Source organism: Tetrao urogallus (genome assembly GCF_951394365.1).
Source record: "Tetrao urogallus genome assembly, chromosome: 6".
NCBI lineage: Eukaryota > Metazoa > Chordata > Aves > Galliformes > Phasianidae > Tetrao > Tetrao urogallus.
Window position 1 is genome coordinate 23,084,918 of NC_136819.1, and position 62,723 is coordinate 23,147,640.

The 62,723-nt window shown below is 38.5% G+C and overlaps 1 protein-coding gene across 4 annotated transcripts; it reads left to right on the top strand.

Annotated features, from left to right (window-relative positions):
- Positions 1–30,602: 30,602 nt before the first annotated feature.
- On the top strand, positions 30,603–50,769 carry SPI1 (Spi-1 proto-oncogene; the record flags this gene model as incomplete). Of its 4 annotated transcripts, XM_079537239.1 has the most annotated exons (6): positions 30,603–30,647; positions 36,789–36,882; positions 43,831–44,018; positions 44,889–45,158; positions 49,678–49,838; positions 50,457–50,769. In XM_079537239.1, 6 exons carry the CDS (start codon positions 30,603–30,605, stop codon positions 50,767–50,769), a joined length of 1,071 nt encoding a protein of 356 aa, XP_079393365.1. The 4 variants fall into 4 exon arrangements, with proteins under 4 accessions (XP_079393365.1, XP_079393366.1, XP_079393367.1 ...); XM_079537240.1 differs by lacking the exon at positions 44,889–45,158; XM_079537241.1 differs by lacking the exon at positions 44,889–45,158 and having other exon boundaries at positions 49,708–49,838.
- Between the last annotated feature and the right edge of the window lie 11,954 nt (positions 50,770–62,723).

Here is a 62,723-nt window from a genome sequence, read left to right on the forward strand (position 1 = left end):
GCTGCCATCCAGCCGCCGCTCGGCGTGGGCCTGCCCCACCCGGCGGCCCCTCGGCCCCGCCTCCCCCGGCCGGCCACGTCGGTCCCGGCCTCCTCGGCACCAGCGCCGCCGCCCCGGCGGGGACACGCCGCGCGCGCTTCCGGCCACCACCGAGGGGGGCGGCGTCGGGAGCGTTTCCTGCCGCCTGCCGCCTGCATGCCGGCACCGGGGCGGCCCGGCGGGGCGGGAGGGGGCTGCGGCTCCCTGCCGGACCCGGTGTAAAGGCCCTGCCGAGGGACCCTCGCAGCACCGTCTCGTGGGGATAGCGGAGCTGCGGAGGTTTTTACTTTTATAGGGGAAAACGCAAGGAAGGAATGGCACCGGCGTGCTGCCAGCTGGTCGGAAAAGAACCGCGTGGCGCGGGAGAGCTGGCGTTTGGGAATGTGCCCATTTGATTTGTTTAAACGGATTATAAATTCTTTGGGCTGCAGATGTTTAACAATGAGCACGGTGGGAACTTGGGTTTGGGCAGAGCTTCTGGATAACACCACAGTGGAGAAAAGTATGGCAGCCCCGCTAGGACTTACTAAAAGCTTCTAACATATACAACATTCCTGACTCTTAGCAGGTTTCTAAGCAGGTGACTGCCTGACAGCCTTTCTGTGGCCCGGTAACACCAGGGCTCTGCAAGCACAGCTGCCTACTATTAATGACAAAGAATATCTGTGTTTATTACACTGACCTGCAGAAGCTGCAAGTGCTCCAGAAACTAGGTCAGCAGAGAACAAAGATTTACTTTTCTACAAGGCTGAGCTAGCTTGGAGCTATGGTTTCCAATACGCTATCCAAAATACACTAACATACCTTTCTGTTCCATCCCTTACCATTTTCCCTGAGATGCTGTATTCTCACTGTATTCCAGAGCAAATCCCATTCCTCACAGAGACACTGTGGATGCTGCTGCTCCAGTCTGCAGTCCCGCCCGAGTCCATTACATCACCCCAATATCATGCTGTAGAACAGCACTTGGGAATGAAGGCAGCCATCAGCAGCCTGTGCCAATTGAGCTGCTCTCTGCAGTCATGCATGGGGAACACAGCTATACACAGATGTGTTGAAAAGGCAGCTTGAGAAGTTTTATCTTTTTCACTTGCAAGCAGAATGTTTATAGTGGGCACTGAACTCTGAAAGCAAATTTTCATTGGAAAAAGAGTTGGCATTTGGTTCTGCAGTTGTGATTCCTGTGTTTCACAGACGCTTCCCATTGCCTCAACAACTGCCTCCCAAAACACAGCTTCCTGTGCTGCTGGATCATATCTGTGATGGTCACCATTGCTTTCCTAGGTGAACTGAGCCACATGGAGAATTTGGGGCTATTGGGATCCGTAGTGAATGCTATTCTGGATTCACTGAAGCAGATGGGTTTGCTTTGACTTCGGGAACGCAGGATTTTAGTTTCAGTTCGTATCCTGCCGTAAGCCAACACGGGGAGCACAGTGGATGAAATGTGCACTCAGTAGCTCATGCCACTAAGCGGCAGCAGCTACCATACTGTGCATCGAATGAAGCTTTTCCACAGCTGGTGGCTGAATTCTCAGCTGCAGTGACGTTTTGGGAGCAGGCAGAGAGCAGTGTGGCTCAGCCAGAGTCCTATGGGCTGGGGCCAAGAGCTGGGATTTTGTTACAACAGCGATGAGGCAGCAGGAGCCAAGCACAGGGACCTCCTCTCACCTTCCCCGTGCCGCAGAACCTCTTCATCCTCCTTTCTCCAAAAGTGACTTTAGGTTTCTGTATTCCTAATTGATCGGTGTTCCCATCTGAGAAGAAAAAAACACAAGTCATTTATAATGGCAGACTACAGAACAAGCCAGCATGCACCCAGTTCTCCTCCTTTCTGACCTGTAACCTGTTCTTGCCTCTCTGACATTTATACCTGGGGGTCCCCAGCACTTACTTGTGCTTAAGTCTATGGCTGCTTGTGGCGTTTTGCAGGAATGGGGCACTGTATTGGTGGAACGAAAACAACTATCCAGAAAAAAAAAGCTGCAGCTCACTGGCATGAAGTGAAGGCAGAGGCACCTCGTGCAGAGTCTCCAAAGGCTAGCATAGTGTGCATCAAAAAAGCCATGAGATGTCAGTAGAGCTAGTCCTGTACACTGGGCAAGTGTATTTTATAATGAAAAATTATTTACTGAAAAATTGCTGCAAACAACGTGATTATCAAAGTCTAATGAAAAACACAACTACTTGATGTCTTATTGCACAATCAAAGCTAAATATTAGAATTAGTAATGCGTGTCAGGTCAATAATGAGTTTAATTCAATCAAATATATATCTAATTAACTGGGTCACTAATCAGAGAGAGAAAAAAAAGTCTGGAGCACTCAGGGTGAAAGACTGATGGAATAAATATGAAAGGAGAAATGCAGAATCGGTTTCTCTAGCACGTCTGCTTGGTTCTTGAGACTTCTGGAGTCTAGCAGCTCGAAATTACTCGGGAGCAGCTTGATACCGTATTGGGGAAAGTGGCGATCTTGTGAAAGCTGTAATTCTGCAGAGACACCGCAGGGAGGTGCCACCCGCCTTCAGAATGAGGCGGCCGGCCCCGCACCAACTCCCCGTTTTACTTGCAGGGTTTGAAACGAAACGCCTTTCAGCGGGGAAATCAGGATTTCACCATCATCGGGGCAGAGGAGATGTACAGCATCTGATCTATTACAGAGATACTGAGCATAAGCAATTACACCCAAGGATAATAACGCACGAGTGGCCTTCATAATATCTCCAAATGCAGCAGGGAGTGACACGGCGTCCCACCGCGATGCCTGGTAACAGCCCGGCGCTGCCATTGCAGTTCACTGCTCAGAGCATGCCGTCGCCAGGGCTTCGTGCACAGCCTGGGCGAGGGAGAGAGGCTGATATGGCTGTACCGTGGTTGCCTCACACGACAGAGAGCAGTTGTGTAAGCCCCATCCTTAAGCAGATCAAGCCCGGGGAAGGTGTCAGCCTCCCCCCTCCCCACCTCCAAAGCTCTGAGGCTGTGGGAGAATGTCAGGAACAGCCTCAGAGGGAACAAGGCCCTGTGTCTCATGAAAACCTTGCAAGCTCTCAGTTAAGGAGAGCTCAAAGGCAGTCTGGCTCCCCAGCCAGCACAGGAGATGGGCTCTCCTTGGAAGACATTTTGCGCAGCTGATTTTTCATCACAGAACTTGCTGACAAAGGGATTGGAATGGCTTACTAAACTCATGGTTCCTTACACCTAAGTGTGCTCTCTACACTCTGTTCCCAGGACATTTTTAAACATTTTTTTTTTCTCATTGTTCTCTTTGAAAAAGGGTGGAACGTGAATGGTGTGTTCTAACTGCAAGGAAGGTACCACAGCCCAGCAAAAGTATGTGGAGAGAGCACATAAAATACCTGATAGGAGCATAAGAGTAGATGCTAAACAGTGACAAATGGGACATGGACAAGCAGAAAAACTTGGAGAGATTATGAACGTGAATAGGGCAGAAAGAATTTTAAAGGTCCTTCCCAGTAGGATGGTCAGGCCCTGGAAGAGATGGTCAGGGTTGCTGTGGTGTCTCCTGGAGATATGACCTTGAGCGACCTGATCTACTTGTGAAGCTCAGATCGGAGCAGGACAATGCACTAAGTGACCTCTGGAGACCCCTTCCAAACTCACATCTTCAACAGTCCCTTGGTTCAGAAAAAAAGAGTATCAGGGAGAAACAGGCAAATCAGGAGATCCCTCCGAATATGTGGAAGGCCCTGGCTGAAGGCATTTTTGATGGGAGCCAAATGCAGTAATGCTACTGCCTGGAAGTCCTGCTCTGACTCATCCCAGGACACATTTCTGCAAGGCACAGCAAAAAGGAGAAGTGACTGCTGATGCCTGAATGGTGGGGGAGGGGAATTGGCCCCATGGAAGCTCAGAACAGGGAATTTTAGTCTTACTCATCATATTATTTTTACATTTGGTTTTTCAGATGTAAACCTCAGTGTTTCTGTCAGCATGTTAACTCTGTGTGCACCACAAATTTGTCTGCTAGCCCCTGTGTCTCCTTTATGCTCATTCCCATGCACAGACACAAAACGTCCAGCTGGGAGTTCACTCTGACTCACTGCAGCTTATTAATGCTTGCAAGAAATAAAGGGAATACCACAGGAGTGCTGGTTAATCTGGGCAGGTTTCAGTGTAGTGCTGGAGAAAGGAGAAAAATGGGCCTGGTCTAGGAAAGACATAGCCAGAGCCTGATTACTTAAATGAAGCAGATAAAAAGAATTTACACAAGTTCATTGACAGTCCTCCTGAAAAGGTGCCCTACGTAGTCTTAACAAACGTAAGCAAGAAAAGGAAGGGAAACTGTGTATATGGCAATGAACAAAGCTCTAGAAGATCTAGCAGAAGGTAGACTTAAGTAGAAGACTGGCATGGGTTTGTTCCTTGCTAAGGCTTCAGACTTAAATAATGAGGCCACAGTCTAGTGTATCAGTATGTGTGTGATACACACTCTTTATGTAATATCTAAAAGTAATTAATGCTGTGTTCTAAAAATGAAGGATATTTTTCTGATGTCCTTCAGTGTTCAGAAATGAAAATCACTGTACCATGATTTTTCAATCTAACACATTCTTCATGTATACAGGATACAGCTCAAGAGACTGTAGCTCAATGTGGATGTTTCAGTATTAGTGTTGCAGACATAAATACCAAGACTCAAGCTTTTTTTCTCCTCATAGTGTGAGGTCTGCATCCTTCCACAGTGAGACTCATATTCTGAATTCTAGTGCCAAGATTCACACTCTCAGCTACTGCAGTAGTGAGACCTGTGCTGTCAGCTCCAAACTACACAGTGGTACATATCCTTTAAGTGGCCCAGCAATCGCTTGTCAGGGCTGTAAGATTTGTGTTTACATTCTAAGATGTGGCATGGAAAAGGTGTTAAATTTCAAGGCCGCATAATGAAAGGGTGCATGGAGTGCAGAGGGATCCCCAAAGCAGTAATGGTGTGATTCTGGACAATACTCGCTACAAAGCCAGAAGAGCTGGAATTAAATTGTCTATCTTGTTAAATACAGGAGGATCCATTATTAACATGCCCCACTCAAATTCTAGATCCAGGCATTCTTTTCCACTCTTTTTATAAGGACTACAACTGTGTAGTTTTGAAGTCAGTCTTATCCCAGACTCTTGGTGAAGTCATGCAATCTCCCTTTGGATAGAATACAAAACTTCACAGTAGGCAGGTACAAACAATTCTCTAAGAAGACCAAGGAGAACATCTCCTGCTGTGTTTGAATTTGACATGCTGCATTACAGATTCTCTAAGGTGAAAGAATACTTTAAGATGAGGGTTTTTCCATTTTTGTTTGTCTACAGTGACAGAGGCTGTATGAAGCTGGCATTAAAGCAGGTGCCACTGATATCAAAGGTCATCTGAGGTACTTAAAAGTAGGTGGGGGAAGCCCTTTTTTCCCTCCTCTAGCTGGCAAAGAAGCCCAGGACTAGAACAATAGTGGGAGTGCCACTGGCAGACATTATTACGGAGGAGGGAAACATTACACTGAATTACATACACTGACAATTACACTGAAGCTCAGCTGGCATTCACTGTTTCACAGTCATCTGAGAAGCTTAAAGTTTTGATCGAACAGAGCAATTTACATGCAATACTCATTGTATCAGCGATCCAGTGCAGAGAAATGTTTTCCTGTGGCTATGGGTCAGTGATGAGTTGCACACAGAAGTACATTTAGCAGAGACCTCATGAGAAATGATTAGAAGAAAGAACCAAGCAGCATAGGGGCAAGAAAGGCTTTCTAGGGATGGAGTCAAACTAAGTCTGAGGAGGAAACAATAGGGAGTCAGGCATCACATCTCAAAGATAGTAGTAGTTAGTATCAAAGTTAGTAGTAGATAGTATCACAGTGATAGAGAAAATATAGCTGAGAAAAATTGTGAGATACAGTCCTGCTAGACCTTTTTATTTCCTCCAGAACTTCATGCTAAGCACTTCATACTTTATCTTTTGTTCCGTGTTCTGAGAAGCCATACCTTCTGGCATAATGAATTCCTGTGGAATTTCAGTATCTTTTTCCTTCAGAAGCTTTCTGTCATCATGGTAGGGCAGCTTGAAGAATCTGAAAACACGGAAGTGATGTAATTGAAAAGCTGGAATACAAAGCAAGAAACCCAAATTAATATTATAAGGATCTAAAAATGCTTTAATGAACTTTACATTTTTAGTTCTATTTTGTATTTTTAAGCTTAACACATTTTGCACCATCAGAAATGGGGGATGCTCTAAACAGTGCACAGCACAGTTTTTCCAGCCCAGGCTATTACTTAGACTAAGCAAATTAATCTGCTGGCTGGCAGAGCCAGCAGCCCAGCAAGGATCATAGATCTTGAGTTTGAAAGCTTATCAATCAATTTCTTGCCATTGCCACAGGCTGGTTCTCAGCAATCTTGGGCTTTGCTCCCCTAAAGCTGGGCTTGTTCTACACAGCTGCCCACCTCTGATAACACAGCTGAGGAGCCCAGAGGAAGTTGTACAAGATGCTTTTGTCAACACTTCTTCCCACACATAGCATCTCTCATTTCTTTTGTTACTGTAATTTGACATCAGAGCTGCTGAATTGTGGTATGGTAATCACAAAAATGTTATTTATGCTGAAGAAACAAGGCCACTCCCTTTCACTGTTACCTGCTTGGGTCAAAATGAAGTCACTTATTTTTGTCCTAGCTCTTCCTTTAGAGGTGCTTCAGGTGAAGCAGGCTGAGTTCTCCACATTCAGGCTAGGATGAAATACATCAAATGCTGTACATACATCAATACATTTGATTGTATTGTACTCGTCTGCTAAAAGACAGCTGAGCAGATGCTGTCTCGACAGATCACCGTGAAAAGTCACTTAGACACATTACCAGTGTCTAAGACATCTGTCTACAAGGTTAGAGCCCCAAGGGAATTTTAAAATGATACACTGCACATTTAAAAAGTTGGCCTCCCACACAGAGGACTTATTTGCACTGCAAAAAATGTTTTGTTAGGGTGCTTAGTTACAACAGGCTTTATTCCCAAGCCTGTATATGGAGCTGAACTATGCTTTGGCTTTCCAGTGCTGTAACCGGACTCCCCACAAACCAATTTTGAGCGGGTATGTGGAAAAGGAGGCATGGGCTAGGGTTTGGAAAGCATTTGACAACACGGAAAAACAGGAGAACACAGGTGAGAAGAAAAAGAGGCGGGGGGGGGCAAGCTTAGAGGCAGGGAGACACTGATGGCCAGAGACAAGGAACTGCAGAGGAATGAAATATTGTGAATATAGAGGACTCCTGGATTTCAGATGACACAGCGAGGATAAGCTATGTCAGGGAGGAAGTCTGAGAGGCCTGGAAAAACACAAGGAAAGGAAGAGATTAAGCTAGCCAAAAGCTTCAGTATTATCAGCATTTTCTCTGTATCAAGTCATAAACATTTAATGTTTTTATATGGAAATATGTGCTTTATGTACTCCTATTTTCATGGACCACTGAGGTATAACTTCCCTACTGTAAACTAATGCATAGACTCCCTATAGAATTGCTAAATCTGAAATGAAGATTTCCCAATGTTGAGTTTTTAAATGAATTTATCAAGAAAAACACCTATAGATCTTTTACACAAATTCAATTTAAAACTGTGACATCAGTTAGAAAAATCTAGGAAAAATCACAGATGAAAACATCTTTCTTGCAGTGGAATACTGTTCTGCTATTCTCTCCAAATTCTAATTTTACAACTTGCCAACAAAACAGACAAAGCCACAGTCAAAAAGAAAATGTGGAATAGCATAAAGATTTCAGTTCTTCATCAACTGACAGCCTTCCCTATTATGACTCACCCTGGGGTTATCAAAATACATAATAAATTCAACATAACAAACGACTCCAAAATTATGAAATGCTGTTTTTGACACGACATTGAGTTTCAGCACATTACAAAATTGTTACTGTTGCTATTGTTATTTTGGCTGTAGGTGAGCACAACTTTAGGATGAAGTGATGCCTATGCCAGGGGAGATTTTAACCTAACTTGAAATCAAACATGACAGTGGAAGAATAGAAATTATTGAAAAAATTACTGTTGAGAAAAAGAAGATAACTTTTAAAAATACAGCAAGTGACTTCCATTAATCATGTGACTTAGGTAATGTGAAAAATGTATTTTTGAACAACAAATGAAGTCATCTCTCTTGTTCAGTTTGACTGTCATTATTTGGCTCATGGCACACTAAAATACAGCACAAAATTAAAATACTTATTCATCACTACAAGTTTAGTTAAAACCGCACTTTTGAAATCTTTAGCATATGCTTAGTAAAGACAACAGTGGTTTTGCACCATATTTCCATTAAACATTGGGCAGATTCAAGGAGTGGGTGATTCGTGTCCCCTAGCTGATAGACGCTGAGTGACAGAGAGGCAGCTGGAGGAAATCCTTCCCTGCTTATTTTTCCAGACCTGTATGGATTTTAGGCTCTGTAGCACAGTTGTAGCTGACTCTTTGCTTTGTGGCGGTAGCATTTAGTGCTTATATCATATTTTTTATCAACAGATAACATTTTACTCTTTTTTAGCTGCATTATATTATTTCAAACAAGGCACTGAATATGCATTTCCCATCCCTACCCCAGTCTGACAGGGGAAATAAAGGCATAGGGAATGCAAATAATCAGTTAATCAGCTGAGGAATTAGTAAATTAAACCAGTACCCTGGATTACAAAGAAGACCTCAAGCACTGGATCACACTCTCCAAAGCTAGCATTTACAATTACATTCTCTTTTATGAAATCTACATTTCCACAAAGACAATGGACATGTTAATTAATTCAATTAGTATTTGAGGATTGAAAGAGCAAAAAGTAGCATGAGATCTCTAAAGTGAAGAGTGCTACAGTGTGGCTTCAGCACAAACATAGGTAAAGGTAAAGAAAATTTGGGGATTTTAGAGATTGGGGGGTGATATTATTGGAAGCAGCAGATTAGTCACCTTTCATGTTGAGGAGTTATTTATAGCCTCTTGTTTTCCACATGGTTTGCTGTGGGACTCTGACAGAAAACACATGGTTTTCTGCGTTTGGCAAGATGTGGAAGATGACAGACTGTGCTTAAGAGCCAGACAATACTTCAGATCTTTTATTCTGTCCGTGCAAAAAGAGTTTTCCAGCTAATGCTCTTTGAAAAAAAAAAAAAAAAAAAAAGAAGTCCTATAAAAACAAACAACCAAGAAATCCATATTCCATCAAGTATCTTTCATAGTTTGTAATAACATAAATGTTTTTAATTTTGGATGGATTAATTTAATAATTTTGGACATTGCACGGCTATGAGATATACTACACAACTACAACTACAACTACACATGGAACATTTATTTTGGATGTTATCACTGGAAATTATTTGAAATTGGTCAGCTTATCAGTGGGAAATCAGGATGACCACAGTGCAGTTTTGCCACGCAATCTCTAAAATTTGAGCTTGTGTTTATCATCTGTGTAATACTCTCTGTTCCTAAGGAGCTGAAAGGATAAGCATATGGTGTGCAAAATAAATCTATAATATTTGAGGCTTAATGAGAGATGAGTTCTCTGACCAAAAGGCACGTACAGTCTTGCCAGCTATTTATTTTCTCTAACATTTAAGACACATCATTCAACAGATTGGTTGCAAAATAGCTGTCCTCAGTCATCATGTACCTATCCTACTATGGGCTTTGTCGTGCAATTGAATCTGCTGTAGAACAACAAAAGAACATCATTATTTGGATAGTACAGCACAAAATAGTAGTCTGAATAGTTTCTTAAATACAGATAATAGGCCTGTGTCTGTTGCACATGGGACACAAGAAAAGGCGAGGCAGAAACTGATCTCTAAAAAGGCTTTTTCCTTGAGAGTCTACTAAAGAAGCACAAAATCTGAGAGACACTTATATAATATCTGACATGAACTAGCTGCTTTTGCAAAGTCTGCTAGAAGGGGGCTGGCCCTGCTAACAGGAGAGGAGATGGTCTCAATGCACTAATGGTTCTTTCCATCCAAATTTCCTGTGTGTGTCACAGCTGTTGGTCTGTGCAGCTGTCTCAGTATTGCTGGCTTTTTTTTTTGTTTTGTTTTTTTGTTTTTTTGCCTACTGCATATCATGTTTTTAAACAGTTCATCATTTTATGTTGCAGATCAGGGAGATGAAGAGTGAGAAACACTGCTTTGATTTCTGTAGCACACTGAGTGTGAAACACTTGAAAAGTAAGTATCTGCCATGTCTACAAGTAATTCAAAGCAAACACCAATGCATTCTCACTCAGGCAGACGTATGGCCTTGGGCTTTAGGTCTTCCCTTGTTTCCTCTTTATTTTCCAGGCACATCAAGGATCAAGGACTTATCTCCTGCCAAAGGCTTTAGAAGGCCTTACTCTTCATGAACAGCAGTAAGCACCACTCTTCCCCTTATAGAGATGATTTTCAGGAAGTGCGTAAAAGTGTATAATCAGTTTCCCTACATATCTGCAGGGTTAAGCAAATTTCAGATAAGGAGGGGAGTGACCTTTTAGTGAGGGAGCTGCTACCACTCTCCAGGTACTGCAAATATATCCTCCTGGGGCATAGGGTGGCACTGGTTTTAGCCATGAGTACCCTCTGGCAGACTGAACCAGGTGCTAACACCCCCTGATTTCTTCAGCTTTCTCTCATTTCATTCAGTAGTTCTCAGTCGTATTCACTTCTCATTACCTAAATGAGACAAAAAGAGGGGACTGATGAAAAGCCCAAACCCACCATCCCAAAGCTCAGAGAAGGCCCCACGTAGCAGTTAAGTGCTGGTTTGTAGGCACATTGCTCCATAATTGTTAGTCCTCACGTTGCCCACACATCTGGTGTTCCTGTCATCTGACTTTTCCCTTTCCATTCCATGGACAAACAGACCTCAGTTGCTGAATGTTGCCTCGGTGTAAAATAACACGTGGTGCTTGTGGTGTGGGAAGGAAGCTGGCTGTGAGAGATAAAAGTTGAGGTTAAAAGCAGACCTGCTGTTATGCTCCTGGGGTTTTGCTGCTCTTTGTATAACCTTGGTGTGGCTGAGCGATACAGATCAGCACTACCTATTCTGATAAAATCCACCCACCAGAGGCAAGAAGCAGCCCTACCTCCTCTTCTTTTTGGAGTTATTGCTGCCCTGGCATTCCAAAGGATGGCTCAACGGTTAGTTTTCCATTATGTTTCCTAAAGAGAGTGACCAAGTTTGGTTACTCAGGGACTTAGCAAGGAAACTGAAGAAGGAATATATTAGAGGAGCTGTAAGAAAGAAAAGCCTGCTGGGAAATTCCAAGATTGCCACAAAAAAAAAAAAAAAAAAAAAAAAAAGAACAGTCACTGAGAATGTTTGTGCAAAACCACCATCTTCTCCTTCCTTCCCACAAGGACTACTGCAACTCACTTTGAAAGAGAAAGAAAGATTCAGACAGCAGGAAGCAGTTCACCCAGCTGTCCTTCTCTGCACAGCCCCACTGCTTTACTTCACCCAAACCAGTAGGCAGGCAGAAATGCAAAATCATACCACTTGCAACCTACAGAAACAAAGCTCAGTGTTTGCATAGGTGGGGGAGAGACATAGGCAAGCTTGTCACCAATTGAAACAAATGCAGGGTAGAAATGGTCTGATTATTTTATCTTTTTCCTTTCTCTTCCACACAAGCCTTCTATAATTCTAATTGCTTTTCTTTGTAGGAAATGTAAATTATAAATGAAACCCATCTTTATTGTGCATAGTCACAGAGACTGAGACTGATGGTTTTGAAGGCTAGAGGCTGTGACTAATGGCTCTGAAGAATGTTGCACCAAAAATCAAACTCCAGTTCTTCAGCAGACAATAATATTTCAAATACACAGGACAGGAAGCACTGAAAATAAAAAATATTTATATATGTGCTGATCTCCTCAAAGAAGTCCTTAGCTCACCTTTAGGAAGACTGTCTGAAGTTTTACACAATAAGAAAAGCTTTTTTATGCTCCAGAGGCTACAAAAGAATCAAGTGTGGGTTTAACACTCAGGTTTACAGCAGCTGCAGCCTCTCCCTTAGCAACATCCAGAGCAGAACAAACATTGTCCAGTCATTCTGTCATCTGATTCAGACTCAAGCTGTCTCCTCAAAGGCAGAAAGTAGTGTAAACAACTGCACAATTGAAACATGGGAAAAAAAACAATTTTAAAAAAGGCTAAAACTCCTAACAATTTCACAAAGGGAAACAAAAATCTGTTTATTCTCTGAGTGCAGCTCTGTCCATAACTTATGTCCATAAATGTGACATAAGAAAATTAACCCCTCTAAGAAAAATTGAAGGAACCCAAATGGAGTTGGCATGTAGAAACCCTCTGTCATTCAAAAGACACAATTGGCATATTGTAGATACTGGTTTTGTTAAGGCAAAACAAAAGCATTTGCTCTGAGCAATAAATAAAGCAATGTTTGTTTTTTTCTTCTGTGTTCTGATTACATCATGAAAAGCTGGAAGTATTTTTCTGCACTGGTTTAGCTTTGAAAGTACTGATAATCCTATAAAATACTTTATGTATCACATGCAGCTCTGAGGAGGATTAGATTTATTGGTAGAATACTTAGTAGCCTTAATGTCCAACTGATTGCATTTGAAACCAAGAGAGCTCAGGATGTATGAAAATTCAAGGTCTAAGAGGTGTGAACAAATTGCTTTCCCTACACATTGTAAAAGCCATGAAAAAAGGTAATTTAAATTTCCTATCAAGTCCTACTACTGAAGTTATCACAGATATAACCATCCTTGCATATCTCATGGGATTCTTTGTTTCTTTTCTTCTCTCTCTCTCTTTTTTTTTTTTTTAATGAAACAAAATTAAGTTTCAATTAATAATTTGGCCTAAAGTTGAACTGAAAAATTGATAGACTAAAATATGCTAGTATGAAAGTGATTAAACTGTATTTTGAACTTCCAATCCTCATTTCCTTCTTCCCTTTCTCCATTGCTCTAAAAAAAAATAAAATTTGTTTGTTTGTTTTTCTTGGTCCATCAATTAACAGTGCCAGCCAACACAATAAGCAAATAAACCTGAGCCATATTTCACAAAACAAGTTCTGAGTATTTGCAGCCTGGGAAAGTTAGGTTACAAGGTACTAGAAAGAAGTTGTTGACTATTGGAAGCAAAGCATAGATGCAAAACAACCACAGTGATTACCTTGCTACTTAAATTGAGATACAGAAACTGCAGAATAATTTAAAAAACAGATGAAGAAAGAAAAAGGAGGAAAAAAGAGATTAAAGTAAGAAATGTGTGATATAGAATGGCTACTAGAGAAATGATGCTTACTGTTGCTATGCATTTCTGATCCTTAGCTGAGGCCTTTGTAGTCTTAATAGCAAGAGTGTAAAGAAAAGTAGAGGAGCAAGCTCAGCGACTGCACTGGCAGAGTCATGGGCAGGAGAGATTATAGTAGCTTGTCACATTGACAAAATTCACCCTAAGGAAATAGTAAGAAAAAAATTGAATGAAGTGTAATCAAATGTAACTAACTTAGCCTGTTTTAGAGCACATTTGGGTCTTAAAGAATACTGATTATGTTCACATAATAAAGACTGTCTTCCATTTTCAAATTTGCACCCATAGTAACACAACTTATGCCTTCATTCACAGGTGGAAATTTTTCTAGCCTTAAGGGCAATTTTCTAACTACATGAGTTGTAAATTGCTGTATTAAGTAAATGCTTTCTCCAGTGAGAGGCCCCCAAAGGCTTTCTCACTACAGCAGTCTCACAGCTTCCTAAGCACTTAGAAGTCACCAGTCCTGAAAACCTTCTGAGTACATTTGCATAAAATGTACCCTCTCCCTTCTATTTCTTGCCTCACACTTTACATCTTTTTGATATTGCATACCACTAATAAAGTACAATTTTCAGAAAGCATGATCAGATCTAACAAGCACGTGAAACATATGAGGACTTAAATCCATGGTTTCATCTGTTCATCTACACTAGCTTTGAATATTTAAGTAATGTAAATTTGTAATGTAATTTGTGATGTTTTCCTTTCAGAACTTAAGAAGTTCTTAAGAAGTGCCAAAGTTATTAATACTAATGTTGAATAGGCTAAAAGAAGAAAAGCAGTCTCCATAAATGCTAAGTTAGAAAGAGGTGAGGATGAATATCAGACCTCTGGAAAACATCTGGAAGCAGGCTGTGAGTTGTAGTCAAAGCTGAATAAAATAACTGAGAAAAAAGAGGCGGAATGATTTATTTCTGAACCTTTGGTTTCTGGGATGGATTGTCACATGAACAGATATTTTAAGGATCTCCTCTGTGCTCAGGACAGGTTATTTTTCACATTTACATGGGCAATAAGAGTCCCAGAAGGCCAGTTTTAAATATGAGAGCTGCTCTGAAAGTAATGCCTCCTATTTTATTATGTTGGCCCACAACATCTGAGGTGGATGTTGGTGGTATGGCAGTAGAGGTTGAACCTTCCCACCAATACTCCATTACATTTTGTTGCTGTGTGACAATGATAGCAGAGGGATAGCCTGACAAAATGCTGTCTGCCACAGAAGTATGTCTGAAGAAAGGTATGTCACTGAATTTCACCATGCAGAAAAAATTGCACCCACTGACATTCACTGACAGTTGCTGAACATTTATGGGAACCAAACAGTGGATGTTATCCCAGTGAGACCGCTGGTGGTGTGTTTCAGCGGTGGCAACAGCAATGTGAAAGACAAGCCATGTTCCAAATGGCCATGCAGACCTTTACCAGTGCAACATGTAGACTCTTGTTCATTGCTGATAAAAATGCATGACTAACAGCAGTGACCATGTTGAAAAACAATGTTTTGTAGCTGAGAATTTGCTCTACCAAACAGTGTTACTGTACTCTTTGTTGCAGTTTCCATGGACATTACTAGAAGGCATTACTTTTGGAGCAACCTACATATATGCACAACATTCCCACAGGTACACAATTTGATTCAGACTCCAGGTCTTATGAGAGCTAGTTTCTTTTCTGTATAGATGCAGTATAGTCAGACATGTCTTGGAGTTAAAGGATATGGTAATTTGTCCACATAAAAATACTGAATTAAGACCTCCACAGAAAATCTGTAACAAGTGTGTGAACTGGGAAATTATGCTGGAAACAAACAGAAAGCCAGTAATACTAGACAGGAAAAGACACACATTTTGCCTAGTTTGCCACCGAAAGAAAAGAATAACTATATCCTAGTTATGAGGGAAAAAAAAGCAGAGTAGTACTCTGTCCAGTAAACTTAATGATTTTACTAACGTTTTTAGAACTTTCAAAATATCCAGCAGGAAGGGAAAGCTGTCATATCCAAATGAAGAGAAACTGGATGTACTAGTATTGAAACAAGTCATGTTGCATTCCATATGAACACATGGAATGAAAATGTATTTTATTGCAAGAAAAAACACAATATTTTTTTAAAAAGTAATTAAAAGCTTTAGAAAAATTCCAGTGTGCACTGTTAAGAGAGTTAACGTAATGAGGGGAGTTACAGCTGCCTGCTGAATGACTGTGCAAAATGGAAGTGATCTATATATGCTGAGTTACTTCAAAATGAAGTTTTCATCTCAGATTAAGTATTTTCAAAAGTAAGCTGGGTTGAAAGTCATGAATTCCTTACTAAAGCAGTATAGAGAACAGAAACCAGGACTGAAATTCTCCAGAGTAACAGTAGCCAGTAAAATATTCAGTTTATTTTTGGTAGAACTGTATTTCCATTACCATAGAATAAGACCAGTTGAAACAAAGCAGACAATGAAGAAACTTAGGACATTACACTAACAGCCAAAGAGATGTACATAGCATTTATCCATGCTGCCTGTCTTATCTGTTGGCAATTCACATCCAGGCAAGATTGCTTAAAGATACTGCATGTAACTTTGATGCTTGAGTAAATCCTAGCTAACGTCCTACAAATTTTTCTAATGTTCTGATGACACTGTCTTCATCCATTTATTCACTTTCTGTGTAGGACTCTCATCACTCTTGCAATATAGCTATTAATATTCCTTGTTTTCCCATACTTGTGAAGACCAGATTTCAGGAATCTGAACTTTTAATTTCTGTTTGGTTACAGCTGTGGGAATGATTTGACTGTTAATGGCTGATTTTTTAAAAAGAATTTTTAAAACAAACAAAACAAACAAAAACAAACAAACAAAACAAAACAAAAAAAAAAAACAACCAGGAAGGTTAGATAATTCATCTTTACCCTAAATCATTTTCACAATTTTCTTACTAAAGTGGATATCCTCCAAGATGAATTGAATGAAATATTACTTTCAAATAAAAGTTAAAAACTTTCTCTCTTCAAATTTTGATAAATTTTGAAACAAACAAACAAACAAAAAATCCAGCTTTCAACAGCCTCTACTGCTCAACCTAAATAGTTCGGAGAACTTAACAAGAATTTGCAAATGATTTCTTTCCAGGAGCAAATCCCAAACTCCCCATTTATTGGATAAATGAAACATCTAGCAGAAAAACAGTGCCTAGATCTGGTTTAAATAGCAAGCATTACTTTCCATTTCTGATCCTCTCCTTTCACCTATTACTGCACTTATTTCACAGCTTTTTCAATTCACAAATTTATTTAATTTGAAAACTCCTATTAAAATTTGACTTGCCCAGCAACCAGCACTTAATGAGGATTTGCTCCTCTTTGAATTTGGAGAAGAAATTTCTAAGATCATTTGTCATGCCCAAGCACAATAGAAAACCTCAAACTGCAGGTCTTTTTGTGCACTGTACCTCTCATCTCTTCTGCCTCTTGTGTTGAATACCCTGTTCTACTCTTTGTCATGTCCATGTCCCACAGCACCCTCAAGGAGTGATGTTTCCAACTCAGAGCAATTCCTCCTTAACATACATAAGATAATTCTCTGCAATGTTATGGTTCAGTCTTCTCTTTGCAAGCAAGAGAGTGAGAAACAAGTTATCTTACTTAATAAGAAAAACATCCGAATCACAAGGTCTACATCTCCACCCTAAAAACACCAATTTCTGCCATGTTACCAAGGAAATGAGTACACAGTTAATCATGATGAATAAAACATAGTCCTCTCCATCTTTCCTATCTCTATCTTTGTCGTCAGTCCTACAGACAAGAAGCTTCTGACTGCACTTCTGTACAAGTTTTTGGGATGAAACAAAATAATTGAGCAGAAATATTCATTCTGACAACAGTGTCCAACTGAAGGGGATTTAAGTTGCTGTAATTGAAAAGCACAGGACATGTTGTTGACTGAGTTAATCTCTAGGCCTCAGAAACTGAAGATTAGAATTGCAGGCACCCAGAGGTCAGCAGATTTCTCGTGTCTTTCTCTGTGTACCCTACAGTGTTCTGTTAACATTTTGCAATAGGTTCAGCAGCTAAGTTTTCTGGGGTGTGTGTAAGAGCGCACCGCTTCCTGTGGTGACCGTTGTGTTTCCTGTTTTCTCAAGGCTGATGGAGACGAACTGGCGCGGCTGCTGATTTTGAAACAGGGGCAGCTGCATGATAGTCTTGTGAGAGCTCAGAATGAATCACCATCCCATCCTTACAGAAAAATCCCGAATCTTTCCAGAGTTGGAACTCTACCTCTGGTGGTGTTGGGCTACCTACTTATGCGCTGCAAAGAGTCTGGGGAATGTTCAGAACGCCAAATAGTCAGAAGTCAAGAGACAGACCACAGTGGGTCATGAGACCGGTCCAAAAATCATAAAACTTTTGGAAAAGATTTTTTTCTGTTCACTGAAATACAGTCCATTCTCTGCAATAACATTTTTTTTTAATACGAGAATCACGATACATCACAAGACTTTGAAAAACAACCACAAGCCAGTAAAAGTGGATGGACAGGAAGACTGTTACTGAAACAGAGAAATACCTTTACACAGACATTTGGTCAAAAAATATTCAAACCATTGGAGGGTTCAAGGATACACTAAATTCAGTTTGTTGATAGAAGAACCTATTTTGGTAAAAGACAGGAAAGGAATATAAATTGACCAAAAAAAAAAAAATAATCCTCTGATGTAACATAAAGGATGCAGAACAAATCTATCCTGTTACAACTTTCCTCGACTGGTATTATTAAAACTTTCCTATCAATATCAGACATTCTTCATACCTATTTACAATATAAGCAGGATCATTGTGAAGGCTTCCCTGAACAGAACACTCTTAAAACTGAAATGAATAGTTGAAGCACCTGCTTAATAGACACAAACAAAAAACAAAAGAAACAAACAAGCAAAAAACCATTTAAATTCATACTGTACTTTGAGATCCAGACTCACATTGGCCCCTAGATTGTCTGGAAATTTGAGGCTAACACCTGTTCGCTTAACATATGCTTGAGAAATCTTGCAGAGACAAGATGATGTGCATTTTACCATGCACTAAGCTCACTGAATTAAACAGTAGACTTTCCTCTGTGATTTAACTCATCTGTCACAGCATCAGGCTTTTTTGACAAACTAACCTAACTTTTTTTTTAACCTTTTTCAGTTCAGATTCAAGCTTCCCTGCCTGCTCCAGACAGTTTCACAATTACAACCTCAATTCACTGCTGTTGTCTTCACCACCATGCCCCAAAGCAGACCAGGTCTACATTGTGGAAACAATAATTACACCAAATGAAAAGGAGACAGTGAGAAAACGTAAGCCTAGAAAACCTCTCTTAATTCTGAAAAGAGCAACATCAGAAGGCAGGGTTGGTGGGCCCCTTCTGGGGAGCTATGTATGGTCCTGACATTTGGGGCTAGACCAGAGAGGAACAGAGACTTCTTTTCAAACAAATATCTTTGTTACTCCTTGAACTTGCTGTAAATCTCCTGCCTCAAAGTGATCATATGCTTAATTCAACTGATTTCCAAATATTTATATTGCGCTGGGTGCTTTTAATAGACTTAAGAGAGAATGCCTTTTTATATTCCATTACCTATAGGCTAAAACCCTTGCAGTTAATTACGGATCTTCTTTGACCACACACTACACTGTCTAAAACATTCCAAAATACTTTCCACTTCCTGGACCTTTCCCCTTTCCTGCTCTTGCCTGCTCCTCTGTTACCTTTAACTGTGTTTTACACAAATATTTAATGGAGATTAATGTCCTCTTGCTTTATGAACTCTTGCCAGGGGCCTGCCCTGAGTCCTTTCACAGAGAAGTGAATATGAAAGAGCTTGGGTTCCTCTCTCTGCACGGCATTTGTTTCACTTTCACCTGTTTTCACTGACGGGGTTAATCTGAAGCTATTTGAGCTCAAGTATAGTGTTCCTGAGTTCCCAGCTCACACGACAAAAACATTCACTCTGCTGGAGAATGCAAAAAATAAGGACAAACCGCTAGATATCTTCCTGTTGTGGCTCAGTGTCTCTACTCTCATGTGATGGTTTCTCCAACTCCATTCTTTTCTGAAAATCTCACCAAGCTTGTTTAGCAGTATCTATGCAGGGTTTTGTGAAGAAAACGCTAGAATAAGAAATGGCAAATCCTAGTCTTCTCTACCGTACCACTAAGCAAAACTCTTCTGTGAATAATTTTGAATTATTAGGTGACATTTATTTTTTCCTCCCTGACTTAAAATCAGAATTACTACAGTTCTCAATCACATACATCATTAAATGCCTGTCACAATGCTCATTTTTTAGCTACTATTGCTCTCGCAGCGCAATTCCTTTTAACCTCATCTGAGGTAATCACAAACTATGGAAGCAGTATGGAGAGACAGTTCTCAGGGGAGGAAATCCAATGCTAAAAGACATGGAGGGTGGCAAAATAGAACACACACCAGTTTTGGATGACATCATGAATTATGCTAACTTTTGAAAAAAAATATAATAGCATTTTTTGGAACTGAATAGGAGGGATCAAATCACATCATTTTGTAGTTATTCATGTCCAGCACTGGCTCAAAAACTTCTTCATGAGGAAATAGGCCTTCACAGACCTATGTTATAAGCCTGCCCTGTTCTTTAGAACTGCATTCCACGAATGGCAGAGTTCATATTGAGCAGAGAGGCTAGGTTGCTATGTGGAAACTGGCTATCCAAGACTGCTATGAGTCCATGGCTAACCATCAAGTCAACTGTCAGTCTGGTAGGAGGAGTGGGGGAGGAGGGTTGCAGTTCTGTTGTGAAAGTTGTTTATCCACTGATTATCAGCAGGATGAACATACATGAAATAACAGCAGGTTTTTACAGAAGGAGCCTCAAAATTGTATTATAGTTAAAGATGATGTACTGTGTCCACATTTGGAGCTTCAGTAGAGTGAATAAGTTAACTAAAAACAATCCTCCTCTTCTCATCTTCAAGGCTTGATAAATGTAGACTGACGAACACCAGTGTGGACAGTACTAGCAAAGTGTGGGATGTAGGACTTCTAAGGATATCGTGCACTTACACTGTAGGACACCCTGGAAACTCACTGTTTCTCACAGAGATAGGCATCAAAAGAGTCCACTCTGGACACTGTTAGTCTGCAGTCTTGTTCTTTCACATAGTGTTAGAGTTTTTGCTTCAGATGGTCAAGTTGCATGTGCATGAATACAAGTGCAAGTTTGTAGCTATCAGTTAGATATATCTTCAGTCTGTTAAAGAGGAAAAGTTGCGGTGACGGAATTTCCTCGAATTAACAAATTCATATTACTGAACAAAAGGAGTAGCAAAATTCAGCAGTAAAGTGTTGCAAAGGCTATTTCTGATTATTTTATGAATAGTTTTATTTGCAATTGAAGGGAAATTAACAAAGGGAAAAATGACTGAATAAATACTTTCCTGAAATTCCTTTCATTTTCAATCAAGTCCAATGTCAGTGAACTTACTCCCCTGACACATATACACAAAATATAGGGATATGCCTTCTCTGGATTTACCAGAGATTTACCAGCACCCACAGAAAGTGAGGCTCTGCTGTAAGAAAGACAATTCCTCACCTCTGCTATAGATCCTGCCTGTGGTGCATGTGTATGTGTCAGAGGCCTAATGTTTTTTGTTTAGTAGTTGGTGTTGGGCAGAAAGCGTGCCCTTTACCCCTATACAACTGAAAGAAAATTAAAGAAAGGTAGAACTGCATCCTAACAGCCACTTTTTTCCATAAAAAGACCAAAACTTAGTTGTTAAAGAGCATATAGCAGGGAGAAAGTGGCTTGGAGATACTTGCACACAAAGACTGAAGAATCAAAACTGCAGAATTACAGTCGCTTTGAAACCACTTTAGATGTGTTGTTGATATTGATTCTAAGTGGATTCCCAAAGATAAATTAGCAATTCTACAAAAATGACCAATGTAGTCCTCACTACAGATTCTAGAAGATGTTTCCCAAATCTGGCACTCCATCTGTCTGTCAGGTTACAAAGTAAGGTAACGCAAATGCAATAGCCTGAGAAAACATTTTAGCCTCTGTAGAGTGTGCTAAAACAAGAGGATAGCCCTGCTAGCTGACAGGATTTGTCAGAAAACTGTCCTAGGACAATTCTCCAGGGGATGTGTTTCTTTCTATGCTATGAGCTGTCACAAAGCACATCTATCCTGAGTAATGTATCATTGCGCAGAGATCTCTAAGCTGATGCCTGAAGTAGGTATGTGGTAGACAGTGGCATGGCTAGAATCACAGTTGAGCTTAGTTGAGCTAAGTTTTTTCTTAGTTCCTTACTACATGACTACACCAGTTTGTCCAAAGAATTTTGAAGATGCTGCTGTAATCTGGGCCCTGGGTAACTCAACAATGGACCTATAAAGTATTTAGTTTTATTTTGAGGATTGAAGGTCCCCATGATATCTAAGGTGTGCATTCAGAATTGTAACATGTAGAAGTACAGCTCAGGAAAAAGACCCTGAGAAACTACAAATGCATTGGCATTTATATTAGTAGCTATTATAGTTAATCTTGTATGAGGGTTTATTGCTGCAAGATCACACCATAAGGAGAATCTGCTGGAAGAGCTTGCTTTCAAACAAATTTGCTTTTCTGAAATGATAATAACAATACTTTTTGATGAAAAGGTGGTAAACAAAAAGGCTATCATAGATCTGACAAAATTTGACTTATCTTTGACTAATCTTTGGATTTCCAAAATGGAGGTGGATCACTGTAAGAAAATAAACACAAATTAAATTTACGAATACACATATTGTACAGTCACAATGAGGACTACAGGCTAACATATCTAATTTCAAAAGGTAAGTTTTGTCTAAAAAATATAAAGAACACAGATTTCTGAAAATAAATCTGAGATGGGCTAAGACTTTATTTGGAACCTCACACAGAAAATGATTTTCATTTAATTTTGTAGAAACAGAATGATAATGATTACTTGATTTATATTTTATATTCCAGTCAAGCATAAGGGATTTTTCCAGCACTGCTTTGGCATTAAGTGAAAAAATTTTCCTTGTGTCTTTGAAAGCATACCTAGACCATTTCATGGCACCTAACTAAACAATGTAACAAAAAATGCAGCTAATCTGTGGAATCCTAAAGGTCTTCTCCTCTGCAATATTTTCTTTTTCTGACATTCTTCTGACTGGACCTACAAAAAGTTAATCCATCTCAATTAAAATACAAAGAACCAAAGCTGTAACACAACATAAAGGAGTGTATAATCCATCTAATTTTTCTGATCAGCCTCTCCCATTATTTTTCTCTCTGCTTCCTGAGTTTGGCTATCCAGTTGCACTTCTCTTTTGGTGTGGTGTATCTTCTGTCACCTGGCTTAACATTTGTAATAGGGCTCAACATACAACTTAACAGGAGGCTTGTCTTCTGGCCAGAGAGCATTTGGCCAGCTAGACCTCTTTTCCGAAGTGAAAGGAGTCAATCTGTGCCTCTATCCCCAGTTAAACTCTCCAAGAGCACATTTTCATAGTCCTAACGTCCAGTAGAAGATGATTCGGTCAATATTGCCTCAATTTGCTGATACTACCATTTGAAAATGAGAAACAATATTTCACTTTCCAGAGGACAAGAGGAATAAAGTGTGATCCAGAGCACGAAGTAGAAGAGATCACCAGCAAACAAGCTCAGGAAGCTAGCTCATCATACTGTGCAAAGGAGGAGTAAAACAGCAAGAGCTGTTCTAGTAAACTTCTATTTACTGGCATGCTGTTGAGCAATGGGTTTGGCAATATTCAGACACACACAAATTCTCACATGTATGTACAAAAACACAGAGAAGTCCCTTAGAACTGAGAGGCAACTGCAGGTGGTGCTCAGAAAAGGAAAAATATTGTTGGTCTCTCAATTTGTGAGGTTATCGTTGTTCTGCACAGCACCACCAACAGCAACTCAGAGCCAAATCTATTTAAAAACAGTAAAGGCAGAGAAGTGAAGTTGCCTTTGGTTGTGCTTTTTTTCCTCTTTCCCGTTGTAGCTTCCTCTTTCTCTTCACCAGCTCAGCACTGCCGGCAGCTTTTTATAAACCACGATTCCTACTGCTGTCAGCTTGTTTGGAAACTACATGGTGAGCTCAGTCCAGCAGCCACTGCTGTGGGTTTCTGTTTAATTGCAGACCAAATTTGCTTTAAACTCTGTACCCCTCCTCACCATTTTCATTCCAAAACATTCAAAGAGATCTGCATATTCCTAAATACTCATTGCAAAGCAGAATTTTGCAGTAAACATATACAGTTAGCATCGACTAAAAGTGGAAATGCATTCCCATAAACAAGTAGTAAAAAAGTTCTATCCAATGCACATAGGAACAGTGGCCTCTGGAAGGTTAAACAGTGGCAGGGTGATCAGTAACGCAGTTATTCTAGTTGACTATAAACTGCAGTGATCTTACAACGTGATATAATGATGAGAACATACTGCTGTGAAGCAACAAGAAATACTGAGATCCTCATTTGTAAAAGAACCTTCTACAATACCTCAGATATCTTTAAAACTGGAGACAGTGTGGATGGGTCAGTAGAGCACAGTCCAGAAACAGTCTAGAAATATCACAGTTGTACAAAAAAGGAATTAAAAAGCTTTAAGTCATAGGATCAAGGAGAGCCTACTAGCAAAGAAGATAGAAGCAACCACAGTAAACAATAGGAGCAGGGCTGAGGAAACACTACAGGGTTGGGAAAATGAGATACGCAGCACCAGCACTTCTGAGGTCTTCACTTCTGCCTGCTGCAGAATTAAAATAAATAATGACAAAAGTAAATTTTGTCATTGTTCTTGTGGAGAAAAATGTGGGTACTAACTTGGGACAGATGCTTCTTAAGAAAGCAGAAATCCTACACTGAAGGATGATGACAATATCTTGGCTAGTGGAAAATGGTTCTCAAAAGAAAAGCTTTGCAAAGAAAAGAAAGTCAGTAAGTTCCCCCAGGTCAGAAAGTTCAAAAGCTCTTTCACTTGCAGAGCTCGCAAATGTTCCAATGTAGATACAAACATACACAGAACCTGCATTTTAAATTTAAGCTCATTGATCTGTTATAGGCCTCTGCATTTCATGAGCTGAAAAGTCAGTAAATCATGGCTGGAAAGTACAGATCTAAATATAGTACTAGTTAAGCTAAATTTAACATATGTATTAGTGAGTTAAACAAAAACATCAAAATTAGTAATAATATGCTGCAACTATCAACTATGTTAAATTTAAATACACAATCCAGTATTTGAATTAAATTTAAAACAAAAGATTAAAGCTTTATATGTAGGTGAGGTCTGTGACTGAAGAGGCAAAAAACTTGAGTAAACCAAGCGTTATAGCAGTGGGAATAAGGTAACTGCAGAAAAGATGAAACTCCATTAATCAGCAGAATGCTTTTTGTAAGTAATGTAACTTGTATGCGCTCACGCTGTAAATAACCGTGCATAATACTGCAACTGAATTGTAACTATCTCAGTGCATTGTGTTAGCAGTCAGACATTGCTAGCAAGACCTTTCTCAACAGAATAGCACTAGGAAAGTCTGTCCCCTTCTCAGCTGGCAGGAATCCTGCAATCTGGGGACAGTCAGCTGAGTTATAAATACTCAGCTGTGGCTCTGTTTTGGTGTCTACTCCTCTGTCTCCTACCATCTCCTACTCAGAAAAGAACCATTTCCCTTTTCTTAATGACCACTGAAATGATTTAGGGAATTTCCAGCACACCGTGTGCAGATTCTGATTCACTTTAACCCCAGAAAATGTTTAACTCCTTCTGGGAATTATTGTGAATTGATCCAGTTCTACGTGGTGAGATTCCCAAAGTTCCTCTTTCCCTTTTTCCCCTTCAGCCATACACATGCATTTAGCATCCAGATCATCTGCCCCTCTGCACTTCTATAATGCATGTCTTGCTCTGAAATGACATTTTCCTACCTATGCAGCGTTAAACTCTCCACACTGTTAATTTGATGTGATCTATGGAGGTTTCTTCTCCTAAAATGGGAAGACAGGTTAATTTTCTGAAATGTGTCTATACCTGTTGGCATGTACTTCTGTAACATTCCTTAAAATGTTACAATGCTTCCACTAAAACAAAAAGGTCAAAACAAATTCCTCTTTATTTTTGCTTTTCTTTAACCTCCTTTTTCTAGCACAGTTATTCTTACTCTCACTATAATTTGGGTCTTGTCTCTATGTTGTCTATTGTTGACACTATGCCAATATAAACACGCAGGTTCTATCAAGGATGTGCAGCTTCCTCTTGCAGGACACCTGTAAGCTTCTTTACTTTCCTTTCATTACATACACTCTCATCCATCAGTGGTTTGAACTGTGGCAGCCTATTCTCTCTGGGCTTTCTAGCTTCAGATGAATTTTTTCATTTTCCATTTGTTCTTCTTCTTTCAGCAGAAGGGGGAATCAAAATACTGATCAAATGTTTTTGTTTTTTTTTTTTTAATTTCATTTTACACTAAATTTGTCTGAATTACCACATTTAAAAAAAAAAAAAAAAAAAAAGTTTTGAAGTCCTTTTAAGACTCTTCACAAATCTGGACCTCCCTAGTCTTTGTTCAATTCCTATTTTTACATTATACTTCTGGCACAACAAGGAGAAGAGTTAAACACAGTTCAGTACAGTTAAATACTGAACTGGAAGTACAGAAAATCGTTTGCATTAAATTGAAAAAAAAATTCAAGTTAAAAGACCAGTAGTTGAATCAGGGGGAATAAAAGGAGGCAGTTACTACTTCTGTAAGAAAAAAGTCACTGCAGATAATATGCTACAGAGTCTGTTATACACAAATTGTACAGACCTGTCCTAGTCATATACACATAAAGCTGCAGCATGGGGATTGCACATATGCTCCGCCTCCTATAAAGCCAAATGTCTCCTGGGAGGATGTACACGGAGTATTGACTTTACATGCTTCAGTTTTTCTGTTTAAACAAAATTCCAAACACAAAGTCCTTATGAAAGCGGTGGCAGAGAACCCAGAATCTACAAGAATTCTGTAACCCAGAATCTACCTAAAGAGTTGGTTATTTGTGAATAGTGCTTTTCTTTTTTGATTTCTGGGAGATGAATAATTGATACAAACCCAATAAGATGCAAGTGCAAAATCACAAATTCATAGATACAGCTGCACTCACAAAACAGAACCTAAACAATTACCTAAATATCCAAATCAAAGTTTCCAAAGCAAAGATATCTCTGCCACAGCTGAAGAGGGTCCCTATAGACCCAGGGATAGAATACCAGATGGTGGGTCTAGATCAGTGACTTATTATAACTGCAGTTCTAAAACGTGTTTTTTTTTCTGTCTTTACAGGTAAGGCCTGTTGAATCATATTGCAACTCATCTTTATAGTTTAATTTTTACTATTAAAATATCTGATTTGAAAGGAACATCTCAGGGAAACTGACAGATGAACGTACATAGAAATGAGATATTGGGCATTAGTTTCAAGACATAACTCTATGAGGGGATATTAAACATAAGTGCTTGCATCTTACTAATGCAATCTGAATCTGGAACACAGACTTCAAGATTAGATGGCGTTAAAGCACTCTTCCATGTCAATTCCTTGAATTCATACAGAAGTGTCCAGATTATAAATGAGTAGGAATGTGAATTGAAAATCTGCTGCCTGTAAATGAAGAAAACAGTTAAACACTAATATCAAATCTTTAATCTGTTTGAATGCGCCTTAAAGTCAAAACAAAGTCATACACAGTAAGAAATCAAATATAGCTGAGTTGTAAGCAGATCTTGAATTATGAATTGGATATTTTCTACCTTGCTGAATTCTGCTTTATGGACAGTTTAAAAGTTACTAATAATAAGATAAATGAAATGCTTTTCAATATTTCAAATGATTGTGTGCTGTAATATGGTTCCAAGAAAAGTGAATCTTTTGAATTAATACACACCCAAATGATTCCTCTTTCTTTCAAAGAAGATGATTATCTTCATTCTGATTTGGATTTAGTCCATTCTACATGTGAAATTTTTTGCCAATATTGTGAAGTTACTTAAGATTGTGATATTTTCATGACATTTTTATGACATTTCCCACTGGAAAAGTCTTTGTACAGTTATATACAAGCATTCATGAAAGCTGGACTATCAAAAGCACTTTTTTTGGCACTAAAAACTGCATCAGTTCTAGGAGGGGATGCCAATATAGCAAGGAAGAAAAGCTACATCACCTCTAGACACAATGAGTTCAATGGAAAATGCAGCTCTGGGAAGAATATGGATGATAGAAGGGATTTGCTTGTTTAGAGATCTTATCTTACTGTTAGAAGCAAACTCAGCATCAGAATCTATGTAGAGAACTACTTCTATTAAAGGGCTTCAGGATGAGTGATGTATATGGTTTCAGTACGGAGAAAAATTACTTTCTGAGCACCAGGCAAGGTTTGAGGTAAAGGGACCTCTCTGTGATGTGGCTTCAAGATGAAATCCTTTTGCTTTGGTAGACTGTGGTTAGAAAAAGCTTGATGATTAAATCGGTAGCGGTATAGGAGGAACTGCTTCAAAAAGCTGCACAAGGCTGAGGTGGTGCTAGCAGGAAAAATAATTCAACTTGATATGATTATTAAGTGTTTTCAAAAATTTAATCTTCCAGTTAGGCAGGATTTTCTCCAATCCTCCAAATTCCTGTCATAGAGAAATATCTCTACCCTACTACAAAAGCTCTTTTGAAGCAGTTCAAGTCATATGGAAATCTGTTGTTCTGGATGCAAATAATCTAATGAAGAAATGCAAGGATCTAGGTCAAAAGACCTTCCATTAGGAGCAGAAGTATTCTGTGATGACAAATATAGGACAAAATGTCAGTTATATTCAACAGTGAGGAAGTCCATTGTTTATTTTAGTAAGAATGTCACTGGTAATGTTTCCATACAGCTATAAAAGTGTAAACAAGCATTTTCTTTAACTTTTAGCATTTCCATTTATGGAGATTCTCTCCTTCCTAGGAAGTTTATTCAACTTCTGGACTTTCTGCTGCTCCCCAAGCTTTCTGGCCTATTGTTTTGCTCTAATTCATCATACAGATAATCAAGTTGATTATTTATGTAGATAAGCTTAATGTGTTTATGACTGCTCATACATTAAACACAGTTGTTAACGCTGATAATGTTGGTAATCTAGCTTTCCCTAAATGCAGTAAGGCTGCCGCAAACTATGTATCCTTATTAGGTAACTTCCTGTGCTAAGGGGCAGTGCTGAAATATCCTCCAGTGTATTAAATATAGTTACATTCTACCCTAATAGAAAACCCCTTGTGCAAAGCATGACACTTTAAAACCTTCCAGTAGCTGCTTAATGTATCTTTCATCATACTGAGAATCAGATAGCTTATTTCTCTGTTCTAAATAGCCTTTTAAATGCACATACAGTTTCCACAATTCCTTTCATTACTCTATATGCAATGAATATGTATGCTACTGTATACTCCTTTCTTTTCTGTATTCACTAAACTTTATCATTAGGATTGTAATGTTGTCGCCTTCCTGTTTCCCCAGATAGATCTGATCACTTCTAAGCTTTTATCCAAAAGGAGACTTGACAATAATCTCTGAAGCAGAAATTGACCGTTTAGGAACTTGCTTATTTCAAGGTTAATGTCAAGAGTTCATGGTACAAGCAATGTAAGAATGAAATGGCTATGTATCAACTGATACCAGTGAAATTCAGCCTTGGGCATCAAGAGTTAATCTCCTATTGTGTTTTGATCTTATCCCATTGCTAACATGGTTTGCTTATTTGGTTCCTTAGGGTGGGGAATGAGAGGAACTTGTGAGTAGCCTCTGGTTTTACCAATGTATGAGGGAGGAAGTTTGAAGTGGCTAAAACTCCCCCTCATACATACACCCAGGTGAGTGGTGAACAGGCTACTTTCAAAAGCAGAACCTGTGGCACACGGGCATACTCTGAAGGGGAACAACCCAGAGAAAGCAACTTCACTTTTCCAAGATATTAGTAACTAATTGCAAAGCAAGAAGACATTTTGCAGAATGAAAGAGTTCTCCCATTGCAGCAAGGCCCCATCCTTTACACCCTGCACTGTGACCCACTCACCCCTGCCCCTGATTGAACCTTGGTGAGAAGGGCACGTGTTCAGTGTAGACAAAGCAGTACTGACTGAGGTAGAGAAAGGGGAAAGAAATTGTGCATAGAACTTAAGTAAAACTTTTACATGCAATTTCAACATCTGGCTGTTCAGATACCAGTCTATAAACCTTGTTCTCTAGTTCTCACTATCAAAGGCACTCTTCTATGATAAGTAAAGCCATTATGTGAGGCATTTAATGCTTTCTCCTTTCCAACTTATTTTATCCTTGCAGTGCCTAGAAAGAAATCACAAGAAACAAGTAAGTAGATTTAATATTTTTCTCCGTATAATTTTGCTCTGCAGCAAATTTTATGGAGAAAGTCTCAGAGGTTCAGTTTGGTTTTGTAGAAAATGATATTTTAACATTAAAAACTGGTTTTAAAAAAATAAAAAGATATATATTTTTTAAATATTTGAGAATGTGTACTTGAAACTGCATACTTTTTTCTTTCCTTTCTCTTAATTCCAATCAGGGCTATTATTAAATCAAGTCTGTGCCACTGCACTATCTTCACAGAAGTTGTCAGGCTCTGTGATCATTAAACCGGAGAGCAGTACCATCATTTGTTTCCTCCACAGCTGGAAGTACATAAGCTTACCACAGCACACTGTACCCATACACTTGTTTATTGGTAGCAGGCCCAGGCGCTGGGTTGCTGATTATGCAGCAAGCACCTGCCCGTGGCAGAGATCTAGCTTGGGGCAGACTTCCTGTTAGAGCGCCACAGCTCCCTGAAATGAGATTTATGCAAACTGGCTAAGAGCTGTGATGATGTCACAGAACACTGATAGACCCAAGGGCTATTTCCCTTCTACAGACTTGGAAAGAAGTTCACCTCAGAACCTATTAGGGCAAACTATGAAAACTTGTTAGGGTTATTCTCCTATCCTGAGATCCACCACTGCAAAGGGACTTCACGAAGTCCAAGGATCTCACTTTTGTTTTTTTTTTTTTCTTTCTTTTTTCTCTTCATTGTTTTTGTTTGTTTCATGTGATTTTTCAAGTCAGTTATTCTGGATGTTTGAAAATTGAATTAAGAAAAATTCACGCTGAAATTGGCTGAATGTTGCAAGCTTGCAAAATGGAAGGATTTCCCCTCATTCCCCCTGTGAGTATACGGGCTTTATTTCTAATGTGGATCATTGGGTTCAGTAGCAAAAGACAAAGCAAAAAAAACCAGATTTTAATATTTGAGAATGTTCTCTTTTGGCTTACATTTGTAATGCTGAGAAAATGGTTCAGGTCCTGGGTTCAGGTCAATAGATAAAGCTTGGGACAACATTACAATGAATGGGAAATTAACGTTTCCTCCCTACGCTTGTATCGGATCTTGATCTCCATTTGCTTTCATAGATTAAATGCATGCTAGTTCTGTATGATATGCATATGGCAAGTCAGTACAAGTACCAGCTTTGTGATATTAGGCCAACTCTTGCTTTGAGTTGTAATTTTTCATAATCTGGAGACCTATATAATTTGTGTATTTAACTTTATGCCAGTCTTAGAGTTGCTGAATACTGATTCTAACTACTGTAGATTTTTGGACTCTGTGCTCTTTGTAATGATGGCATTTTAGTCTCTACCTTCACCTTCTTCTGAATCTGAATTTTCTTGAATTCACTTGTTGTAAAAAAGTAACTGGTGAATGAGGGAAAAACTTCACTGCTCTTAATTGGGCCTTTCAATATTTTCTGTTAGACACAAATTCTTCTATATGATAACAAGGCTACCTCTGTCTTTTTTTTTAATTTATTTTTTATTTTTTAACTCTGAAGCATTGTTATGCTGCTGTAATATATTCTACCATGAGTTTGAAGATCAGTTTTATGAAAAATGTAATGGCACTAGCCTGTCGTTGAGAAACAAACCTTCATGGGGCATTTTTAAGCAAAATGGGACAGAGGCTCTAACAAGATGTTATGGAGTTTGTGTAACCTAGAGTGATATCAGATAAAGTGTTTTAATTGTTTGTTTTTTTTTAAATGTGGTAGATAACTTACAGTACTTGCTATTTGTGGAAAAAAAGACAATGCCCAGTCAAGAGTCCTTTTAATAAAACACACATCATGTTTGCTTTTCATATTGTCCCACCTAATGAAGGTTAAACCATATTTCCTTATCTTCAGATCTCCAGGAAAAAAAAAAAAATAAAAGGTAATTTGAATTTCTTTTCTGTCTGGAATCTATATTGATTGAAAAAAATACTTGCTTCTTATGTTTGGGAGATTGTTTATTCTAACAGTTAATCAGTGGTGACCTTAAAATTTACTATTTACCCAAAGTGTGAGAAGACTCTAAAAATCTTTTTTAATTTTTGTAAATACGTCAGCATAAATACCCAAAAAGAAATTGAGAGCATGAAAAACAATAATTTATAGATTTTTCAATATGTTACTTGGTGAGCTTACCAAAAATCCCCTTCAAAAGCACCCAAACCTTGTCCTCAATTACCCAGCAAGCAGCATCTCAGTTTTATTATTATTGTTGATTTTCTGTCTACTCAACCACTCAAAGCCAACTTTCCTGTACTCTTTCTTAAAGTACTGAATTCCAGTTCATACACTGAATAATTTGGGGGGTTGGACTCAACAATCTCTCGAGGTCCTTTCCAACTCCTGCAATTCTGTGATTCTGTGAGTAAAAATCTAACATAGTCTCGCTTATATTCTAACTTGTTTTGCAAGTAGTATTCTGGCTGAAGTCAGGTTAATGAAACAACAGGCAGTAAAAATACAGTTACATCTTAAAGGAACACTCGGTAATTTGTTTCTTATTTTTGTGATTAATGCATTCAAAAGTGAGTATTTATGTGTCTTGTACTTTCAGAATTGTTTCAAGTGCACTTTGAGCAGGGTGAATTACAGCCCAAGCATGGCATCACTATAAATGTCTGTGCCTCTTGGGACTTTTTCTGAGAAGAGACATTACCCTGTTTCTGCACAGGGGTTCCTGTGAAGCAACGTTTTCCTCCTCTGTCCCTCCCCTTTCAGTTGAGGGTGGGTCAACAACTGTCTTCTTCTCAACTCTGCTGGGAAACTTGTAACCTTCCTTTGGAAAATGCTACTCCAGAATTTTAGGAGTACACATCTTTCTGCAAAGACTATGAATATTTGTATGGCAGAGTACTGCAAAGTGGACCCAAGCCTTCCAAGTGGGCTCTATTTATATATTTGAGTAGGGCCAAGGTGGTCACTGTAGAAATCACAGCTCTGTATGGAGGTTTGAGAGTGAAAAAAATCTCTCCAAACTTGCTATTCCACAAAACTGCTTCACCCCAGTGGTCTGGTAAGGCTGGCCCAATGATTGATCTTGCTAGCATTTTTACTCATCTTTTCTAAAATAGTTATACTGTGGTTTTTTTTTGTTTCCCCCCCCCCCCAAGAAAATATAGTTAATCTTGGCCTTAAACTTGTCTCAGCAGCACGTTGTTGGAAACCATGTAGAGTATTTCTGTATCACATGCCATTTGAATAGTTATGATGGAACAATAATGAAAGCATGTAGTGAATTTATGATCACCTGAAATCATCTGACCAGGACAATTTTTGGATTGTTATTCAGTTGAGTCTCCTGTATCACACTTAACCAATGCCAACCAAACTTTCTCCAATAAGTTTTATGGCTTTTCCCATGAGTTTCCAGAGCAAAGAAGGAAGATAAAAGCAACTCTCCATTTACCATAGTCTGCGGCAGATAAAATACTGTTTACTGACCTCTTTCTTTAGGTTGGAATATGGTTTTAGATAACATACTGCACTTCAGGGCATGCAGGAAAGGAGATATCAACTTCAGGCCACAGCTATGAGTTGCTAACAAATCATTCAGTCACTGTTTTGCATGAAAACAATTGATAGAACAAATGGCCATTGAAATCAGTTAAAAAGTTAATTCTAAAATAAATAATTCTTTGCTTTTTGTCTGGTGAAACAAAATAGTTCAATGTCATGGAAGTGCTATTAGTAAGAAAGACGGTGGAATATGTATGTGGGTGGGGAGGTTCCAGAGAAGGACAAAGTGGGTAATGATTACTGCAAGAGGCAGCACAGGGTGAAACCCCTTCTTTCCAACTAGAGACAAATAAGCTTTAAATAAAACCTAAAAGAAGAAAACTCAAAGAGAGATTTCAAACAGGTTCTTGGATATATTTTATCTGTTGAATAGAGGAAAATATCCCACGTTTCCATAGGATAAAAATAATCATGGAAAATATGATAGACAAACTTATTTAAGTATTTAATATAAATATTCCCATATTAATTTATGTACTCTTGACGATCAGACACCAAGATGGAAAATGGTGCCATTTCAAATTGTTTGTAGTGATGGATTGGTCCAGGTTGTGTAAATAAATAAGGACAACATATACATATTCTATCCAATGGACTAGTAAGCAGGAAAAAAATCAAGAAAATTCCAACAATTCATACTAAAGAGACTAAGCCCCAGACTTTCAACACAGAGTATGTAAACACAGTGATCAGTGTAAAAGCAGACTGTTTTGAAGATGCTGAGTATCTGCATCTCTGCACTTGATGAGAACTGTAACGATTAGGGAAATGGTTTTTTTTAAGAGTCTATTTAACACACCTTCCTTTAGCTCTGGTCACTGTATACATCTGAACTTGTAAAACAAGCTTTTCATTAGTAGAAGTACTTCATTCTCAGCTTTCAAAAAAAACCATTTCAAAGAAACCATTGGCTGATAAAGTATATATTAGACTGAAATACAAGAGTTTGGAAAATCTTAGGGAAGAAGAGACAGCTAAGGAGGAATGCAACTAGGCAAGTCAATTATTCTTTTCCATGTCTAAAACTTTTGAATTTTTGTCATTTATCTTTTTTGGACTGCTCTTTGGCCTGTAAAAGCATGACTGGTAAAGGTTTTGTTGTAGCAGTAGAAACTTCATACGTAGCAAATAAAGCTTAATTGACTATACACTGATTTCTTTGGAAATTTGTTTACTATTGGAGTTACAACTTTGGATGCATTTATATATGGAAAATATGTATAATTTCAGACAGTTTAGCATATTTGAACTGAAAGGAAACAAGTATATATACTCTTCTATATACTCTTCTGTGATTTTTTTTAACATCCATTTCTTCCAAGGAGAACGATACTCATTTTGCATTTGGATGTTGAAGTCTCTCTGTTTTCCTCTGAATTATGACAAATGATCATTTCTGAGTATGAAGGCTGATATCCCATAAAGGCAGGAATTTCATAGTGACATTCTTCAGGCTACACAGTTTTAACAGAAAGCATATATTTATGAATATGGAGTAGTAGGGTGAATTAATTTACAGAGATAAGGAAGACACTAAATTCCATTCAGAATGTCATCCTCCTGTCTGGTCTGTAAAGAAGGCAAAGCAAAGCCTCATTGCTTTTCCTTTGAAGAGATCAGAAAACACCACAGGTGTAAGAAATCAGGAAGACTGAATGCATATAATCAGTCATGGTTAGAGAGAACACAAAGAAAATGTGTAGAAAGAAAATAGTAGAAACAGAAGCATCAGAGAGGAGTTGTGTGTGCTGCTTGTCTCCTTTTATCACCCCTCTGAAATCCAAAAGTGGGTTACCCTCTTCATTAAATCTCTTCTAGTCAAAGGGAAATTTTGTTGGAATCACATTGATTTGGAAAAGGAAACTGGACCTATCATTTCTAGAGACCAGAAATAAGAGGAGTCTCTTCAGTGGTATCCCTGCTGTGGTACTAGTAAATGATAATTTACTCCCTTTCTTTAGTATTCCCTTACTGTCTATTTCCAATGTATTTTCTTACACTGTCTACTTTAAGTTATAATTTTCTCAAGATTTTCTCAGAACAGCTATTTACCATCATAGGTTATATGGGGAGCTGACAGACAGGCAATGGATTCGCTCCTGAGGCTTTGAGCATTGCATGGGTCTGATGACCAAGCAGTGTGTATATTGTGGAAGTCATGATGTTTTAAGCAATTTTGCTGCCAGATTCTAATACAATAAACTGATAAAACATGCAGCTGCCATTAAGAATATATGGAGGTCCAAAGTACTTTGTAAAATTATTTTCTAACCTTTTGTGTTCTAACATCTTACTCTTCTGGGAATAAGTCCATCTTTTTTTTGATCTGCTTTCTTCAGTGTCACCATATAAATTAAATTCTTAGAAAATGGACAAATTTTTAATACTATATTTCCAACATAATGAACTGACAAATAGAAGAATTAAAGACAAGAATTAATGAGCAATAACAACTCTGATGTAGTTATATCCAGAAATAAATCCCTTTCTTTTGTCAGCTGCTTATCTACCACCTCCATTTGGATCGTAATGGCAACTAATGCCATAGGGTTCTTGTTCATGAGAATCTAAAGGAGTAATAAAAAGAGAAGCCTCACCTGCATTTCTAGCATGCTGTCACCATAGCCTAAGCTTGCAAAAGACTGGTGAATATATGAGCATATAAACATATGCACATTTTTCTATCAGTTATTGTATTATTTTAAATTTGTCCTTTTCTTTAAAGTTTGTTACGCTAAAAGCATTAACAGAAGAAAAATGGTTCTATTAGTACCTCTCAGAAATAATCTCCTTTCAGAGCAAGTTGCAAGAAGGTTTTTCATTTCTACATTGCTGCTGACATCACAGGATTTTTTTCAGATTGGAAGAAATTATTGTCATGAACTTAGCTGGTCACTGCCTTGCTAAAATTTCTTTTCCTGCTCTCCATTGACATCATTACCCCTGCGAATTGTCACAATTTAGTAAGACCTGCTTTAAAAGACCCAGAATAACATGCTCAGGCAAGGCAAATTTCTTCTTTCTCTGTTGTGTATAGGAGGAAGAAGAAAAAGCATCTGTTAGTATGAAGACAATGTTTCTCTGCTGGGCTGGTGTGGTGGTATCTTAGCTTGGGCCTCCTGTCCAAGGTATCTGGATAGAGGTTCAAGGATGGGTTATAAAGAACTTGTGCAATACCACATAACAAGTTATGTTATACAGACAGCAGAAAACTCTCACCACATCTAAGGATACGGATTTCTTTCTTTTTTTTTTCCTTTTTTTTTTTTCTTGCAGAACATTATTTGGTGTCAAGCATTTTACTCCTGCTGCTTTAATAAGAACTTGAAGCCTCCCCCTTCCCTCTCTAGGCAATATAAAATGTGTTGGTATCTTCTCTTCACTAACAGATATGAATAATTTATAATTTTGAAGGAATTTGTATAAGCTTATAGTTCTAAAAATTCCTTTTCGCTTTACAGCCCTCTGAAGATATGGTGTCCTATGAGTCAGACCTCTACCGACAGCCCCATGACTATTACCAATATCTCAACAGCGATGGAGAGAGTCATGGTGGTAAGTTAAAAAATATCTCCTTGGAACATAAGGTCTCATGGTATACCACTGGAAAAAGATTTTAGGACATTCAGGAAAAGAACAAACAAGCTGCTGCAATCTATAACGTTACAGGGAGACAATATCAGCTCAGAAATTAGCAATATGCTGTTCTCCTTAACCTCTTCTGCTTAACAATACTGTTCCAACCCAGCAATCACAACACTGATTTCTCTGAAAGAGAATTTAAAAAGCACTAAATGATGCAAAGTGCTTCCAGGACATTCAGCGTATTGCCAGGAAAGTGGGACCTCTTGATCTCCATTTTCATTATCTTCAGGGCATTTTTAATTTCCTCTGCAAATCAAAACCACTCTGCTTGTTTCGGAAATCAGAGGACATGAATTTGCAATACTATACTACTCTTCTTGTACTCCCATCTCCAATTCCTTTTTGAATTAGGTCTTCAATACTCCGTGCCTTTATTCTAATTCTGTTTCTCCAGCATTTGGCTTTTTCTAGCTCCATATATTTCTCTTTCTTTTGATCTCTTTCGCATGCCGCCACACCTAGCTTCAACTTTCACTCTTCCTCCAGTACAACCAAGTACTTCCTCTCTCTAAATCTATGTAAAACTTCCTTGTTGCTGTTTGCACATAAACCTAGCTAAAAGTGAAATAAATTGTCGTTATTATTACACACAATTTCAGAGCTTTGGTATCTTCCATATTTTCAAATCTTGTGAGGACTGGACTGTAAATCAATGCAGAGGGGAGAGTCCTGCTTTGTGACTTTTGTCTACTGCACAGTACAATGGTCTGACAACACCACCCTGGAAATATCAGGGTCAATATTGACTCAAGAAGGAAAAGCACCGTTTTTCTGTATCACTTGTGGCAGTCCCTTCAGAACCTGGAATTTCCCTAAGAGACTCTTATTGATATAGCAACTACATCCATCACTACATAATTTAAGGCATCTGACAATTTCACAGCATAGCAAGTTACAGAATAGGGCATTAAACTGAAAAAGATTCCTATCTAAATTTGTTCTCTGTATTGTATTCAGGAAAGACAAACAATATTCTTAAGGCCTAGAGACAAAGAATTACTTCATTTTTTTATAAGTTATCTCGTGGCCTCTGTGAAGTAACGTTCATCAAACCTAGGAATTTCCACATGGAAATTCAGGGTTTTTACAGTACAAACCAAGACTATTTACACATCCATAAAATGAGCATAACATTTATTATCTCAAAAGGCAATTGTGATAATTAAACAATAAATATAAAATGTGCTATGTAGGAAAAAGCACTGGGAAAGGACATTTCTCTCATTAAATATAGGTTACATAAAGCAGCAACACCTCTTCATCTTTCATAGTCTTATCATCCCACCTGTTTACTGCCCAATTTTTCTTCTGGAAGGCTGTTCCTAAGCTACACTGTTCAGATCATTAACATGATTTTACTTGTCACAATAAATACTACAAAAACACAATGTCACCTTTGTGGGTTATGGCCCAAGTAGTACCCATACGTTTTGAAAAGACTCCAAAATACCAACACCAAGAGGCAACTTTATCCCAGCCTGAACATTTCATTCCAATTTTTATTTATGACAGGATTTGCAATGTAGTTGGTTATATCCAAATACATGTCAAATGCTCTCCTGAATTAGTCACCATCTAAGAGAGCAATGAACAACAATGCATCCAGAGGGAGTGAAATACGCAAAGTGAAAAGCCAAGTAGTGGATCATGAGAAAAGCTATGTGGAAGTGCAGGGACGTTACCAACTACTAAATGCTCAGAACAATGTGGATAAAAGTGCAATGGCTGACAAATTATGGGGAAAATGAATAAATAAGGTGCTGCAGTGATAATGGTGAAGTAAAAGAAGTGAGAACATGAATAGATTGAAAAAAATAAGAAATAGGACAGAATTGTGGAGGAGGAGTTCAGCTTTGGGTACAGTGAGATCACTGAGAATATATACAATACAGATTGTATAGAATTGTAGAATGGCCTGGGTTGAAAAGGACCTCAAAGATCATCTAGTTTCACTTCCCCTGCCATAGGCAGTCGCCAACCATTAGACCAGGCTGCCCACAGCCACATCCAGCCTGGCCTTGAATGCCTCCAGGTCTAGTGCCAGATACTAATAGATGCTGCAAAACTGAATAATTATCCTGACTGTGCTGATATAGGACTGCTAACAAAATAGAAACTAAATAGAAAGTCTTGCTCAAGCATCAGACTCTCTCTCCCTCTCACTGGTAACAAATTATTTTTGTGAAGGAGATATGGCAATGGGTTATACTGTAAAGCAGTGCTGCATGCATTGCTGACACTTTTCTGAAAGACAATACTAAAGACAAGCCTTACTCTGTGTCTACTTGAGTAGGCAGCATAGTGCACACAGCACAGCAGTGTATGACTAACTTTAATACATAAAGGATCACTGCCATAAGTGAACATTCAATCTAACATCCGAAAACACATCATAGAAAACCCATATGTTGGATCATAACATGCACTGTTTGAATTTATTTTGCATACTATAGTTTAATTACTTTGTAAATACACCTACCTTCACAAAGGACAGAAATTACTTTGAGTGATCATGTATTAGACAATCACTCTGTCCTGAGACTGTACAGTATTAAGTCCGTAAATGTAATATAGCATATTTTGTAACACTAATGCAATCTTAGTGATTGCATTTGTCTCTAATTTATTACTAAACAGCTTTGGTTTGATAAAAATCACCTGTTGTTTGAAGCTGAATGTTGACCATTGCTCATTTTGTTGATAGCGTCAATGAAACTTAACAGTTTTTGTGGGCTGGAATTTTATTTTCTTCCCACCTCCTGGAGTAATGTGATCATATAGGAAACTCTAATTTGATTTTGTTAGGATTTTAGCCAGTGTAGAAGCGGAGGAAAGTCCAAACATGAGCCTTAGCCGTAAATACTATATGGAAAATAGAAAGAACTCCTAACTCCATTTAAAAATCCCCTCACATTTTTAAAGACATTCTCATGACTTCCTGGGTCTGAATTAGGGATTTTCAAACATTTAATATTATAAAAATAATGAAGTTTGTCAGATTTAAAGTGAGAGTTTATATGATCCTGTTATTAGAGATAATACTGCTACACTGTTCAGGAATATGGGATTTCACTCAACGTGGAGCAGTCCTGTAGTGTAGACATTTTGCAGTGTCCTTCAATATTTTTTTCATTTCCTTACGGGTTTTTTTCTGGGTTTGTTTCTTCAGACAAGTGAAACAACATGGGAACATCTAAGCCGTACACTGTGGTAGTGTGTAAGAAATCCTCTGCCACATTTAGTGTCTGTGCAGCACAGGGCAGAACCACTCAGCCACTAGCTCACACTCATAAGCACAGACATGTCAAGAGTCATCATCTTAGATGAGGCAAAGTGCTGTGCTGACAGAGCTGTTGCATTTCCTGTTCAAGAGCTGGCTCAGGAATTTCTTGCACAGTTTTGCACTGCATGATGAAAATGTATCTTGTTATTCTATAAGAAACACTTCTCCTAAGCCTATTTCATATTTTAGCTTCTGGATCTGATGGTATTTGTCTGTTAAAACAGGAGCAAAGCAATCTATGTTGGGCAAAGGATGACCAAGAAACTACAGTTATGTTTCTCATTTTGAGATTAAGAATCTATTTCCATGGCGAATAGTAGCACAATGTTTTTAGGTCTGCTATTGCTTCCCAACAGTCTAACGTCCCTTGTGCCATTAGAGGGAGTTTAGAGCTCATGACTGTCCTTCCTCTAACCTTTCACTACATACAACACCAAAACAAACACCATCTCCATGCCTCTATAAGAGAGAATTTTTTTCACATCCTCTTTCACTTCATAAGAAATTTCTCACAATGACTCCATTGTGTAGCTATTGCTTGGCTTTTAATGACATTTTCCTTGACCAAAATAATAGACACTTTCCATTTCTAGAATCTTTTTCTCCTTTATCTTTTCTTCTCTCCACTTTAAATTTTTTGTTGCTGTTGAAAAGAATTATTATGCATCGTTAAAATAACAGGAACAATAACGTGGAAGGAAACAACTCTTAATACCTGCAGATGAAGATACTTAGATTTTTTTATGTATTAATTTATTTTCTATTTTATTAATGTGCAATAGCTCAGCCAAGAAGGTTAATTGCGGAGGAGTCTGAACACAGAATTTGGAATTTCATTTTCAATGCAATTAAAACAGTATCTTTTTCCTAAGTATCTCTATGAAACTATCAATAACTAAGAAAGATACAAAGATTTTTCTTATGTCACAATTTTCATATGCTGAAGTAATTTCTGGCAGATTTATTTTGTAACATTTTAGTATTATGTGGTCACTGATAACTTCATAATTGTATTTTTTACGACAGCACATAATTCAATATAAAAAAGAATTCAGTAATGAGCAATTAACATGAACATGCATAAATAATGTTCTACTGATATATATATATATATATTTTTTTTTTTTTTAACTACAAAAGAGTATAGAACAATTCTGGAGACAGTAGGAACCTTGTTATAAGCTTATGATAAGCTTCAGCAGATTAAGAAGTACCTGTAAGGACAAAAATGTCATTGCTACTAAAAACATTTAAGAAGAATCAGAGGTAGACTACCTGGAGTATGCACAAGTACTCATGGCAATGCATGTTAGAAATATACTGTCTTGACTGCTTACTACCATAGCTACTACAAGTCAGACAGCTGAAGATGTACTGTTGACGTCCTGATAGAGTTGTGTCTAGGCTTTGTCATCCTTATGATTATTAACTGACCTCTTTTGCTGCAGTAGATACTCAAATTCAAAGGATCTTTGAGAAGATACACTGACAGCTGACAGAGGAGCTTCTGCACAAGGAGCAGAGTGAAATCACTCTAAGAAACACAAACATAGACTAACCATGCAATATATTCACAACAATTCACTACAAGTTATCATATGGGTTGCTAGTGGTAGATCAGTCTCCGTGGTTGACTATAAGTAAAGAACTCTTCAGTAAATTAACCAAGTAAAAGCATGAGTTAGTATGGCTCAGACTTCCAAATAAACAAGTTTCAGATTGGAAGTGTCCGAACCCTCCTGCAAGGACAGATAGATAACCTGTGCAGTCATACTCATGTGCTTTGCTATTTCCTGAATAGATTTGAATGTAACAAGTACCTGGGTATGCTGCATCCATAAAATCCCTTCTACAAGAGAAAATAAATTGGTCTCTAACACTAAGCTAGGAAAAGTTGCTATTTTATAATTATGCATTAAAACTTTGGGCTAGAAAATCATGTTTAGCCCATGGAAAGCACTATACTATACAACAAAACAAAGAAATTACAAAGTAATACAGCAGCTCCCCAAGTACTTTTATGAGCAGATTTCCATCCCTTAAACATGAAGTTTGGTTTGTCCATGGTTCACCCACAATTCAAAAAGCAGGTAGGACAAAGAAAGTAATCACTAGCATAGTGAATGGTCTGCTAGAGCTTCCAAATACAGGCCTGATCCATACAGGCAGCTACAAGCTACAAGTTACCAAGTACAATTATGTTTGTAATAAACATATCACTGGGCTCCCTCTAAAGGAAGCCATGTTCAAAGTCACTATCCCCATTTTCGGATCCCCAGTGAGGCTAGACTTAATTGCTTGAAATGGAAATGGGGAAGGATGAGGAGTTCAAAGCTGAGGAAAAGAACAAAATTGATATTGAGAAAACAATATTCCTAGCACGTTAGATAATGTCATACACAATAACACCATATTGCAGAATGAAGCAATTGCTCTTCTCTTTATCACTTCAGTACAACTACACTTGGAACAACATATTTAATTCTGCTCGTCACATTCAGAACATTGCCAAGAGCTGGGAGAGAATTTAGAGAAATGTACAGGTATAATTAGGGAGCTGAATATACTGATTTTTACTGAAAGACTGAGCACTAAACACATGCAGCTGGGCAAAGTGATTATTAGGAGTAGACTGTAAGAGTACATATTAACGACTTAAAAACGTGTGAAGGGTAGGGAAAAAATTATTTATAATAATACAGAAGAAGAAAACTTGGAACAGTAAGATATAAACTGTAAGAGTTACATGAAATTATGAAGAAATTCTGGTGTTGCATAGAGCAGTGTATGAAAAGTTACAGTCTGGAAGGCTAGATCCAAGCTTAGTGAGAGCAGAGGACATGATGACTTTGATTTTAAACAAGAGTACACATAAATATGTACATAATTATGACTGCAGCTACTGCATGTAGGAGAGAAATATGTCACGGAATGATACAAATTTCCTCTAGCAGTTTTCAATTTGGAGCAGCAAAAAAATTATGAAAATTTTTGAGAGCTTATATTGAACAGTGATCTAAAACTGAGTATTGCATGGAAATTAATTTGATCTCAAAAGTAAATAAATTAAGAAACAGATTACAGAAATGTGTTGCTAAGTCCTGTGCCTTGTGTGTAGCACTCCTGCAATTTTTTGCTGGTTGATGAAAATAAAGAATTTTCATCTGCTTGTTTCCATGACATGAGGAAAATTGTAACTACAATCTGACAATATGTAAATTGGGATATTTTTTGAGAATGAAAGGTAGAATTGTTACAGTCTCTTCCTAAGACAGGTGCCAGCATTAATATCTTTCGCATCTTGTGCTACATTCTCACCAAAATCCATCGCTCTTTCTAAGATTACTTTCCTATATAAAGAGGCATAAGTACTGCTTTCCAGCCATACATGTTCTGGAGATTAGGAAAAGAAACTTTACAGAAATCTATAGAGATTGTCACCAAGGAAAGACAGGTCTACAGGAATGGCATGGAGTAGGCAGAAAGGAGAGTGGCAGAAGTAGAAACCAGTGAAAGGCACATAAATGCCATGTTTCTTACTTTTGTAATGACAGACAAACTGTTATTTTCTTTAGATCATTACTGGGAGTATCATCCACACCACATGCACAGTGAGTTTGAGACCTTTGGAGATAACCACTTTACAGAACTGCAGAGTGTACAGCCTCCCCAGCTGCAGCAGCTCTACAGGCACATGGAGATTGAACAAATGCATGTCCTGGATTCTGCAATCCCAACCACACATATTGGACTCAACCATCAGGTATGGTCACCAACCCTTCTGCAGAATTATGGTGATGATTAAGGACAAGGAACAGATTGCATCAGGGAACGCTTAATTTTATGCCAAAGAGATTGATTATGAATTATATGAATTCTTACTGCACAAGCACTTGATGTAAAACTCTTCATTCTCAGGACAAATGTGGTTTAAACTTTAGATTTATCCGGATGATGAGAAACCACGTTCCTCAAAATGTGCATAAAAAGATCATTGCACTTTGTGGAGGTTTCTGAAATTCAGATTTTTTTAAAATTTGGAATGACAATAAACTCTTCTGAAATCCTACAGAGGAACTGGGCCTGAAAAGCTGTAATAGCAAAATTGTCCTTGACTCCTGGGCAGTATTCTGAACTCCTAAGTGTCAGGAATGTTTTAAAAATTCCAAGTGACCCCTGCAAATTTATATGACCTGCTGCAAGAAATCCAAGTAAAGACAAGTCATTGGTGATTTTATACTGTGGCCAGCTTACTTGTGTTTTCACAGAATCATAGAATCATAAAGAGGCTTGGGTTGGAAGGGACTTCAAGGGTCAAGTTCCAAACCCCCACCACAGGAGGGCCCTAAATCAGATACAAGATCAGATTGCCCGGGGCCCCATCCAACCTGGCCACAAACACCTCCAGGGCTGGGGTATCCATAACCTCCCTGGGCAACCTGTTCCAGCACTTCAATGCTCTCTCAGTTAAAAACTTTCCTATATTTAATCTAAATCTCCCTTTAGTTTAAAACACTTTCCCCTTACCCTATCACTATCTATCCCTGTAAAAAGTTTATTTATCTCATTTATAAATTCCCTTTAAATATTGGAAGGCCGCAATGAGGTCTCCCTGCAGCCTTCTCTTTTCCAGGCTGAACAACCCCAGTTCCTTCAGCCTGTCTTCACAGGAGAGATGCTTCAGCCCATGGATCATCATGGCCCTCCTCTGGACCCTCTCCAAAAGCTCCACATCTTTCCTGCACTGGAGGCCCCAAACTTGGACACAGTACTCCAGCTGGGGCCTCGTGTGGGCAGAGTAGAGGAGGACAATCACCTCCCTGACCCTGCTGGCCACCCATCTTCTGATGGAACCCAGGATACCATTGGCCTTCCAGACTGCAAGCGTGCACTGCTGTCTCATGTTAAGTTTTTCATCAACGAGGGCCCCTAAGTCCTTTTCAGCAGAGCTACTCTCAAAGAATTCTTCTCTCAGTTTGTTTTTATCTGAATGTAGCTAAATCATGAGCCAAAACACACTTTCTCACCTCTTGCAAAAAAAAAAAAAAAAAAGTTCTCCAAAATACATCAGTCACCCAAGTGCCAGTGCATGCTCACTAAAGCTGAAATTTTAATGAGTTCCGTGGTATTGCAAAGATATTAGAGCAAAGTGGGTATGGAGACCACTTCTAATTCCTGATCCAACAAGAATATGCTCCATGTCATTACTGGTAGCAAGTAGAAAGCTGTGTTATCTTGTACCAAGGGGTTTCCCGGGGCAGACAAACTGCAGACACAATGTGCTCAATACAAGACAGGCTAGGGATGGGACCAGAGAAAGAACTGTTTGCCGATTACCCTTCTGCATGTAACGGTGCCAATGCTGAGGTTTTGTGAGAGAAACTGGATGCACACAATTGTTATTTTAGGGTGTTTTTTTTTTTAGTATTCAAACTGAAATTGCATGTAAATGCCGTATAAATTATAAACAACTTAAAAATTGAGTAAGTTAACATGATCAACAGGAAACTGACCTACTGAAAACCATCAAACTTCTTACCTATGACTGAGAAAAAAAAAAAAAAATCAGGAACTGAATATAAGATGTAGCTGCAAATATATAATATTATATATATATATATATATATAATTAGGACAAATAATAGAACATCAGCCTATGGGAATCGTCTAGTCCTTCCAGTTGCTCAGTGCAACAGCTAGCATGTAACAACCATTACATCCAACCAAAGGCAAAGAATAAAAATTGACTATGTAACAAATGTCTTTGGAAACACCACCAAAAAATAAGAGAGGGTACTTCTGTTTAACCCACTTTCATTTTTCTCAGTTGTCATCTTTTGTCTCAGGAGTACTGTCAGAGAATTAATTTTGCTGCACTGTGTTCCCTCTCTCCCAAGGGAGAGAAGACACTAATAGATGCCCATCACTACCCTCCTCTTCCTAACCAGCTGGGAATCTTTGTTTTGTTGTTTTTTTTTTTAACTTTAACCTGTAGTTGCTCACGCAGGTGGTGCTCAACATGCTCTGAAGTTCAGACTTCAGTGCATCTCAGCCGCAGTTCTAGGCAACACTTTGCTATTCAAGGCATTTCTAAGGAAATTGAAACAGGAAGGAAAATTTATTCCTCAGCTGAATTTTTCACTTAACTAACTGCACCCCTGGCTGTCGTGCAGAATTACACTTTGCAAATTAAGGAAAAACATGCAAAGAAACCTAGATCTTTCTGATAGTAATGCCTCCTATTTATTTCCACAGAAATTACAATATCACTATTCGATTGACCAAATTCTCAGCTACAAAAACGCTGTTTTTCAACATAGTCACCACCATTAACTATGCATTTTCACCAGCAATGAACAAGAGCCTGCATGCTGTGCTCATAAAAATATGCATTGGCAGAGGTGACCCATTGTTTAACAGCTCCTATGACTGCATCATTGCTAGAAAAATGTTGCCCTTCAATGTTGCTGTCTCCAGTGCTGAAATACACCATTTACTGCCTCACTATGTTCACATTCACTGCTTGATCTGCATAAACACTCAGCAAGCATCAGTGAAGGTCAATTAGTGCCATTTTTTGCACATAGAGGAATTCAGTGACACACCTTTGTTTCAGACACACTTCCATGTCAGACACCATTTTGTAATCGGATCCTCTGCTGCTGCCATACCACCAACATCCACCTCTGAGGTTGTGGGCCAACATAAAAAAAAATAGAAAGCATTACTTTCAGAACAGACCTTGTATTTCTCCGATCTTCAGTTGATTGAATATTATTTTGTCAAATCAAATTCAAAGCACAAACAATCTTTGGGCAACAGTACCTTCAAACAGATGGTCTCATCAAATAAAAAATGAAGAAAGGAATATTTATTTTGAAGGCAGAGTGAAAGGAATGGATGGAAAATAAGGAAAAATCTTTTATAGCGAGGGTGGTCAGGAAATGGAACAGGTTGCCTAGAGATATGGTTGATACCCCATTCCTGGAGACTTTCAAGGTGAGGGTGGATCAAGCCCTGAGCAACCTGTTCATTGCCGGGGAGCTGGACTAGACGACCTTTAAAGGTCCCTTACAACTCTAAGGAGTCTATAATTCTACAATTCTGTGAAAACTGTGAAAAGCTTTAGAAGGAGGAAAACTACAACTGGATGCCACAGATTCTGAGAAGGTATCAGAATACAGAAAGCAGCTAGAAGTTTTCTCTCTCCAGATTTGTATTAACAAGTTGGCTCTTCCAAACAAAATAGCAAGTCCTCTGCAACTCTGTGTAGCACACTTGGGACCTACACTGAGGCACTGCTGAACTGGGTGTAAGAAAAGTACAGCAGAAAGGAAAAGTAGAGACAGCATGGGGAAATTTTGTTTAGTGCTCAGGTTAGTCTCTGCACCTTCCTTTCCTTGTGAGATGCTGTTCATCTTCCATAGCGTGTTCCCACTTTCCCACTCCAGCTCCAGCAGAAACTGGTCCCCAGTGCACTCTAGATTTCCATAGCCTTTGTCTTTACAGAGGCAGCAGGTTCTTCTTCCTCCGTTCTAAAACACCACCCCACCTTCTCATTCCCCCTTCCCCCATGACATTGTTTCTTCTTTCCTTGCTACCACTGAGGCTACAGCACTTTTAACTGTAAAAAAGCTGAAGGTGACTCTGTGGTGAGGGCTAAAGTTTCGCTCTTGGGGATCTGACAGGAAACTTGCACACACTCTTACCCAATCCTGGCCTTCCTGCCGTGTTCAGCTCCAACCAATCTGCCAACTCATTAACCGCCAGCTGCTCTGCCTTGAAACCAGCACTTTGCACACTCCTTATTGGGACATTTTAAACTGGTGCAAAACTCATCTGAAAAGCACCACTTGGCCAAGCCTGACATCGGGTGGGTGGTATGACTCATGAAATGAACACCCACTCTGTGCCTCAGAATCTAAATCTGTAGAGAGGGAATCACGCTAAAAATGTCGTGTCTTGATGGAGGGAAGGAAGAGCAATTCAAAAGCAGCTCACCTCCCATGGTTAGCAATCTGGCTCATTTCATGAGAACCACATTTTATTTCCTGCTATATTTGAGGATTTTTTATTTTATTTATTTATTTATTTTAATTTAGAAATTGGGTTCTTACTCCCTGCCCCTCAGACTAGTCTATTTCTTATTCTTCATCAAGAAGCTGCAATAGTTATAGGGATCTGATCATGAGCCCCAACAAACCACACTGCAACTGAGAATTTGCAGAGCTGTGGTGTATTCCATACTGTTCCTGACAAGACCTCCATGTAAGGGCAAGGGAATTCCCTAGCACAGAAGCCAGCTTGCCAGCTCTGCAGATGAGAAATCCCCGTCAACAGAGAACTTTCAGATAGCCACTTAGGAAAAGAGAACACAATCCAATATGATATATCCCCAGTGGTAAAGCTATTTCTCTCCTCAAGGGGGAAATTCAGGACAAGAAGTTGATAGACATGTGTAACGCTGGCCTCAGAGATAAATGCAGTCCCACAGTCATTTAGTGTTGTCAGAAGCTACTAAATCTGAGGAAGGAATTGAACAACAGAGCCAAGGACAGTCAAAGAGGCTATGCTGGGGCAAAACTGTTCAGCTTTGCCAAATCCAAAAGAGCAGCTTCAAAAAGCAGAAAGGAAGTTGATCTCAAAAGTGGTTGTAAATAGGGGATAGATAACGGAGATCAGAAACTCAACTATCTTGGTACATAATCACTATATAGCAGGAGTTTGGCTGTGTTTGGGAAGCTCTGAAGGTATACTCAAAGCAATTATTACTAATATAGCTTTTTTTTTTTTATCCAGAAGGCTTGAGTTTCAATTTTCATTTTTAAAAAACATTCATATGATTATCAGTATATTAGGTAGGACACCAATTATAGGAATATATTGTCTTCAACCAGAAAAAAGAAAGAAAACAAAACTCAAAAAAGTTCTTAGCATATTAGAAAACCTGTTATTATGTAGAACTTTTTCCACCTTCTCTATCTATAGATATATAGATATATATCTTCTCTTATATATAAGAGATACAGCTATCTCTATTATCAGCAAGAAGAAATGTATGTAAACTAGAAAGAGAAGGTACTCAGGAGGTATGGGGAAAGGAGGACAATATCACTTGCATAGGATATAACATATGGGAAAGTACTTTCACATTATAATTTCTCCTTTTCTCTTGTAAATACTTTTTTTAAGATGCATCCTTGCATATAGATTAAGTGTCGACTGTTATGTGGAGGGTTTTTTTAGCTGCGTAGTATTTATTTTTAATGCCTCTAAGTCATTCACTGTGAACCTAAACAAACTCATATGCCTGTTGCTTTCCCCCCCTTTCTCTGTAACTCTCTCTGACATCTCAATTTTTCTCTTGAATGCCCTTACTCTCTGTTGCTACTTGCTCCCCCTACTACTCTTTTCTCTCAAAGGTTTCCTATTTGCCCCGGATGTGCCTACAGTACTCCTCTCCACCACAGCCCAGTTCTGATGAGGAGGATATTGAGAGGCAGAGCCCACCACTGGAGGTATCAGATGGGGAGACTGATGGCGCGGACCCTGGGCCTGGAATCATGCATGGCGAGACAGGTCAGTGAAAAGAGTGCTTCTTGCTGAGCAGCTGTTACATTAAAATTACAATAATGAATAAAAAAGTTGAACTACTGTGTTAGTATTTTATCCCACTGCCAAACCTCCACTTTCCCTGATTCCTTTGCACTCTCCTGTCTTCTGAATCTTTTGTCACCATAGTTGTGTCTGTATCTCAAATACCATTTTTTCATGTACTCCTACCTCTTCCTTTTGTTTTGTGTATTCAGGCTTCTCCCTAGGTTTTGCCATTTCTACTCCATTTTCCTCTAACAGAAGTGAAAAACAAGACAAGAAGCTTAAGGAACTGATTTTTAAGAATGTTGAGCTCTGATGGCTCGGTACTTGTATAGCCTGTCCAAATTAGTTTCAGATTGGTTTCAAACTAATAATGTTTCTCAATTATTTTCAAATTATAACAAAGGTTAGATCTTTGAAATTTCTTATTCTCAAGTTTTTCTTTTTGGCATACCAATCCACTTTATGTCTTTATGGTGCAACACTGTCTCTTCTTATAAATACAACAAATTGAAGAAATACACGACTGGCAAATTCTCCTGTTCCATCAGACCCTACACAATAATAGTAATGTTCCACTGCCTTTCGTCCCTCTTGCAGGCAGCAAGAAAAAGATTCGTCTGTATCAGTTCCTTCTGGACCTTCTTCGCAGTGGAGACATGAAGGACAGCATCTGGTGGGTAGATAAAGAAAAAGGTACTTTCCAGTTCTCCTCCAAACACAAAGAAGCATTGGCACATCGCTGGGGAATACAGAAGGGCAATCGCAAGAAAATGACCTACCAGAAGATGGCACGGGCTTTGAGAAACTACGGCAAGACAGGGGAGGTCAAAAAGGTCAAGAAGAAGCTGACCTACCAGTTTAGTGGAGAGGTGATGGGAAGGGGGGTCACTGATAGGAAGCATTATCCTCACTGAGGCCACGGGACCCTAAGCAAGAAAAATATTAAGACCTCCTGGCTGAAAATCAGCAGAGGAGATGGACGCGTCTTTCTCTTTGCTTCCTGTGCCCCCTTCTCTGCCTCTAAAGGGCCTTTACCATCAGATGTTTCTGGTACGAATTCCCTTTTTCAGCATCTGAGAATCCTAAACATGACAGAATTCTTTGCTTCCATCCTACAAATTGGACAGAGTTGGGAAATATAAGCAATGTACAAATATATTATTGTCGTGAAAGATTTTTTTGATTGTATTGTAACTAAAGAATACAGCTGATGAAGTTTTGCCTTCACGGGTGGTGCTGTGTCACTCACAGTGACACTGCATTAGCTTACAGCTTTCAGACTAGCATTAATACAGGCTCTGCCGCAGCTCTCAAAGCTAGAGAGAAGTTTGCAGATCTGAGAATGATACTGGTTCTTTTAAATAGTAATAACATGTACATATTTAATAAAATTTGATATAATTAAGTCCTAGTGTTTGCATAATAAATGATTACTTCACAGACAAATCTCATGGTGCATTCAATCATGCAGATACAGCTCACATTTGGTACCTAAACATAAAGCACACTGGGCTAGAGGGCTCTCTCCCTTTGCCCCTACTTTTACTTTAAGACGTCATCAGTGCTATCAAATTAAGAACCAAGGATAATAGGTGACATTCATTACTGTGAAAGAAGCTACAGTACTAAATTCAATTTTAGAATATATAGATATATCTTTTTTTTTCTTTTCTTTTTCCCCATGCAAATGAAGCTCTGCCAATTGAATAACTTCTATTCACTTATACCAAGAAGGGCATTTATGGCTCTGTCCGGTTTAGGACATAAGAATTAACCATGTTCTTCTGTGGTTTCAGTCATTTTCCTATTCTTGTTCTTTCCTGTTGCTTGCTTATCCACAGTGGTATCCTACTTTGGTTTATGAACCTTTCTGGAAAATGAGATGTCTTTAATCATGTTTTTGCAGATTTCTGCCTCAAGAGGTTTTTAAGCTTTTAATTGTGGAATTTATCCCTACTGTAAAACAATAGTAACTAATAACAATTGCATTGTACAAATTACACTCAAAATGCAAAATAAATGAGAATTCAACACCTGAGACACAATGGAAAACTTACCCTGCGCAACTGAAAATGCTTAAGAAAACCTATACCAACAAACACTGAGAAGAATTAGCACTTTAATGTTATTTAGCATATCCCAACTGTGATTAACAACTCAGAAATCAGGAAATGCCATAATGACTAAAATTAACGAACCTTTCTTTTTTTTCTTTTGGCCATTTCTACAAGTACGGTGTTACAATATACTTGATACACAGTTGGAAACCACTTTCAAATAAACAAACAAAATATTCACCCCAACTCCAGTACGTATCTGAAGTTCCAGAAAAATAATTTGTGAGTAATTTGTATTCATGACTCCTGTATATGTTCTTAACCTCTGATCAAGACCAACAGAAAAAAAGTATATGCTTTGATAATGTAACAAGAAATAATAAACTGTCCAGGAGAAACTGAATTCCAAAATAGATTAGATGAAATGAGATAGATATAAAATTAAGAAATAGGTTTTACTTAATATTAATAATAGTAGAACTTGTCAAACACAACAGTGTTAAAGGCTTAATTTGGTAACATAGCTAACTTGGAGGTTTTCAGAACTTACTACTCACTGAAACCAGAAAGAGTTGAAAGTGACGAACTTCTTACAGACATGAGATCTCTAAGATACATCTAAATGTAGTCGCCTTTACATACAGTAACAATCTCACTGTGGAAGTGAAAAGTCTGGTGTTATCACTGAGCTACAGTGAGAAAGCAGCTCTTACTTTACAAATTTCATAATGTATACTTCACAATTCTACTTCACAGTTCTTGAACACAAGAAATCTATCAGTCAGTGTCAGCAATTGTCTGGGAGTCAAAAATGGGTGAGGACTTCAGTACTTTATCAAAAAATAATACATTCTCCTTGTCAAATATTTTATATTCAGTTAGCATGTGATAGGTTCAAAAAAACCTATGAAACCATTTAAGAATTTTTTTTTTTTTCTCAAAACATACTGTAATGATTTACTTCCCATAGGACATAATGAAATACTCACTAACTAGGATTTGGATAAACTCCACCTGCATCCATATTGGAATTCTAGAATGGAAGCTCAAGACCCTGAAGTGGCCCTCAGAGGACTAGAGCAGTATTCAACCCTGACACATTTGAGGTTTCTTCATCCTGAGCTAGAAAATCAGGACTTTTCTGCTTAGTACATTTGACAACTCTGCATCACTGGCTTGCTTTTATAAAGAGATAAAACACATTTACCCTTATCAGACATGCAGGTTTTATATTCTAGAAAACTGAAGGATTAATTCTTCATTAAAATGTCCTTATCAAAAGCACAGTTGAAAAGCAGAACTGATCATTTTTTGACACTGTAATTCAGAGGAGAAGAATCATTTCCTCTAGCAGGAAAACTATGATAACTGAACAGACCTAACTAAAGAGTTAATCATGAAGATGTTTAGGATGTCACTAAATGTATTTCAAGCTTGTCAAAAAGCCTTCTTAGATCTGAGAGTCCAAATTTTCTGTTTTTCTAGCATCTGACACTGAAGACAATTACATGATGACGAAATTATACAAAATTAAAATAATCAGAAAAGATAAGAAACTTCAAACGAGTGATTTGTGACCTGTATGTTACTTTAAAATATCATTTTAGAGCAGCTTGTGCTGGATCTGAAAAATTTGCATTTTACACTGGTTCTGTCCACAAGAAAGAATTACAATATTTATACAAACAATACTGAATATGCTTTAACAAGCAGGTTCAAAAATTCGTTAGACTCCAAAGTTGCAAACTTTTTCTCTTCCTCTTGTTAATACTTTGCAATACTGCTTCTAAAAATATTTAATCCCCATCTGTTTCTGGTTAGGTTTTTCATCTGTGGCATAAAGAGTCTGAATAATCATGTGTAGCAGCTGTGAAGGAGACAAAATGATGTTTCTCGACCACAGTACCCTTTGTATCTCATCCAATCAAACTGGTCTGGATAGCAGGCTGTCTAATCAGACTGATTAGCACCATTTAGTTTCACACAGAAGCAAACTCTTTGGCTATTTTGGAGAAAAAATACCAAAAATAAATGTGACAGAATTATTTGTTTGGGACCAGAGAAGCATGAATACCATTTTTGTCTGAAGGAGTCCAATTGACAGACAAAAAGAGGTGCTGAAAAAATATAAATAAGTCAAATCAATCTGTACAGATGACCTACGATTATTACAAATTTATTGGAACATTTTGCAGACCACTGCTGTTAGAAATTATCATATCTTTCAAAGCAAGCTTTCAAACTACAGAAAGTACAGTTGGATTTTCAACTAACACATGATGTCTACTACCTCCTTTAAAGAAATCTATCACCTTTATTAGCTGCTGAGCAGTTCCTAATCCATTTTCCTGAAACAATATTATTCAGAAAATCTTTACTGAGATAAATTCAAAATACTGAGCCCTACAAAATACTTTAGGCTCCCCATCAAGCTATAGAATATAGAAAAATTGCAATGGTTGTACAAAGGGATAGTCTGCTTAGAACAATACACAGAGAGCTACCTTTTTTAGCTCTATGCAGTCTAAGAGAATTTTAGATATGTCAACTTCTGTGTTGCTACTCAGGAAGAACTGCAGTTAAAGGTATTATTATTTATTTCCCATCTGATGATCCACATTTATCACATCTCAAAAATTTCCTGAAAAATACATATATATGCAAAACCTAATACATTTGGTATTTTATTACTTTCTCCTTCATTGCCTTTTATCTCCATAGCCTCACTTTCAGATTCATATATTGCCACAGTATTATAATCTGTACTTATCCTCATTTTGTATTTCAACAGGGTTTGTGCTCTGTACCTTCCAGATTTTTTTCCCTCAGTTACCTCCTGCCCCAGCTTACTTTTTCTACCTGTATCCTTTTATCTTTTTCTTTTGCCATATCATTCTAGATTTTTATCCCCTTGTTCAAATCTCTGCACAACTAAAGTCACTTCATAATCAATTCATTCATAATAGAGTGCCAACATCATAACAAGTACCTCTATCATATGACAACTCAGTTCAGTTTGTTTACTCCCCTGATTTTGCCTATACTTTCACCACATATTGTAAATTCACAGCAGAGAGTTCATCATACATAACAACATTATTAATCAATACTTTTCTTTAACAAACCCAGAACAGTACCTGCTCCTTGTGAATCCCACTCTTAAGTACATAAGGTGCTCCAAAAGTAATGTGTCCCTTTTGTTTCCATGGAGACTACAATGGATACAAAGAGCACAATAACACTATTCAATAGAGTACATTCTCAGCTACAAAACACTTTTTTTTTTTAAACATAGTTACAGCCATCATTAGGTATGCATTTTCACCAGCAATGAACAGGAGCCTGTATACCACGCACATAAAAAACTGCAGTAGTGGAGGTGACCCACTGTTCACAGCACTGCTGTGACTGCACTGTTGCTAGGAAAATGTTGCCCACAGTCCAACATTTGTTGTGCTTGTCACTATCTTTGTAAAAAGTTGATGCCCTTCCCGCTTGTAAGTTCCTTTCAAGTACTGGAAGATCGCAATGAGGTCTTCCTGGAGCCTTCTCTTCCTCAAGCTAAACAGTCCCAACTCCCTCGACCTTTTATTACAGGAGAGGTGTCTGACATCTGAACACTGACATCTAAATAACTAAAACACTAAAAACGTAAAGCTTATAATAAACAAAAAATACTCCAATGAAAGTACTAGTCTTACAAACAAAGAACATTACTCTTTGAGGCAATTGTAGCATAGCTAGCACTAAGTTTCATCTTTCCTCCCCAATGAATTTGCATGTTTCAATTTCGTTGGTTCAGTTGAGCCTGTGGTATTAGGGAGGTCTGCATGCAGCTCAGGTCATCAGAGTCCAATTCCAAGAGCTGGGAGATGTAAACTTCTTTCAAAGAAGATGGATACAGCAGTAGGCTGAATATATTCATCTTTATATTGTTTCTCATAACTCATCTATGTCTCTCTTTCTCATAAGTCATCTAGCCCCATTTATTTCCCACACAACCTCTCAGATCACCGCAGAGAAGCGCAGAGAACTTGTTTTGGAAGGGACCTCTGGACGTGATTTCATCCAAGCCCATACCCAAAACAGGCCTATTAGATCAAGTTTCTCAGGGCAATTATCTTTCCATTCTGTCTCTTTCCACTCCCTCCATTCTTACAGCCACATCCCCCTTCTTTATGCCTTCACTTCCCCACAGTATTACTTTTTACTACTGGGGAGCCAAAGCACTACGTGAGAATAAGAAAACCACTCTATGGACAGGAGGAGAATGAGGATGTGGTAGAGCAGATAAGCTTTAGCAGGAGGTGGTAGAGCAGAAGGAAGGGTGGGAGGAGGTGCTGAGGAGACCAAGGTTATGCAAAGGATTGGGGAAGCGGCTTTGTGGTAGGAAGGAATGCAGTTTCTGTGCTTTAAGGGCTCCCTCTGAGTATTTGTTTCAACTCCTCAGTAGCAGTGCTTTAGTGCTCGTCCTGTGAGAAGCCCTTTGACCACCAATGCCTTCGTGCAGAATACCCTGACACCTTTGCTTTATGCAAAGCAAAGAATGTCTGGATGCTGAGCTGGCCATTTGTGTATACAAATCAGTTTGGGTTTTTTAGGTTTAACTCACTAACTTTCTGAATTTTGAGCACTTACAGTTAGAAATAAAATTCTAAAATTCTTCTTTAGACATGCCCTCTTTCACTTTTTCACACCCACAACACTGTACCCTGTTCCTTTCTCAGCCATTCCAAGTTACCAAATCCCATCTGTTCTTTTAGGCTTTCTCCTTCTTTAGACCCAGCCACTGAACACCTCAATATTTATTTGCTGTTTTACTTCAATGTGCAGCTAGTCTGATTTCTTCCTCTCAGGTCAACTTTTCTCACACTTGCCACAATCATCTTCTCATTATGCAAATGGTTCTCAATTCCAATATACATAATTTGCTCCAAAATTGATTTCTCCTATTTATTTCAATTGAAACTACAACAGATACAAAAAGCACAATAACGCTATTCAACAGAGCAAATTCTCAGCTACAAAGTACAGTTTTTCAGCATGGTCACCACCATTAGCTATTCATTTTTGCCAGCAATCAACAAGAGCCTGCACACCACCCTCATAAAAATCCGCACCAGTGGAGGTGATCCACTGTTTCACAGCTGCAGTGGTCACTTTTTTACTAGGAGAATGTTGTCCGTGCAGTTCATATTTCATCAGCCTGATCATGTGGAAGTCAGAAGTTGTCAAGTTTGGATTATACATTTGATACGGTTGGACAGCCCAATCAAGATTGGCAATGTGCTCTACGGTCTTCAAACTAATATGGGGCCTGGCATCATCATGTTGCGAGAGGAAAGTTGTTTTCCTCTCTGGTCTGACTCTGGAAGTCTGAGAATTCAGGTTAGTCAGCATCATGACGTAGTTGGCAGAATTGATGATTTGCCCAGGTTCTAGGAAATCCAGAAGAATCATCCCTTCCCTGTCCCAAAAGACCGTGCACATCACTTCAGCCGCCAAGGACTGTCATTTTAATTCTGGCTCCTACTGTTGACACCATATCTCATAACTAATAATAATGTGATCCAGGGAATTGTCACTCAGCCTCATATTAGTTCAATAGGTTCTGATAAACTTGCTTATGCTGTTCTTTCTGTTCTTATGTGAGCATTCATGGTGCAAACTATGTGATATTACAATGCTGCCACCATTGTTTCCAATGCATTAAAACTGATATTCAGCACTGTATACAGCTCTCTGGTTATAATCTGACAATTTGCACAGATGAACTCAATGAGACGATCTTCATTTCATGGTGTGACAGCTGTACATGGTTGTTGGGAAAGTGACTTGTCTTTCATTACAGTCGCCCCTGCTGAAACAAATTCCCACCACCTCACTGTGCTCATATTCATTGCTTGGTGTTCCTAACTATTCAGCAGCATCAATGAATATCAATGGGTAAATTTTTTTTCCATAATTCAATTTCACATCTTTGTTTCATATACACTTCCATATCAGAAACCATCTTTTTCAGACTGCCCCTCTGCTTCCATCTGTCATATAACAACAAAATATGACAGAATATTGACTGGAAGTTTCAATCTCTACTGCTGTATCACCATATCACCAACGTCTATCTCCTACATCGTGGGCCAAAATAATAAAAGAGGAGGCATTATTTTCAGAGTAGCCCTTGTATTTGTTCAGATATTTATAGCTTTGCCATCCCACATCCTCTTACAGTTTCAGTCTCATCGCCTACTGACTCCCAGTTCTCCTCCCTCCAGTTTGTACTCAGTTATACTACCATTCAATATTCCTGTCTTTTGAGATCTATTTCAAACCCCTCCCACAGTCTCAAACCTCATATTTCTTCTCACAACCCACACCCTTCCATCACCTGTTTTTATTTCCTTGTCCCACTCTAGGTGGTCTGTCCCCTTCCCTTTCTGAAGGTCCAATTCTCTCCCCTTCATTCATGTGCTGGAGAGAAATGCCATCTGGAACACAAGACATACATACTGTTTGTTCTTAGTTCATATGGATCCAGCCTGAGACCCACAACAATCCAGAGATAATGCAGAGAAAATCCTTCTGAATCCTACCTGGACCACCACTGATACAGTCACAGCACTTTCAGAAGATGATTTAAGAATCTTAGCATGTGTAAATTGCATCTTTTTCTACAATCCAGAATATGGAGCAAATCAGTTCCATATTGAGTAGTATGAAGCCAGTCAAAAGTACATCCCTGAAATGACAGTTGCTTAACTGTCAAATATCCAGAAAGATTCAAAATATGGGACATAAAATGGGTGGGCAGAAGCAAGCTCAGTCAAGCAGGGTCAGCATTACCCGGACCTAGCAAAGTATTGTGGACTGTAGTTCCACCAGGGAGGTCAAGCACCCTGCACAGTGCTCCTCTGAGCTCCGCGTTCCAAAAGCACAAAGGAAACACTGGCTGGGTTGTAGCACTTCAGTGTTGGACCTGTGCTCTGCACACAGATAATTCAACTGTCCCTACAGATCTGCAGCTGCTGGAGCTGCAAGTTAATTATATCTACCTCTTCCTAAGAATCTGCTGGATAAATGAGCTGGTTATCTTCACAAAACTAAGAGGCAGATAGACAAATAAACAGAAAGAGAGATGAGAAATAATCAAAATAACAGAAACTAAAAGCAGAACAAGCCCCAAGTAGATGGGCAATATATATATTTTCTGCCTGAATAGCTAAATATGGGCAAAGCTGTATCTATCCAAAAAAATAATCTTTCCATGGGAAATTAGGTAGTTTTACTAGAAGGATGTGCTGCTAACTTTGTCTATAAACAACAAATTTTTAGTGTTTTGTGCTGCTGCTATTAATAATCAGGAAGATAAATCACATGGTCTTTCACTATAGGCCATTTATTACTGCCATTTTTAAACCTGATTTTGAAACGCATGAGGAAAGTCACAGTCTGAGGCAGGGAAAAATAATTTCAGCCTTGTAAGATAATCCCTTTGACAAGAAAGGACATCGTTTTCCCTCTCATTCACTTTTACAGCAAAGTTCCAAAGCCGTTTATTATATTCTGATTCGTTATGCTTTACATCAGTTTCATTTGAATACAGGAGGAGACTTCATGCACTTTCTAAAAGATCGCCGAGTTTTGTGGTGCACCGATAAACGCTCTTCACGATCCACCACACAAATGGATCTATTTTGGACCAGACACCACTACCAGATAATTCATTTGCATTGCAGTTTTGTTATTAAAAGTGATTACCTAAATAAATAAATATAATGTAGAAAATGCTAGAAAGAATTATTATCACTGCAATGCTGCCACCTGGTAACCACAAGTGTAATTTCAGAGAAAACTTTATTTTGCCCTGCCTTGGACAAGCTGACACTATTTTAAAATAATATCATTTAAATCACAAAAATTGCAAATATGTAACTGTGGAATAGGATTATTTCCTCATATCAGATGAACTCATTCTATGGCTGCCTTCAACCTGGAAGAAGTAAATTAACTTCCCAAGAGTAATCTTGATTTTGAATCCTGAGAAGTATTTATGGAGAACAACCAGCAGCATTCAAATTAAATATGCCAGTTTTGAGTGCACAAATATTCAGAAAATAAGACCACGTTTATTAGCACTCATGTCCTTCTGTAGTTTACTGAATTAAATCTATACCACTAAACGTTTACAAAAAGAAAAGAAAAGAAAAGAATCTATAGTAAGAAGGATCTGGAACAGAAAAAAAAAAAAAGAAAAAAAAAAGATATCCTGAGCAAAGATATCTTCAGGAAATAAAATGTCTGGTGTTTTCATAGGTGAAAAATTCACTGATAAAAGAAAATACTAATCACAATAAGTAAGAAATATTTATTTAGACATATATATATATTCATATATAAAATTTGTGAAACGTGAAAAGCAATGGGAAATGGTTCCCAAGAGCTTACAAATGCCCATAGCATTACAAGTCTAAAAAGTTTCTACATATCTGTGATAAATAAGAGGAGAGAGCACAAAACAGTATAAACCTATTTATGTGATCACCACTGGGATGCTGAAGGTAAAAAGTTTGGAACATCGCCAGGAGAAGAAGTACCATGAGATAAAGAGGCCCCACCATACAATAAACTACCAGAAAATGAAAAGAAGTTTGCCCTATTCACAGATGGATCGTGTCATATTGTCACATCATAACATCATATAGTGTACTGGTAGTTAAAGTGTTAATGCTCCAATTCCAGGTACCTATCCCTGTACATTACAGAAGTCATGGGATCTGGCCCTTCCGGGTGGGGTGATTTCTTACTGCCTGGCAGTGAGTGCTGGAGGCTGCTTTCCTAGCCGTTCCAAGCTTTTCAGGTTTGACTTGTCTCAGGAACTCTCTCTCCTATCTTATTTGATTTATCAGTCTCAATCTCAATTAGATTGTATTATATTTTGTTATCTTGCATTCCGATATCATAGTTAGTAAAATAAGTTTTCCTCCATAGATCGTTGCCACTGTTTTTTTCCTTCCTTGAGCCCAGCTCCCATCTCCCTATCCCTTTTCCCTTTCTCTTCCCATTCTGTGGGGCCAGAGGGGGCCCAAGGACCTACTGCCCCCTTATCACATGCATAGATTGATCTAGTAACTCTGTGACACCTATTTATATGATCACCACTGGGATGAAACCTCGCACGTGCCACTCCCAGCATTAATAAAGAAACATTGCCTAACAAAATCTAACATAGTCCATTGCCTAGCATTTCCTTCTAATGCACAGTGGGAATGGTACATTATCTGGTTATATATTTGGTAGTGACCTAACATCCAATCACATTTTATTATTCAGATTAGCATAAACTTCCTTCCAGTTCCCTTGGCAATAACCGCTCATGGACAGCTACTGGGATGCTATCTGCAAATAACACACACCTTAGAATTCGGTCTAATGAAAGTCTTCTGGAAAGAAACACAGCACTGACCACCTCATAAACTTCCACAGAAAAATACAAATGCATTTCATCTGCCGGCCATGCGGTGTCAGGATGAAGTCCCATCTGCCCTAGAGGAAGTAGGAACCTGCCATCACTGACAGCGATGGACATGATCCCCTCTATGCCCGCTGCCATCAGACACATGCCTGAGAGTTCTGCAGACAAATATCTCACAGTAAGAAAGCAGGAAAAGAAGGAAAATGTTTCTGTATCTAAAGTCAGGTACAAAAGTGTTTTGCACAGCTGTACCTCTGTAAAAGAGTAGGGGTGCTCTGACAAAAGCATGGAAAAAAGCTGTCATTCAGACATTGAATGGCAATTGCATTCTCCCAGACAAGAGGATATTCAAGTTTTGTTAGAAAATTCAAACTCAAAATGAAATTCATATTTCTACAATGCATATTTCAACAGAGGAATTGATATTGTAAAACATCAAGTCCAAGGACTTAATGATGTCATTTTAGAAATAAATTAGTACTGAGGTGACTCGATATTACTGAGACTTCCAAGAATTTAAAAGAAATAACCAAGATGTACTTATAGCCAATACCTACTTTTGTTCAGGACGAGATCTGTGTTAGATAAGAATTATCCCATATTTAATTAATCTAAGCCTCTCAGTTTTGCTTTGAAGTACCTCTTAATGGACACCCACAGATATGGTCCTAGAGAATGAGATAAATACTAGATGCCTGCATTTAAAAGGTACTCTACTGAAGTACACATTTCCTTTAAACCCATGCAAATGGGTTTATTTCCACTTACACTATTTTAGTTCACGTCAATAAAGGCCTACAGTGCTAACTGAAAAAATACTGATGACTTGAACAATATTTTGAATCCAGATTGAAGAAAACACTTCAGCCTACTACATATTTTATCAGTACAACCACTTTACAACATAACTTACAGAATTTCAATAAAAATTATTATTTGCTAATATGTGATTGAGAAAGGATGAAATAGTGAAACTAACTTATTGAGTCAAAGCGATTCCTAAGAAAGTTAAGCATATTCTGAAAGCAATTACAAGAGGTTCATGTTTTAAGTTTTGCAGAAGTGACCGCTAATTTCCCTTGTAAACATCATCTCAAGGACACACTAGAGAGGCAAATTAGTTGAGAAAAAGTGTGGCTCTGATTGCAGTCCATCTCTAGATAATCTGCACAGCTTTTTTCTTTCTACTGCTGTCAGTTCACGTTAGTTCTGCCTTCCATGGCCTCCAGTGTCTGACAGGCCTCTTTCCAGAAGGGATTTTGCTGTTATTCCAAGAGCATGCTGGGGATCAGCTCTGGTGAGAAGAAAGGTTTAATGCCAGTTCTCTAATGGGGAGAAA